At 37.7% G+C, this 72,089-nt stretch overlaps 1 long non-coding RNA gene across 1 annotated transcript; it reads right to left on the bottom strand.

Annotated features, from left to right (window-relative positions):
- Window positions 1-32,358: 32,358 nt before the first annotated feature.
- Window positions 32,359-39,660, bottom strand: LOC135579871 (uncharacterized). The gene is made up of 2 exons (XR_010473716.1): window positions 39,477-39,660; window positions 32,359-39,339 (listed from the first exon to the last, which is right to left on the bottom strand). It is a non-coding gene; the product is annotated as an uncharacterized LOC135579871 (long non-coding RNA).
- Window positions 39,661-72,089: the final 32,429 nt, after the last annotated feature.

Below are 72,089 nucleotides of genomic sequence, written 5' to 3'. Positions count from 1 at the left end.
CAAAGAGCAATTCCCAGCAGATTAGATTTTTTTTTCCTGTTGGTGTGTGTAATTATTTCTATCAGATAAGTTATTTGCTATGCAAGCTTACCTTCAAAAGCAGGTTTGTTAAAAAGAGAAAAGGGGAAGAAATCCTTTGTAGGACCTGCACGTGATTAAATGGCTTTAACAAAGCATAATGAATAATAATGACAAAGACCTGTCAACTGGAATTTTAAGCATTTTGGCTTGTGAATTAGAAGAGCAAACGATATAAAAAATGATTACATGTAGCAAATAAGTGGATATTTGCCAATGCTTCCTATTGGTCAATATTACAGATGAGCTGTAGCTAGTTTGTATATTTTTGTAAATAACATTTCTTCTGCAGTTTCAGCGTACTTACAGTATAGGGAAAATCAGTACAGAACACTACTGTCTTTATTAGCATGTTCTTGCTCTTCTGCTCTTGGACAGCCCAAGAAAATGATTGAGGTTTTTTTAATCTTTCTTTTTTAAAAAGGACCCTAGTCAGAAATAGCCAGACAAGACTAGTATCCAGACAAAAGTATACATGAGTTCCCACACTGCTACAGGAAGGATGACTAAAGGAGGGAGATCTAGGTTTCTTTGAGTGATGGGTGGTGATTATTGTCATGTCCTGTCCTCAAAAGTGTATGCAAGAAGGTGGGTATTTGCATAAAATTGCATTGAATGAAACACCTTTATCCCCCCATTGTATTGTTATCAATTATCTGGTAAGCAGGATTTTATATAAGCAATACATTAAACTGTTACATTGTAAACACTGTTTTCTGGAAGATGTCTTTTTGTATGAAAACTTTATCTCATTCCAGAAATTAGTTGGGGAGGCTGTTTTTTTTTTGGTTTTGTTTGTTTGTTTGTTTTTTCCTAATGTATTCTTCTATATGCAGATGCCTAGGGTAACATAACCTTTCTAAATATTGTGGTTTAATTTTTCTCATTTCATTAACAGAGATAGGGCAATACAGGTGAAATGAATTTGAGTGGGGGAGAGTTTTCTAAGGTATGCTTATACCTTTCATCACTATATGCTTCAAAATTAAACTGAATAAGAAGTTATACAAACACTTAGATATACTACTATAGTAGACAGGAGCTGAAGAAAAGACAATAAATGTCATATACCCTTAGTTTTCCATCCAGTTTTCCTTGACAAATACGCCTTTCTTTTATACAGCCCCTCTGTTCAGGAAGGTCCGTAGAGAGGAATGACTAGGCATCTATCACTTTATCACTCTGACGGCATTCGTTAACAATGTCACCTTTCATTTAAACCCAGAGTTTCCTCTAAGAAATCTATTTTTTGACAATATACTATGTGGCCCAGGCAATCTTAAACATCTATTACTCTTGTGTATTGTGTTTGAAATTGATAGTGCTGAATGTGCTACATTTCTCCTATCAAATACTCATCGTGGATTATAGAAATGTGGTGAAAGCCACTAACACATCACCGAAGAAAAAGAAAGCAATCTGATGGCTTTCCATTGTGGGACAGCTGATCAAAAGGCAGGTTAAGTAAGTAGAATATGTTGGATACTGTTTTTCCCCCCCTGGAGAAATGTGTACCAAAGCACATCAGACCAGTGTTCTGGAATCGGTGCTGGAAACAATTTTGACAGGATGCTGTCTGGGAGAAGTGGAGAGGGAACAGGAAGAAGAACTGAAGGAAAACAAGAGGTGGGTGCAAGAAGGGTATTGTAGTGGATCTTTTAAAGAAAGTTACATTTTTTTTAGAATCATGAACAAGCTTAGATATTCCTTTTGAATATAAATATTTAGGTCTGTAAAGACAGCTTTCCATTAATAACAAAGATCAGTGAAGCAATTTAATGTGTCAAAATTCTGCCCTATATTTTAATAAACTCAGAGCAGATTCCATGAGTTTAAGCAATAATCCTGTCCTGATATATTTTATTTTCCAGTGAGGAAAATCAGTGCTACGTCAGCATGTACATCAGTTGTTGCAGATGCCAAATCGATCAGACAGTCAAGGTGGATCTGCCTAGACCTCCATCTAACAGCAAATTCCCAAATCAGTCTTGAGCCTGGTTGGATGAGCAGATGAACTAGAGCTCCTCTCGTAATCAGAGGACAGCAAAAGAACTAGAGCTCCTCTCTTTGTAATTCGAGGACACTTGGTTGCCTGAGGACACAGTGTCCTGCTATGACTCCTTCGTCTCTTGCCTCACCCTGAAGCCCTTGGCAGCACCTCACTGTGCTTAGGTGCTCCCCACAGAAATAGCCATCTCCTCTTCTTCCAGCCATCCCCTTTCTGAAGGAAAAATGCATGCAAAACAAGAACAAACCAAATAGGAACCATCCTTCACAAAGACTGATTAATGCTCGTACAGGCTTCTTAGGGGATAAGTACTATTTTATTAAATGTTCACTCTGTTAATATCAGAAGATTTTATAAATTAAGCACTGGTCCATGCAGGTTGAGTATTTACTGCATGCCTTAAAAAAACTATTTTTTTTTCCTATAATTTGTTTAGCTTCTTACGTTTGTTTTAATGCAGAAACTTTTTGAGATAAAGTGGAGGGGGAAGTCTTCAAAATCTTGACATATACCTTTAAATACCAATTTAAGTCTATAATCTACCACTGGGTTTTAGAGCAATCAGTATATAATGAGGCATCATTATGATCTATATCATACGGGCCTGTGAGACAGGAAAAATACAAGCAGTATTCATGAGATGTGTTGATTTTTTAGTTTTCTTCTGTTGACAGGAGAAAATACGACAGTTTTTTCCAATGTAAAGGCAAATGCCTTCTAGAATCTGGCTTCTAAATACTGTTTTTCTCTTCATGTTTCTAAGACACATAAAATATCGTTGGGTTGGAAATACTCTGAAAACGAGTGGTGATGGGCATCCTGTGGTACCAAGGGAGACCTTGTTTCTGGTGAGCTGATAGGGTATCACTGACTTCCCCTGGATCACACAGTGACAATGCATCTTTCCTTATGGCAGTACTGACAGCTTCATGTAGCTGAGTTAATTTAAAGCGATGTTGATTTAATTCATTGAAATGAGAGTCTGATAACTGTCTCCTGTCTCCATGTAGAAAACAACATGCATTCCTGCTGCTGTATACAAATGTTAACGACAACATGCTGAAACACAAGCTTGACAAATCATTTAAGCATTTACTTTAGCCTGCCCCACTGCAGCAAAACACTTAAGCACATGCCTAAAGGTATAGACATGCTCAAGTGCTTTTCTGATTAATGATGGACCAGAGCCCAAGTGTCTAATTTCAAGACTAACATTGTGTCTTCTTGTTAGTTTGGAAGAATTACTCATTCCAGTACTATCCAGGGAGATGAATGTCACATTTCACTGCCCTTTTTTCATGGATGCTGCTGGAACGCATTGGATGGGCTGAACCCGTGGGCTGGAGGAGCTCTGTAATATTCACATACAATCAGACTTGCCACCAAGTGATGCTCTGAGTTCCTCAAGAGGTAACCAGAATGACTCCCACAAAATGAAGGTTTATAAACTGTTACTTCATTACTTAGATGAATGAATCCTAAAAATCAGTTTTCAGGAAATGGAAGTGAGGAAATGGTTAACGTGCTTTAACATCACTGATGTGCAGGAATGGCGTGCCTTCATTTTTAAAAGAGATAAATGCAGAAAAACACATCACAATCAGTCCCAAGATGGAAAAAAAAACCCAAAGGATAAGAGCATTGTCCTTATTTTGAATCCTCATCCCAGTCTCCAGACAGTAACAACAACAAGGTCAAGGGCTGAGTTTAAAGAAAAATGCAGCTCCCGCATTGCCAAGTCACCGGAGACAATGTCAGACTTAATTGTCAGATTACTGTCTAATCAATGACTTCTCTGATTAGTGACCCACTGACAATACAACCAAATCAATGTGTTTATTCCAACCGTTGGTCCTGATGCTCTAAAAGAGTGAAAATCAGGAAAAAATTACAACCTTAAGTAACTGAAATCCCCTGCATACCAATTGAAACTGTCATTTGGCTTGATTATTTACAGGGTTTGAAAGGTTTATTTGACAACAGAAGGTCTAATAAAAGGAATCCAAGTCATGTTTAATTACATCAGTTTTATTATCTTAATTAATCAGTCCACTGCTGTGCATTCTAATATCATAATGTTTTATTTTTGCATAATGGAGTTAAAAAGATTATTTCTTTTTATATAATTTTTGGCCCATATCTGCTATGGCATTCTTCTTGTTGAGTTCACACTCATAGACATGGGGCGGTGTATTAAATCTTCACAGAACCACTGTTTTGGTAGAGAACAAAAACACTCTGAAAACTGAATGGAATAGCAAAAAGACAATAGTGTCTGTACTTTAATTAATCTTAGATGAAAAGGGAAAATTAGAAAAGGCAATAAAGGAATTAAAGCCCAGAGGTATCTGGACAGGAACTTGGAAAAGATTGTGTAACTGTGGAATTGATGATAATAGTCGACATACCAGTGCTCGATTACAACCACAGATTATATTAAAAAAAAATAATTTCAAGTTATGACTTAATCTACGGCAAGAGTAGATAGATACGCAGTATCCTAATAGTTGAGATGAATGTGGAAGGAGGGAACTGTATAATACTGATTTCAGTTTTAATTTACATTTCAAATGCAAACTGTTTTAATTATGTCTAATTTAAATGATTTATTGCCTTAAGTAGTAAGGAAAAAGGCCTGCCCAGAAACACAATTTCTTAATCTTTGTACTGCATGTTGCTCCTGTTCTTACCTTGTTTATTCTGTTGAACGGAGAAATGGGAGATATGTCTGTGTCATGCCTTTGCACATCTAACTTCTCGAGCTGAGCTGAATCATGGTATGAAGAGAGAATAAATACTTTCTGTAGTGGAGAACCAATGATGTGAAAACATGAACTTTTTAAAGCTGACCTGACATCTTCCTTTTAAAACCAAACCTCACCACAGACATCCTGGAAGAAGAGACCAATGGATCCATCATTGCAGAGAAGTGAACTGACTACAAATCTGCCCTAATTCCAAGTGTCTTCTCATTCCTCCAGCCAAATGAAACTATGAATTTTTGTTACAGCTTCAACGGATGGGAGTGAGTGGGATACTCCAGGTAAGGCAGCCTCCAGCTCAGTGCTTGGAGCTGACTGAGATGTGGTTGTCAGTATGAAGATAAGCAAATAGAATCAGTATTTCTCCTTCCCCTGGGGGACTTTCAGCCTGACTGAGCAGCTCTAGGGATTTTTGGGACTGTAGAAATTCTTTCAGAGTACAGTCAGTCTTTGGAAATCACAGAAGGGACCTCTGAAGGTCCCCTGGACAAATCCTCAGCTCGTAGCTGGGCCTAATTAAATTCCTCTTGTGAGGGGCAAACCATCACTTTACCGAACAGCTGTCTGAGCCCCTGGCTGTCCGTCACAGCACCATCAGGCCTCTGTGTCTCAGCAGTGTGGTGATGCAGCTCCAAAAGCATTTCCAGCTCTCCAGGAACAAGTGGGTCTTGTCCCCCTGCCCTCCCTGTCACATCATCTCCCTGGCTGACCTGGGGGAAGGTGACAGCCAGACCCCCAGGGCTTGGGGGGGGATTTCTTTGTGGTCTTCAAAGGGTATTTGCCTTACAAACCCCTTTTCAAAGTCAAAAACTGGTGTTGGATAAATATATTGCACATTGAGTATTATTCTATTTAACTCTTACTGTACATCTGCCTATAAAATAAAAACTATAGATTATTTCTGTAAGAATGTTCATTGACTTTAGCATCAATAAATTTGCTGATTGAAATGTGCTTCAAGAGAGCTACTAAAACATACTTTTAAACCACAGAAATAGATAGTTTTTCCGTGTGTTTTTATCTTCTATAATAGAGATAATTCCCCTTTTTAGTGGTTTACAAAAAGCTAAAGAGGAATTATGTTTTAGTACAACCTGTAATACTTTTCATAAAGGAAGGGAGATGAAAAAGTAGTTGCAGTACCTTCTTATGCCATATGTAAGCAACCTGAGGGAAAGCAGCCTGCCAGAAACATCTCACAAGGACTACGGATCCATATAAATACCTGTTTTAGCGTTGACGCTTGCAGACAAGCAAAGGCTGCTGTCAAAGTTCCGAAGGCCAAATTAAGACAAAGTTTTTCTACGTTTCTTTGAAGAGCAAAGCATTTCAGACTGTCTTTTGGCTCCTGTAACTCAAGCCTCCTTGACAGCCTATTATTTGTTTGGTCGTTACATTCTGCTGATTCTTTCTGACAAAGTTATCAAACACCCCACTGGGACCAGAGCCAAGGAAGCATTCACCTTTATACAAAGGGCCAAATCCTGATAAAGAATGCACAGCTGGAGTAAATGGACTGTGTGGTCAGAAAATAGAGCTAAATGGAGATTTCTGCTGCAACTTGTCACAGCTGGTGTAAATCCAGGCCACAGGAACCACAGGGTATGGGGAGAAATAAAATATACAACTCAGCAGTGCAGGTTTCTCCCCACATGAACACTCCTGTGCAAATAGCCCCAGTAGAGCTTAGATTCATTATACAGAGGTGTGTTTTTATTCTCCCTTTATTGGGTCTCTGTTGTCTAGTCCTCCATCCATAAGAAAGGCTGTATTTCTTTATTTTTATCTTGTTCACAGCTGCAATGGGAGCAGTGATTAATCCTTATTCAACAGCGGGTGCAGTATAGTCAGTCATAGTACGAAAAAAACCCAACTATATGCTTATTGCTCATTTCTTTTGATATTCTTTCTGTTTTATTACAGTCATTTGCTCAGTTTTTTGCAGTTTTTATTTTAATAATATAGGGTCTAATCTTTTGCCTGTCTAAAACGGTGAGTTTCCCACTGCCCTTCATTCTGCAGTATATTCAACCTTGTTAAAACACATCAAAACAGATACCACCAGGCTACAACCTCTTATCCATCTCTGAAGAATTCAAAGTAGCTCTTGGAGATTAACATGGTGACTTTTAATATCACATACCCAGAATGTAAGGATTACATGTGCCTTGCCATTGCATTGGTAGCTACCATGGGTACACAGACACACTATGAACTACGCAAACACAACAGAACTCTTGCTAAATTTAAGCAGAAGAGTTGCCCTGAAAGAAAATGAAGCTCTTCTGTCTACCTCTGTGTCCTACTTGCTATAGCACACTTGTACTACTTAAGCAATTGCAGTCCGGCCATCACATAGCAGTTCTCTAACTGGTTTATTTATCTATATGCATAGATATGTTTGTACGTTACATGCATATGTGCACACACTCTCACAGACCAAGGAACAACCAAAGATGGCAAGTCCTTAAGAGGCAAGTACTGAGCGTGAAGGAAGAGAAAAGAAAGAAAATAAATGCATGTAGGAATATACTTTGTTTTATTCCCATAATAACATGGGAACATTCCCTATGATTCACACAAAAGTGGTAGTTTTAGTCAATGCAAGCTCCTGGCTTCCCACCACTGCAACAGACCTCCACAACTGGCACTTGCCTTTTCACAGGGTAAAACTCCTCCAATGTACATTTTAAGAAATAGGATTCACCTTGCAAAAGGCTACCATCTGTCAGCTCTGAGTTGAGGTACCTGCTTATCAGAACTGCTAGCGATTTTCTCCAAGTGCAGGAGTGCCGACAGATAAGGAGGAGTGCCAGCATTCTGCATCACCTTCTGCTGCGAAAGACAAACTAGAAACACGCACCCGTTTAACCTGAAGAGAGCATTACATCAGCCATTAGGAAAACACGTTTATAAATTGAAGGATTACTGTTGATTACTGATCACTTCGTGAATGAGATGTATTAATGAACATTAATTTCCTGTAACTAATTCATTCTTTGCAATCCACAAGTCACTTTGGAACAATGCAACAGGTGATGATAATAAATATTTGAAGCATCTTCTATCTCTATAAAGTCCAGCTAAATCAAGAAATATATTCTTCTCTTTTTGTCTTTCCTGACACTTCATTCCTAAAGTACTTTGCAAAATCAGGTAATACAGGTACAGAAATAAAACAGCAAGAGATGGAGATAAATTGAAATGCAGAATAAACAATGGAAATGTGTATTTTTCTTTCTGTGCCATGTTCCAACGTGCTGTCAAGTATTGCAACTTTGCCAATGCAGTTCCCTTGTCCATGCTTGGATTTAAGACAGCAGAGGTGCAGTTCATCTGAGAGCACAAGTGTTTGCGAACTCTGGCTGTTGATATTTCCCTTTTCCAAAACTTCCTTTCTGGGAGTCTCTCATCTGTATGTGCCAAGTAACAAAATACTCTTCTCTGTAGAGAACCAGCTACTTCATGTTTCTAGGTCAATTCAGATATTTTTATTGATTATATCTGTGACCCTTTAGGAATGACACTATTTGCAGAAATCAAAATGAAACATGTGCATATAAAAGTGATCTTTTAAGGTAATTCTAAAGAAAAAGGTACATGCTGTTCGACTTACTGAAGCTTTATTTTTGATCCGGCTCACTGGTATTTATTTGAATTAGACTGATGTGGAAAAATCTAGACAAAATGTGAAATATGGTAACTATTACAGTCCTTATTAATATTTCATATATTAATGTGTAGCTACAGTCACTAATAAACAACAAAAATATAATTCCCTCATTCAGCTCTCACAGCTTATATTATTTTTATGAAGTCTAGATTCTCGTTATATTTGCTGCTTTTAATCAGTAATGTGATTTCCCTCTCTGTGCCAGGTAGTTTGTTAAAAATGAGGCATTTCCCAAAGAACTCTCGGTTACAGTGTTTTAAAATCAACCCCCCTTACCCTATTTTCATAGAGGAGGATTACTCAGACTTATTCCTAAAATGTCTGGCAAAAGTCTGTGCTTTCATATGCCAGTATCAGCAAGAAATGACCTTTCCACATCAACTCCATATCTCAATTTGTAACTTAATGTTTGAACTGAAAGGTATCAAAGTGTGTGTAATAAGGAAAACATGCAAAGGAAGAATATAGTGATGGGCAAAGATTTGCCTAAAGACTAAACTGAAATTTGAATGTTACTGAAGTAATGTTGTACCATTAAAATAAGATTCAAAACTATCTTATTTTGCAATTTTAAAGCCTATGTCAAACTCCTACCTAGGGAATGTGTGTAAAGACTGTGCACGATCCCCCACCCTCACTTCCCTGCAGGGACCTGCTCTTCTAATGTGCTTCAGTTTGTAGCCGGCCATAAAAAATGCACCTTTCCTCCCACAACATGAGGAGATGTGACAGTGTCCATTCATGAAGAGGAACTCATGAATTTGTCAAACTCCTGTTTGGATTCTGATGACATTTGTCTGCCTATACAGTAAACCTATATGGTAAATAAGTCCAGAAGTTTGCCATCTACTCTGCCTTCCCTCATGCATTTTAAAACCATTTCTGCTGGTTTGACTGGCTTGTCCTCAAATTCTCAGATTGTGGGATTTAGCACATTTCAGCTCCGAAAGCACGTTATCCACTGCCTTCACGATTTTGTACATCTCTAATATATAATATCCCAACTCAAAACTGTTTGATCTGTGCAGTTCAAAGCCAAAGCAAAGAAAAATGATTTTTACTAGGATTTTGAATGATTTAATAAAAGATGAGATTATTTGTTGTGTGTGTTTTTTTTTCCTTCCCAAAAAATCCTCTTTCCTACAGTATTTTCAAAACCAGAAGAAATTGAAGCCCACAAGAAGTATTCACATTGCAAAGGAGATGACATTCCACAAAAGACATATGTGAACAATGACAACAGGAGGAGGGTATGTGTGCGAGTGGCACACAATCTTCATTGAATATTGAAGCAAATATTTGTTTGCAGAAACCAGAAATAAATACCATGTAGTCTGGATAACAGCCAAGACCCAGCACTGTGGGGGCCATAGGTTATCAGAGCTCTGACACCATTACCACCTTCAGAAATAGGACATAAATCAAGATGTATTCATATTCAGATGGCAACATTTTTTGCAAAGCAGCACTTAGAATAACTACTTTATAGTCATTTATCGTAATACTACTGCATGGAATACAAACAGGTAAAATAATCACTCCCTACAGATTAAAAAAAAATAAAATAAATAAATTAAAAAAAAAAAATCGGAAGGCTATGCTAGTTCAAGTTAATTTTTCCTCTTCACTTGATGTTGCTACTCCTGTTAAGTTTGTTTCAGGCAGAAGTGAAGTAGCTCACCTGAATAACTACTGCATTTCCAAGAGAACTCTGCATGCAACAGGTACTGTCGCAGGGGAATAATTTAGGGTTCCGCTCACTGCAGAACAATGTTAGGATTTCTCAAAGTTAAAAATGTTTGGTGGTGGGTTCACTCTATTATTTACTGCATGGGGGAAATATCCCAAGCTGAATGCTACTTACCTTCTTCTAAGGATAAGCATCATCCCCGCTCCCCTTCCCCAAACCTTGGGAATAGATGATCACTTTAGTGACTGCTAGGAAACGAAAGCCATTTCATGGCAACTGCTATAGCTGCTCCAATACACTTAAATCTCTACTGACCTGAAATACAGCTGGTACTTCAGAGCAAACCAAAGAGGCTTATGAAGGACCAAGGATCAAATTTCTTGCTGTTCTGTATCGTGTATCTTCATTTACCATTCTGAAAAGAGGAATAAATCAGCTGCTTTTCAGATCTGATTGTACTATCTACCCACTTTACAAAAAGATGAAGGATGACATGGATAGGAAGACAATAGGGAATATGCCCACGGGGATTTATGTTTGCACTGTTATGCATTTGGGTTTTTGAGCACTCATGTTTTTCTCTTTGGACAGAATGGTGCTTAGGGAAAACACTTTATGTGCAGTGTAAGGGAAACCAATACATTATTTAACAATTCCATGTTGGCATGTGCTGATTCTTGCTTGCAAAAAATATGCCATATACTGGGAAACTAAATAATTTAGGATGGCTATCCTGTTCCCATATACACATATAATATACAAAATAGGAAATCTGTGTTTTCTGTCATTGTCTGTAAAAATCAATAAATGAGATTTTCAGTGATGTGTAGAGGCAATGTGGCAGAAAAATAAACCAAGCTATGAAAACTTAAGTAACAAAAGTTTTGCAACATATATCATACAGTAGTTGGTAGATTAATAGATAAGTAATATTACTGATACCACTGGATCCTTGCCCTGAATTTTTCAAATGTGCTACATGGGAATGTATACCTTAAGTGGTTATAGGAGAAAAACAAAAAAATCTATATTAGCTATACCATTCTGGGTTTCCATAACAAATGACAGAATGTTCAAACTCCCAATATTGCTTGTATGCTAGCTGCTAGAAACTGATATTACCATCTCAGCTGCTGCAAATTTAAATTATTAAATGTCAGCCCTGTATTGGTACACAAAACAAAATATGACAGACGTGTTAAGTGTCAAACAGGATTTGTGTAGTCTATGGGTACTCTGTTTTGAGGTACAGCAGCACGTTTCTCTTGTAGCTGTGAGTCACACTGTAAGCCAGACTGTAAAACACCAGCATTTAAATGTGTTCTGCGTTTCAGGGGGTTGTTGTGTTTCATAATATTTATGATTCAATACACTCAGTGCCTGTGTACTCCAAGAGGGCTGCTGGTTGCTGTGAGATGAGATAAATTTTCAAAATGCTGCTTGCAGATTCATAAACTCCCCTTGCTGCCCCCCTCTCCTGGGCCACATTGTCTGGGCTTTTCAAAGGCTGCACAAAGAGCCTCTGCAAGCAGGAGTGAAAAAATACAGAATCATAGAATATCCTCAGTTGGGAGGGACCCACAAGGATCATCAAGTCCAACTCCTGTCCCTGCATACGACAACCCCACAGTTCACACCGTGAGTCTGAGGGCGTTGTCCAGTCTCTTCTTGAACATTGTCAGGCTTGGGGCCGGGACACCTCCCTGTGGAGCCTATTCCAGTGCTCCAGCACCCTCTGGGTGAAAAACCTTTTCCTAATGTCCAACCTCAGCCTCCGCTGGCACATCTTCTTGCCATTCCCTCAGGTTCTATAATTGGACACTAAAGAGAAGAGTTCAGTGCCTGCCTTTCCTCCTCCCCTTGAAAGGAAGCTGTAGACCATCATGAGGTGTCCTCTTAGTCTCCTCTTCTCAAACCAAGTAACTTTAGCTGCTTCTCATACCCAGCTTGAGCCAGCCCTTCTGCTATTCTACTCCATTAATTTTTTTTATTTTCTGAGAATTTTGTCTCCTGAAAGTCTGCTCTGCATACAGTTATCAAGCCTCATCTGAAAGTTTGCTGCTGGAGCTCTAAAATACAGACTGCAGAGTGAAAGGTTATCAGGGGGAGAAGAACCCTGACAGTTTACAGTGACAGATACAGCCCTCACCTGAAAGTTTGCCTCTGGAGCTCCAGGACACAGACTCCACAGTGAACGGTTGTCAGGGAGGGAAGACACCTGAAAGTTTGCTTCATGAATGGGTACAGGCTCCTGGAGAGAAGGTAAGCAGTGTTTGGCTTGGGATATTTACCCCATGCAGTAAATAATAGAGTAAACCCACCACCAAACTCTTTTAAGTTGCGCTTCTCTTTAAGAAATCTAAACACTGTTCTGCAGCTAGCAGAGCCCTAAATTACTGCTCCTCTACAAACCCTTCACCAGCTTTGTAGCCCTCTTCTGGACACTTTCTAGCAGCTTAACGTCTTTTTTTTATCCTGTGGCACCCAGACCTGCACGCAGTGCTGCAGGTGAGGCCGCACCAGTGCAGAGCAGAGCGGGACAATCACCTCCCTGCCCGGCAGGCAATGCTGTGCTGGGTGCACCCAGGACACAGTTGCCTTCTTGGCTGCCAGGGACACTGTTGGCTCATGTTCAGCTTGCTGTCACCCAGAACACCCAGAGCTGCTTTTCAGAATCTCATTCCCCAGTCTGTATGTACAGCCAGGGTTGCCATGTTTCAGGTGCAAAATCTAGCACTTGGTCTTGTTGATCTTCAAGCAGTTGGCTCCTGGCCACCACACTCAAAAGACAGCTCAGCTCTAACCAGACAGCCAGGTTGAACACCAATGCTGCCACAATCCTTCAACAGGTGGAGGAAAGGCTGCTGGCTTCTGCTGACACCCACACACGAATTCCACCAGTGACCCAGCCAACAGATGGCTCAACCCAACCATCCTATATCTCTGGACTCACCACTTTTTTTTGCCGTTAGGATTTTATATCTTTCCATGTGTTCTTCCTCTTGAATCCCTAAGCCACCAATGACCCAGTCTCAAAAATCTACATCTCCCCATAATTTTACCTTTCTTATTTCTCTGTGAGCTTTGCTGCAGCTCTTTAACAACGCAGAGATTTTCTCAGGCATCTTGGCCAAGCTCCCAGACATATGAGAGAGCACGATGGGGCTGGAAGCAATACGAATCAGCCTGCCAACAATCCCCAATTTTTTTGTTTTGCTTCATTTCAGAAACTCTTCAGTCTGATCATAAAGATATTAAATCCGTTCTCCCTGCAAATGAAGAGCACATAGACCTTCCAGAGAGCCTATGCAACTTTCCACCCCACAGCCAGTATTTCCAATCTGTACTGCAGTGGGGCTTTCCAAACACAATGAAGAGTAAACTTCAAGTGAAGATTCAAATGCAAATAGTATTAAGCTATTGTTATTCTCAAGTCATTGAGAAAATATTCAAAGCTCAGTTTTCTTAAATGAACTAGATGTTTGCACTGTTTGACCTGTATTCACCTCTTCATCATGTTCAGTGGCTGGAGTCTTCAGCAGGTAATGTCCCCTTTAACATTTGCTTCAAGATAATAAATATTCTGCTTTGCAGTGTAAAACTGGAAATAAAATAAAACATGAAACACGTGATTTTGAGGTCGCAATTGTCAAACTGAAAAATATCTGACATATTTGTTGGGTAACAGAAACGATGGAAAGAGGATACAGATTTCTTGCCAAACAAAAAAAGATAATGAATAGTGAAACATAGTGATGATTGTCACTCAAATAGTTTTCAATAATGAGATTCAGCCTAGCAACAGATGCTCTCAAAGCCCCTGTCATGAATGACCTTTAAGTACAGTATTTGTTGCAAAGAACCACAATATTAACTGTCTCTTCACAGATTCAGATATCCCTCATAATGCTTATGTTCTGCAAAACTCCAGGTTTCATTTCTTCAAATCTCCCCCACTGCCACTGGCCCTCTAAGAATTGTAAGAAAATAAACAGGATGTAGCATGAGAAAATGTTTGCTGTTATGGTGGGATACAAGCATTAATGTTTGTCCCATTATCTGGAGAAGCAAAACATTATGGGCAGCTACTGTAGCAGGTGTGGCTTTAAAGATTTTTTTGCCATTAGCATCATTCAGCCACTTAAGTGCCAGTGAAAAGGACTCCTGTTTAACCCTTCAGCCTACAGATCCTTTCCTGCTGCAACCAGGCCAACAGAATAGATGAAAAATACAATGGAAATAGAAACTACTACTTCTCTGACAGACCTCTCTCTAGAAATTCAAGGTAATTAATACAGGAACAGAGAAAGGCTCTTTCTGCTCATCTTCCTAACCACCCCTGCTCTTCCTTCTCAGAGAGTGGAAAGTGGCATAAAATAAGGACAGAGGAAACCACACCAAATTCAAAGCCTGCTCTTGAATTTCTGCCCCCCACAAACACCATTGGAGGCTAAACTAAGGCCCAAACATCCCTAATTTTCTGATTTAAATTTCTGATACAAGTTTAATGTGCTGACTGCTGATGGGACATCTCTTGCAGAGACAAGATAGGCCAAAGTGCTGTCAAGGCAGCTGTGCTGTCTGTTTTGAGTTAAAGGAATTCCTTGATCCAGTGCTGTGCCTGCTCTGCCCAGAAACCTCACGTCAGGTTTGCAGCCTGTCCTCCCCTTGCCAGCAGTGCCTGGGCCGTCACACACAGAATCACAGAATTGTTGGGACTGGAAGGGACCTCTGGAGATCATCCAGTCCAACCCACCTGCTAAAGCAGCTTCACCAGAACAGATCACACAGGAAGGTGTCCAGGTGGGTTTTGAATGTCTCCAGAGAAGGAGACTCCACAGCCTCTCTGGGCAGCCTGTTCCAGGGCTCTGGTACCCTCAAAGGAAAAAACTTTCTCCTCAGATTCAGATGGAACCTCCTGTGCTTTGGTCTGTTTCTGTTCCTCTCAGCATATCATTGGGCACCCCTGAGAAGAGTCTACTCCATCCTCTTGGCACTCACCCTTGAGATATTTATAAACATTGATGAGATCCCCTCTCAGCATTCTCTTCTCCAGCCTGAAGAGACCCAGCTCTCTCAGTCTCTCCCCATCAGAAAGCTGCTCCAGACCCCTCAGCATCTCTGCAGCCCTCTGCTGGACTCCCTCCAGTAATTCCTTGTCCTTCTTAAACTGGGGACCCCCTGGGGACACAGAGCTGAGTCACTACTGGTCACCTGCAGGAGTTCCACCATCCATCACCCACAGGAGTCCCACTGTCCTGGTCACCCATGGCAGTCTCATCCCATGACCCATCACTGAGGGGCTGTGCTGCCTCCTCCCACCCCTCAGCTCCCACCACAAGCCAGCCCAGCACCCAGCAGCTACCCCTCACGAGCACCAACAGCCTCCCCTGTGTGAAAACAGTGTCTGGCAGGAAAAAGACAGGAGGAAGAGGAGGAAGAAGAGGAGAAAGCAGAAGCAGCTCCCAATGTGAGTTTTCCCCATGTGGTTCAGCCCCCCACCTGTATGGACAGTGCCAAATGACAGTGTTGTCTCCCTGCTAAGAATTTTTTTAAATGGATACTGAAACTCCTGGTACTGTTTCTGCTCTTTCCCTATCTTAAAAAAAATAGGGAAATTAAGCACAGGAAATTAAGTAAATAAATCATTATACTTCAATTGAAAGCAACACTTTAACTTTATGAAGTTCCAGATATTTTAGACAAGCATAATTTCCAGATTCATCCACATGAGCTATTTACATTTACTTTTTACATTCTTCATCCTACTAAAGATCTAGGTTGAGAGTGTTTCTGAACAAAGCTATAGTGTTTATGCTATTTTCAGCTATATAAGTTCCTTTCCTTTTTCCCTCTAGGAAAACTTGCCCATAAATTACAATCAAACTTCAGAATTATTTTCACCTCCTTTCAAAAACTTCTTCCTTCATGTGCCCTGAATAGTATAATGAACTTCTATGGATTTGCCTGGAATTAACTGTGTATATTATACCACAGAAAATTTCTGCACTGGATAAGGTCCTCTAACTAGGAGTGTTACTATGTATTACTGCATTTTTTTTTATCCTGAGGAGTTACTGTCCCGTATATGATTGTACTCTGTTGCCAGGGCTAGTATTCCATATATTACAAAACTCTAATTGGACACAAAGAACTGTGTTATATATGAAAATGAAAACAGTGCTATCAAGGAAACCATGAAGGGACAGACAGATAACTGAATGAAAAAATATATATCCAACAAGTCTTTTTAATCTCTCCACCTGCTTTTGTCTGGGTAGTAGCCAAATGGAAAACTAAAACAAGCTTTATGATTTATTATTTTGGATTCTTGTATAGGGGTTGTAGAAGTTACGGGAATATTTATTAATGTTTGAAAGAGTGTAATTTATTATTAATTTTTTCTTCTAAGCCTTGTTTAGCTACTAGAATGTAGAGACTATGAAAATGTAAGAAATATTTATAATATTTATTACTTCAACAGCTACAACTATAACATTATTTTGGCATACATAGTCTACTGAATTAATTCTTTCTTTGGCTGTTAATTGGAATTTATGTTCTTGTTGTGAGACCTCACATATTCTCATTTTATCAGCAGCAACTCAGATTAATACTACAAAAACTCGGATACCCTGTACAAAAATCCATGCTTGACAAATTAATCAAGAAAAGAGTTCTCTTATTAGCATTCTGTATTTTGAACAGGCATTAGCTAAACATACTTTGTATTTACATATCTGAAATACAGAGCCAAAGGATAAACTCATGAGATTTATTTCAGTTGCTAAAGTTAAAGAAAGTCATTGAAAAAGAATGTGTGTTGAAAGTAAAACATGTTCAAAAATAACACAAACAGCCAGAACATATCAAGCTTAAGAGGACTGAAAAAAATAGAAAGAAGCAACAGAATTAACATCTTCACAGAAGCAGATTCATAACATAGGATCTCATGCATAATGTCAGAGGGTGAATGCTCTGCCCAAAGAGAGCTTTTTTTTAATTATTATTATTATTTATTTATTCTTTTTCCTCTCTGATTTTTAGCTCTGAAGCCCTTGGCCTATGGAAGATCCCTTCTTTGCACCAGGAAGGACCCCCTGGATTTATGTTCTTGAGTTTTCCTCTTTCCATATCATTAGTCAGCTTATTGCTTTCTCTCAACTTTGGGGTGTTAATAAATTGAAGACAGTTCTGCAGCTACGGGAACAATGGAAGAAATAGAAAATATGTTTAACAGAAAGAACCAGGGTGCTCAAGTGGCTTTGTAATCAGAGACTGTTACAGAATTATGATCTTGACAGTGAGGATAAGTAGCCACAATGTGATTTAAAATAGACAGAAAAAGTGCTTTTCATCAAAGCCTCTATCTGAAAGAAGGAAACAATTTCGGCAAGTTCTATGTCCTGTGCAATAGAGGATCATCATAATTGTTTTACATTATCTGCCCTTTATACATTATGAATCATCATAATGTTTGAATACTTTATTTCCCTCGTGGTTCGGGAACTACCAGGATGTGCACATTTGCCCTTGGGTTTGTTATTTCTTACTTCTGCCCACCATCTGCATGTATATTTTCACTTTATTTGCTCCTGTCAGTTCTTCACACAGGAAACAAGAGTATTTGAAGGAATGCAAAATGGTGGCATGGCCAATTCTAAAGCAAAGTGTGTCATGATAGCAGTTAAATAATGCATTAATGGATCCCTGCTAGCCATAATTCACTGACAGCACTATTTATTTCTTTATCATGTGTCAGTTCCCTTTCCTGTCAGGATATCAAATGACTACAAAGTGCAGAGTGCTGTTTTCCTTATCTTTGAGCTAAATGTTCTATTATATCACATTTTAGGCTTTTAAGATCACATAATGAGGCACACATAAAATTTAAAGTGATCTTGAGTAGTATATCCATGATGCAATATGTTAAAAAGTGATATGGTACCAGGATGGAGTGTCATGCTGCTGGATGGTAGAAAGGAGCATGACTTAAATCATTCAGTCATTAGAACAGCAGATATTTTGCTGTTGGTTTATGATAGGATTTCAGGGAGATTTATATACATCCATTTAGAGACATCTAGAGTTCAAGGAACTTAATTGGGCTGAGATAAGTGTCTTTGCAACTCTGGGATTCACTGCTGAAAACTGTTTCCTGGCTTAAACTACTGCGTGTGCCTGCTTTAAATCCTTTGGGCTTAACCTTTGAATTTTTACAGCATGAGCAGGTTAATCTTTCTAATATTCTTCCTAAAATGGGAACACATGGCATGCTTTTAATCTCATTGTTCTTTTGGACTACAGCATCAGATCTGAAACTCTGCGGTTTTGAATCAGAATGGCTCATGTGGCATTAGTCTAGCTATCAAAGAACCTACTTTTGTTCTTGTGTGGAACAAGCGGAGTAAGAAATGGATTCACTGTTTAAGATGCCTCCCAGAAACATTTATTTGCCAGCTTTATATCCTATGTTTTATATTTTGTATTTCAACTAATAATGACATATCTATCGTATCATTGTTCTTATAATAAATAATCTAAGTGTTCCCCCACAGAATGCCACCAAACAGGTGCTTGAAAGAACAGCAGCAATTCAAATAGAAACAAAATAGAAATCTTAAAAGGTCACATTGCTTCCTGATATTGTAGGTGTCAAAATTCAACTGAGCATAAATATTAAAACTTTGTGTCAGTTGTTAAAAAAACTCCCAGAACCTGCAAAAATATCTGAGTTGCTTAACCATTTCTGACTATGTGATGAACTACAGTATGCATAAAAAGTGCACTGAAAATTACTACCTTTGAATTGAATTTCATCTAGAGTACAGAGATTCATTCTGACACAAACACAGCGATTAAAAACAAAATATATTGTTTAAGAAGTGACATTTTAAGATATATTGTTCTTTACAAATCCTAAGGCTACACCAGTGTACCATGCAGGTACCTGCAGGCACCGCAGATGTTATGTGGGGCTCCAGTTCCAGTGTGGGCCTCTGAAGTACCACCATAATTTCCTATGAACCATTTCTTTCTTCTGCCCTGTCCCCCCTAAATCCACAAAATCTGGCTTTTTTTTTTACTCTGATTATTTCCCTCCTAACACAGTTGAAAGGCATCTTAAGGCACAGCGGAATTGGCCTTTACTTGCTCTCTTAGATTATTTTCTTTGCCTTGTTTGGAAGTACAGCCCACTTAGTCTCAAGGTAGCAGAGGTTTGCAGTATCCTGATAAAGTGAATCTCAGAAAATACAAAACATATGGACAGTTGGACTATAGTACTTGCTAGATTTGCACTCAAAAAAACCCACACAGCCACAGATTGCTGCTGTTTCTGCCGTCATCTAAATTTGCCTCATCTTCAGAAACCTCATTTTCAACTTTTCCTATCTATGCAGGTATAGAATTAAAAAAATAAAGCAATTCCACATGCCTGTTACATTGACCAGGCATGTGTTGTGGATTTGCCTGTGCCTGCAGACTTAGAGGAACAAAATTTTAGCTTTAATGTACACAGATAACATCACAGACCCTTTACATGAATGTCATTTGAGCTAATCCACTAGTTTTGCCCAAATTAGCCCGGTTGTGTATAAGGTATTAAATACACAACAAAGCCTGACATGTTTGTTATGCTCCATAACCAGAGCACCTGCTTAAAAGCCCACTGCAGCTGTACTTCCAGATTACAGGCCATTAGGCAAGTTATGCAGTACCTTATTTTTATAACCTAATCTCTCTCCTGCTTTCACATTTGAATTTTAGAACCATAAAAATGAGATTCCCTTTCCATACACCTTCCCCAAGTCCTTCAGTGACTAAGACGAGGAGAGTAATATTAATATTTATACAACGTTCAGATCTAACTTCCAGTTGCTATAGTAAAATACTGTCATAAAACATTTCATTAACTTTTAATCCTGTTTAACACTGTTCTTCCCTCTTGAGATTACACTGAAACTTTGGATACTCCTGGGACACAATTTTGACAAGAGATTCTGATATATTCATAGTTTTTTGCTCTTTTTTCTCTTGAATTCTTAGAAAACTGAACAGAAAGACCTGGAATTGTATGGAGTTCCCAAAATATAAGTTTACAGGACCATTCTGGCAGGCATCAAGCCACATGTTAGCTATTCAAAGGGTCACCAGAGTGATTCACCCTCCCCTGAGGCAGCAGCAGGAGGGCAAGAGGGGTGTCCTGATGTTCTCTGTGCCATGACTCAGCGAGCAGACCCTCACTCCAGCTGCTGACTCATCTCAAAGCTTTAAAAAGACAATATTTTATAGGGAGAGTGTGACTATAACCGTCATTTAGTCTGAATCAGCATTTTTATTAGACCTGAACAAAAGTCCATATCAAATAGACCATTGCAGGTTAGTTAAAACAATTCAGGGCTGCTAAAAGAATCTGTGGCCCATGAGGGAACAGAAAAGCCATATCGCCCTTAGTGACATGGGAGAAGATTATGATGCACAAGGTGACATGACACTGAAACGGCTTCTCCCAGCTCAGATGCTGCTTTTTAAAAGATTTATATGGATTACAGCAATAGTAGCAGGTTAAACTTCTTGTGTTACCAGAGCTGCAATCCATTTCCGCAACTGACGCATGTCATCTTAAAGTACTGAGACGGAGCACCTCTTTGTGAAGAAACACACTACAATCACAGAAGAACATCATCATCCAAGTTGCAAATAACTCTAAAATAAGTACTATAAAGCACAAAGCCCAGACAGGATCCCCCTGAGACAGAGGGAGGTGGGTATGAGGCAGGTTCAGTAACTCAGTTTTCCCAAACAAAGAGAGCAGCATGCAACTGACGCTCTTTCCTGCTGTCCAGGTAAATGCCCACCATTTCAGACAGTAACCAACTCAATAAGGCATCAAGAAGCAGCAGCCACTCTAAAGAGAGTTATTTTAAAACCTGGTTTGTCTTCACACTCTCATTCTCCCCAGAAATCTGAAGAAACACCTAAACCTGGTGCATCTAAGACAGCAGTGTGCACATTTATGATGCTTCAAGCAGGGTTTACGTAGTACTTCCTAGCAACTCCAAGGCAAATTCCAAAGTACCAAGAAACATTTACTCACTTCACTCCTTTAGGAAATCTGGTGACCTAGACCAAAATTCATACATAACTACATTTTACTATTGAGTTTTGTATTTATTTTTTTTTCTGTTTTTAAATGAAAAATAAAAGCAAAGTAGATTCACCGTTTCATTTTACTTAAAGGTCTAGAAGGTCTAACAGTGGTATCCAGAGGCCTTTCTCAGTTGCAATTATCCCTGTGTGTTCACTGTAGTGCTGCTCCTCAAAGCCAGACTTCCAAAACAGAAAAAAAAATTGCCAGAAATCCCATTTTAGGCTACAGACCATGAGCATTTGAAGCCACCAAGGCGAACCCCTCTCTCCTACGTCTCAGGACAATAACTGAGTAGACTTCTGTTTTAATTTAGTGATTATCTTCATGAACACAGACTTCTATCAACCTGTTGATATATGTCTGTCTATGAAGAAAAGGTTTTAGTACATGCTATTGGAACTGGCTACATTACCCCTTTTTGTGCTAGTGACAGAGTTCTACATTTTGGTTTTGATGGGAAAGAGCAGTTATAAGAGTCATTAATTATATGACCTTGGGTAGCAATCTCTACTCTCATGGATCACTTATTATGTATTTCCTACTTTTCATCATGTATCCTACACATCATAATCATTTTAAAATGAGGTCTAGAATAAGCTTTTCTGAGAAAACTAAGGAGAGGGCACACTTAATTTCTTCTTCACTCTGTTTTCAGGAAGATATACATAAACAAAACATTTAATAAGCTCTATAGCTTATTTTTATATTTGCAGCAGTCTTTCTGAACGTTATGTAAATTTCTGCTGAGTGGGACAGTGTACAAATAATCCAATTACAACACATTACCTATTTATTATGTCAGAATTCAGATTTATTATGCCCTGCTTGGCAACTGCTTCAATACTATGTAAATAGAAACAACAACCAAACCCAAACTCAATCACTCCAGGTTTTTTCAGATAACAGAAAGATCATTAAGTGATAATAAGATAGTTATAATATAAATGCACAGCACAAATACAATAGTAATTAAGAGAATTCTCTGTGCAAGACTGAAAACAACACTCCTGCTTTATCACTGTTGTGCATAAGCCATGGGGTTCATGAGGTAAATCAGGTTTCTGCATCCTGTTTGATGATTTTAGTGGCTTTGTACCATCTTTCCAAGGTCAGGGGGTGGAAGGAGCAAAAGAGATCTTGAACAGAGCAGGAAGACTTCAGGTATCATATGACTTCATTTTTGCTCTTATTTCATGAACCTTACTAGCACACATTACTGATTACAGGAGAGCAGGATTAACCTTAAATGCCCCCCTTAGAAATAACACATTCCTTCCTCACAGGCTGTGGTCATACAACGGATTTGACTTCAATTTACCTATTCTAACAAGAACTCTTTGACAAATGACCAATATAACCTCTCCCAGAACACATCTCGCTGGCATCTTCCAGCTGGAAGCACAGTGCATTTACTCCTCAGACATCACATTCACCTCCCAAACTTCACTCCTCCCTCATCTTCTAGTCTCTTAGTGGTTAAAAATAATGAAAGGGCACTGACCATGTCAGAAGAAGACAGCTCAAAATCGGTTCAGCTCCGAGAGCTGTGACTAGGTTACCACACTGTAACCAGCACCCGCTCTCCCCGCTGTGGCCAGGCAGCCGTTAGCCACAGTGGGGCGGCCATGGACCCGCTGCCCCTTTAAAGGGCTTCTGGGCGCCCGGGCCAATCAGAACGACGGACGCTGCTGCGGCGGGAGCGTCAAAGCGCGTGGCGCGGCGCATGAGCCGGGCGGCCGCCAGGCGGGTGAAATCGGCATGTTCTGCGCTGAAGTAGCGGGCTTTGGCTGTGCTTTGTCCTGTGGTTCTGTGCAGGATCCCTGATGGAAGCAGCCTGTTCCTGTGGGGCTGGGGGCTGTGCACTAGAAGAGAGGTCACTCAGGTGCTGCTGAGGAGATGCTTTGGTTCTCTGATCAGAAGCATTTTAATTTATAGTCCTTCCTTTTATTCCTTCCTTCTGTTCTTTCATAACAATAGCCTAATTAGTTTGGGAGGTCATAAATGAATCTAGCTTCTGTAAAAATGTCTCAACTAAAATCTGGAGGAGTGGGGGTGTGTGTCTAGATTTTCAAAGGTTTTTGAGAGTTTGTTTTTCTTATCAATGCTGTTCTTTACATGGAGATTGCTGTTATGCCTCTAAATTCATGTTTAGTATCTTATATGCCTTTTAGTTAGCAATTATAAAAGCTCAGTTTATCTCCACCACTCTCTTCATAACACTTTTGTTGCTCATTAAAAGGTTATACTTGTACTTTTCTGCCGAGCCCTGTGCACTGGTATCAGGTGCAATGCACACATAGCTGTGTCACTTGATGTAAACTGGCAGTAAGCTGCAGTGCTAGTACTTAATCAGATTCCTGTTATGCACAGTGCACACAGTAGTGCCGGGATCCTGTTGCACAGCATCCACCACATTGCCTAAACTCATCCTTATTTTGATTTTTGTGACCTATCTAGAGCTCAGGTCATTTTGGTGCTCACTGGAGACCCTTCTGCACTGGGAATATCAGCCTGGAGTTACATTACATGGCCCTCATTAAAATTTCTGTGTTGCGTCAAGTTACAAGAAATGTAAGCAGGAAAGCAAAATCTCAACAAGCTTAATGGTCATCTGAATCTACTGTGATTTATGAGTCTGTCCCCTTAAATAAAAGGTTTAAGTTGATTGTACTGTTCAATAACAGACCAAGTGACATGATCTGTCTCAACTTTACTCAAGTGGCAGTCAGAGCAGGACCTTCCCCAGACCCCGTATATGTGCTGTCTCCTGACTGTGGTGGTGAAGACCTTTGGACCAATCTTTTCTGGTCTCAGGAAGAAATACAAGGCAATACCTGTCTACATAGGGCAAGCTTGAGCCAGTGAAGAGCTTTCTGCTGAGGGACCTCTGTGTAATCTTCTAGTTAGGCTCTGTAAATACTAAGTAGCTTTTATAAAAAGCAAAAGGAGTTTTATTGTCTGTTACAAAAAAGCAAAGACAAAGTTTTTAAAATTGTCAATCTGTCTTATTCCAGAGTTATCTGCAAATAGATCTTAATTTGGTGATAGTTTTATTTGTGTTTTGTTTTGTTTTAATTTTAGGCTACCGAAAGAGTGAAGGGATTATTACGTATTGTTAACATTATTTGCAATTTGGCATTTGCTTTGTGAACATAGCTAAGTGATATTTCTGTTTGTTGATCAGATGAGTCCCTAATTAGAAGTTTTCAGGAAATACTTGTGAACATTAACGTGTGTTGCATATTCATCAGAGCATTTGCTACTGTGTATTTGCATGACTATTCATTAAGTTATCTTTACCTAGAAATAGTTCAGAAGTAACTGATTGCTTGACTATTCACTTAAAGATAAAATGTATCAAATGGTGTATGGATTCACTTAGTCATGAGGTATTTACATACATTTGTCAAAACAGATTAAGAAATGTGCTGGAGATGCAGCTTATACCTGGATATTTCATGTTGCAGTCCCAGCTGATGGGCTGATTTCAATGTGTCCTTTGCAGCATTGCTAAGTGTTCTAGTAAACTCACTTTCAGAATTGTTTCCTAAAATTCAACCTTGCTTATTCTGCTTTTATTTCATTATTTTTCTTGTACCGTGGTAAATAATGATTATTTCCTGAATTAACATTTTTTACTATTGTCTGGGTTGTTGTCATGCTTTTACTTGGTAATTACTTTATTTGATCTTTTGGGTTTTTTTTGAATTGCAAGATGTTGTTCTTTCAGTGTGGTTTTTGTATGGTGTGTTTTGTTGTGGGTTTTTGTTGTTGTTGTGGGCTTTTTGTGTGTGTGTGTGGTTTGATGCTCCATTTTGTAACTTACTTTGTTATAAAGTGAAAACAGGATTTCACCAGGGCATTGCCATACCCTGCTTTGTCTCTTCTGCACCTTAGAAGGTGTCTAAAACACCTTTTATTTTTTTCTGACTATATTATTAATTCATGTCTGCATATACTATTCCTTTCTATCTTCAATGTTACACCTTGGATTTTCATCATTCAGAGTCTTTCCTCCCATAGTTTGTTTCCATTCTTTGATGTCCTTCCTGTAATTATTTTCTGAAAATTTTAATCTCGGGTACCCTTTGTGTTGTCTTTTTACTCTTATGGTGTTCAGAATTTGTAATTTAGTAGCACCTATGAATTGCATTAGTGCACTGAGAGGTTTATGTTTGTCATATAATGCTGTTATGAGAGGTTTATACTTCCAGTGACTAGTGGATTTAAGTTTTTGCTTGAAACTATATTTCACTGGAGTCACTGCAGCTGTAATATAACACACTCTCCTGACTATAAAAATCTAGTACTGGGCCTAGCTAGGCATAGAGTTTCATACCTTTTGTATGGATGTAGAGCATGGGCTGGGTCTCTCTTGGCAGATTAAGGAATGCAGATGCATGGCCAAGCCAAGTGGATTCCAACAGGAAGCCTCTGAGACTGGCAATTGTTTTCACTCCCTTTGTTTGATTTCATTAAGACGCTCAGAAGTTCCTGGTTTCATAATGGGAGCTGGACCACTGAACAGAAAAAGAGGCTTGATAAAGATAATCAGGCAAATACACAACACCAGCTATTCCATTTCATGGTGGTGGCATCACATTTTCAGGCTAATAAGACACATGTGCTGGGCTTGCTGCGTGAGGGATGAGAAGGATGTAGATCTTCAAACCTGACCTCCAGACCAAGGTGACAGAACTAAACTGCGCTTGGTTTGAAGCTCTTCCATCACATTGAGGACCGCCTGCACGTGCTGTTGCTTCCCTGGGTTTTTGTGGCAGTTACTCAGAAATTGGTAACACTTGCAGAAGAATTTATTGAATGCTCAAAGTTAAGCTGTCCTCCCCTTTTGCAGAGGGATACTGCGGGATCAGTGCACGGAAAATTACCTCTAAGCAGCCACATCCATCGGAGAGAGAACTCTGATGGACAAGAGTTCAGGAAATATTTCAACTTTTATTAAAAAAAAATAAATATTGGGCTTTCTGATATATCTCAATGCTAGTTGGATTCCTCTCTAAATTAAAATGATGACAGGAACCTTAATTCTCTCACAGCATTTGGGTCCTGAATAGAAAGTAGAAATGTGGGATTTTGAAATTGGCTTTTTTGGTTGATGGATTCTGTTTTGCATTCATTTACCGGGCAAAAGTGTTAAAGATCAGCCATTACAGATGCTGTGGTACAATGCTGTGTTAGTTGTGAGTAACTGAATCAGCTTAGATGTCAAAAGCTGTTTTCAGGATTTTTTAAATATTAGTTTGTTATCAATCAGTCTATTTTATTAAAAAAAAAAAAAAATCACACCTAAAAATATCTATCCTGTCATTGAAAAACAAAATGTTGAAGATTAAGGCAGTTTTGAAAAAAGCAAAAAGTGTGAAAACATTGCTCAGCATAGTGCTCTCCATGTGAATAGAGAAATAAAGCAATAAAAATGGTTCCTTATTCTGAATTCTTACTGCTAATTCCATTTGATACTTTATAGCTAAGGAAGTATTTTTTGAGACTGTCAGGCTTCAAGATGTGAGTGAAGTCATGCTGACAGTCATTCGAAATTTCCACTCTGGCATTTTGAATTTGATTAAAGGTTTGAGCTTTTAAAGCTAAAGTGCATGTTTTATATAGCACAGTAGGGGCCTTATTGTCAAATGGTCTGAGGAACTGTGAATCGACAGCTATCATCAAAATAGCACAAATCCACCAGCAAGATCTCCTAAAAGACTGTGGGGTGTTATTATAGCACCTAGTGGAGTATAACATGTTATTTATTCTGCAGACATTTTTCTTACAGCCGTCAGTCCCTTTGTAACAAAGGCTCTATCTAAAGGAAATGCGTAGTTTCTCTGGGGCATGTGAGTCCTTGTCAAAGAAAGTTCTTCAGTGTTTCTCGTGCGATGTAACAGCGGAGACAAATTTATACTCTTGTTTTACCAGTAGCTTGCACAGGGTATTTTTTTTTAGTGCATATATGATTATCAGGTACTGGCACAGCAATACAATCTTCACGATGGGACTGTTGTTGCAGCATTGGGTTAAGCCTCCTCATTTAGTATTGGTGAGGAGGCAGAGGCTTCAGTCTTATGGAAAAAGGGATATCAGGGAAGGAAGAAAAGTGAGATGTCTAAAGGCCCCAGGCTTCCACATGTTCTGATCAGGTAAGTTGAAGGCTAGAAAGCAGAATCTAGTGCTCACTGTGGTCAGTTATTTTAATTCAAAGAGGGGTGAAACAGCAATGTAGTGAAGCAGTTATTTTCTCAGTCTGTTACTTGGCCCATATAAGAAAGTGGAAAATACGTGAGAATTTGACCCTTCATTTCAAATAACGCCAAAAACAAATATACAAGATGAAGCTGGCTCTGTTGAAGTGTGATGAGCAGGGATTTGGGTACCTCCTCCATGCTTGCACCCCAGTTGACAGTCCCTTGTCTTCTGAAGGAAGATAACCGAAGTTAACATGACAAGCACATCTCATGCCCAGCAAACAAAATGATTCACAAAGCAATCTTTTGCTGGGTTTTCTTTGTCTCTACTTTCTAGCCCTCTTCAGCAGCCTTGGTAATTAGGAAATATTTCCTGCTTTGTCAGTTCAGATTTATTTGTTCTCGGCTAGTATCCCCCACATGGCTGGAATACAAATCGTTTGCCGGAAAAAATGAAAAGTGATGAAGAAGAGGGTGATTAATGACCTAACATTTTATTTTACCAGATAAAACGAGGGGTTTCACTCCGTTTGCCTCCAGATAGTGTTTTGTATTCATTTTGCAACACAGTTAGAGCTCAATTGTATCAAAAGTGAAAATTCATAAACCTACAGCAGTATGTATGAGGAATGATTGATTGCATACAGCCAGAAAATTCTTGAAAAGATAAACTAATTCTGTGATGAACAACGCATTTCATACTCAATTAATTATACAGTACATTTTGTTTCAAAATATTAAATGCCTAGAACTATCTTCTGCCTGAAAGCATCTGGGCTTTGTAATGAGACAAAAGTCTTGGGTTCAATCAGCTGTCTGTATGAGAGTTTAGAATGACTTATGTCTGAATTAAAGAGAGGTTTAGGGCAGTGATTTCCTGGCAGGAAATTAATAATGAGCTAAATTAGAACATGCCTAGAGATGATTTAAACAACTTAGCTAGCATTGTCTGTGACAGGCTGTCAAATTTTTTTCCCCAGTTCTACTGTTGTCTAGTAAATAATTGAAATCATTGAGATGTTGGTAGTGTACTGTGACTCATTGTGCAAAACCAGGCTCATTCATATCATCTTGCAAGAAAATTTTTATGGAAAAGCAAAAAAATCCAAAAGAAAGTAGACAGTCTACTGTATTTGAACAGAAGATGGGAGATCTGAAAAGTATGTTCTTGTGATGCACAAAGTGTTGTGGTTGAGCATGGCAAAACACAGGCCTGGTGTTTCCAATTGAGATAGCTTTTAGTGTTGCTTTGTATATTGTCAAATAAATCCTATCATCAGAGCAGATTCGAGTCCTCTTCACAGTGCAAAGGATGAGAAGATTGAACCAGAGCGAAGTAGCTGATGTTTCTGGCTCCTTCAAAAGTGGTATTGTACTCAATCACCTTTTACTCCCTTTAAATCAGTGTACACCAAGGAGAATTAAAAAAGACACAAAGCTGGGGAGAGCACTTCAGGGTTAAACATTCAGATGTTTGAGCTGGTGGCAAGAACAAGCACTTTCCCTAAGCAAATTATCAGGAAGTTCTGTCTGCCTGGTCAGGCTGTGTCATGCCAAGATAAATTATTTCTGACCTTATTCTTATTTGGAGGTAAAACAAAACCCAAATCATTTATCTTACTGTCCAATTCTTAAAAAATTAATATCAATTCTACAACTTCAGGGAATGAATCAGAGAGGGCATGAGTAGTTGAATGATGGCCAATGACACTAAACTGCCTGCTGTGTGCTGAGAGATCTTGTTCAACAAAAGTGACAAAACGATACAAGCTCATATTATTCAAGTGGCTTCTGAAAATGCAGGGCTAATTCTATGATTGCCAGTCATTTTGGGGAGGGGTGGCAACAAAAAAAAAATCCACTGACCCACTATGAGCAATTTTACTGGGGAGGCAGAAAGAAAAGGGAGATTATTCATATCGCCCTCACAGCAGAACAGAAACTGGATAGCTTTGCCTGGGCAGTTCCTAAGACAATAAAATGTCCCATTTTCTGTTCCAAAGACTGAGCGAACCTCTGACTGGAACAGCTTCACATAACTTGGAGTCTTCAGAAGTGCTGCAGCATTTGCCTGCTCTGCTGTGTCCTTGCAGGTGTTGGAGTAGAAATAATTCCCAGGAGAAAACCAGAATTGTAGCAGCATGCAAGAGCATCCCCAAAGAAGAAAGGCTGGCAGGTAGTGCTCACGACCCATTTACTTTACAATTGAATTTGAATCCCGAGGGCTGCCTATTTTCTGTACATGAACAGATCCCATAGGACTTAAATAAGAATCTTTTGCATCCCAGAGGAATACACAAAACACTGTAATACTAGTCACTTCCCTCCAAGAAAAAGATGGTGACTAAACATTTATCAATATTAAAACTCAGCAAAAAAGTAGTTCTTCTTTCAAGATATTCTGGTAGAACATTTTTCACTGAAATAGCCTAACAAGCATAGTTCCATTAATCTAAGTGGAGTTAGATCAAAACAGATCATGTACAGTGTGGATTTCTTAGACTGGTTCATAGTAGCTTAGATTGTAGGAGCTAATTTTCCAAGCATCAGCATCATTCAGAGGATGAGAAAGACAACTAGGTATTGAGGGAAAGCTACAGCAAGGGGACAAAACATTTCAGTATTACTACTATTTTCTTTGTGGTCCAGACTTCTATTTAGTGGTATAATAAATGCATATTGTTTCATGGAGAACTAACAGAAGAGTAGATGGAAGTAATGGATCTGTAAGCATAGAAGTTCCCTTACTTGAAAACTGAGGTGGAAACTGTAATGGAGAATTAAGAGAGAACCGAAGTATTGAAGTGTTTACATTGTCTAGTTTACTGATGTTCAGTTATATCTTAATGGGATTGTTGCACTTAGGGTATTATTTACAGGCACTGTATATTTAAGTTAAGTGAGGTTACTTAAAATATGACTGTCTAATGTCTAGAAATACAAATAAGTAAATGCTACTTTGTTGTTTTTTTTTTTCTTCTCACATTAATGCAGAGTTGTTTTGATACTTAATCTTTCTCAAACATTTGCTTTATCTTAGCACATAATTAAAAGTATTTCTACTCAGTTTTCTTTTTCCTTGTGGGAGAAAAAAACAATAAATATCTTTTACAAAATGCTATGAAGTCAGGAAGTAGCACAGCAGTTTTGTGGTGAATGCAATGACAGTTACTAGATCCAAAGCTCCAAAACTATTTGCTGTTACATTGATACTTCTTTTTTAAGGCTAAGGAAACTAAGTGCATGCACTGCATCATATTGGAACGAAGGCATGCAGAGCAACATTGAGATTAAAGGCCACTTTGCTGTGTAAAGTGGATCCAGTAAGTTTTGGATACTGCCTTTGTTTGAAGACCGCATTCTCTGGGGCTGAAGACTAAAAATAGTTCAGCTGTGGGTTTTCCTAAACCCGCCGCACTGCATGGTTTCATCATGACTGTTTCAGACAGTACGAGTCTAAAAGGGAGTGAGATGTAACTATAGCAATTGCATAATCCTCCAGCAATTACACATTACAATTTACAACAGTCCCAATTTCCAAGTACATTTGATATGGAACAAAAAGTCATGTTAGAAAGCAATTAACTCAACAGGTTGTTAGAACATGGGCATATCTGCTCTGAAAAGGAAATTCTTAAAAATTTCAAGGCACAAAGGAATGATGGGGAAGAGTTCAGGCATCGTGTACAAAAAATAATTTGATACCATGAAATTTGAAAGAAACTACTAAGCATTCTGGGCACTTTCAGAGCCATATTTGCAGGTAGATGTATAAAAGAATGCAGTTGGCCCTGGTCTCATTTGCTTTGGGTCCCTTTCTGTTCTGACCCAATGAAGTTTGGCAGAGCATGATAGCTTTCTGCTGAACATTGTCAGTTTAGTTGCTTTATGTTAATATAAGGACTTGGGTTTTATGTTGCCTGTTTGTTTACAATGTTTGTTTGGTATATTATAAAAAACAACAAACAGGAAGATTATTTCTTTTATAATACTCAATTTCATAGGTAAACTCAAGAAAGCATTTAAGACTTGAAACTCCAATAACATTTAATTTGTTACAGAAATTTTGACATTACAAATGTTTAGTAGGATTCATTGTTCCCAAACTAAAGTAATTAATCTTTACTGCCTATACATAAAAAGCTACCCCAGTCATAGTGATACAGTTTACCTGTAACAAAATAATTTTTCAGCTTAAGGTCTCAATTTCAAACTGCTGTAATCTTGCAGTGAGTGTTCTATGATTTTTGTGGATTGGCATCAGATTTGTGATGTGAGTAGTAACTCAGACGTGCACATGTTCAGGGCACCTCAGTGACCGCTCGGACATCGGTCATGCCCCCAGTCCTGCAGTACGTGTTTGTAGCTGTTTCTGTCCCCTTTTGTAAGCACTATAATCTTGCCTATTTAAGGCAGTCTACACATTTGTTAGAAGGCTGGTTTTCAATTACCTTCCAAATACTGCCATAGATTGAGAACATGGATTAGCTAGACAAATGATTCAAAGCTAATTAGTTAAAAATAGATTCCCTTTTTCCAAATACTCTTTCAGTCCCCTTCAGCTATTTAGCACTTTATAATGAGCAGAATTACACTAGTGGGCCACCTTTCAAATACATTTTCTCCTTAAAAATCAATAAAGACCTTTTAAAAAATTCAATAGTCAACACCCATGACTTATACAGGTGACTAATTCAATACAATCAACATATCAAGTGATTTTAATTCTACAAGTGAACACAAATTGTCACTGTTTACTAGAGCACTTATATTAAAAGTTCATCCATGAAAATTACAGACTGTCATTATAATTTTTATTTTTGCTTACATAAACCTTTCAGAGAATGCTTTCTGCATTTAGTAGAACAGGGTCTATTGGCACACAAATTACTCTTGAAAACAAAATAAATCATTCCCAAAGTAAATTTTAAGCAGAAACATACATTTCAGTTGATACAGCAGCACAGTTACAAGAACATCAGCTGTGTAACAAGATACATACAGAACTGGTTTGCAAGCCAAGCAATACTATATAAACTGATCAAGCAATAATTCATTAAATGAGCCCTCCTATGCATGATTTGAAGCCTGGGTTAGGAGCACCACTGTAACCCAGGCTTGATTCAATTACCCAGACAGTAAGAAAACAATAGAATTTAAACAGAAAGTAATGCTGAAATTACAGTGAAACAAAGGCAGGATATCTCTGAAGTGTCCCTTGGATTTAAATTTGGATATTTGAGAGTGGTTTGAGGAAATTTAGACCTTGTGTGTTGTACGAGTGTCATCAGTGGTAGACAGAGGGGACGACAGAAGCTCTTAGCAAGCAAGGATATGGTTCTGGTCCCAGCAAGGTCACTCAGTCTAATTTCTGCAACAGACTCCTGTGGCACCAATATTTAATTCTGAGCACTGAAATAATACGGTAGGGTGCTGGGCAGGGCTGGGGGGACCTTATATTTTGGGTAGAAACTGTAATATATTGGCGCAAGCAAATATTGTGCCTCCTGTTTCTAGCAAAACTGTGGGGTCAGAAACTATTGTCTGTGAAATCACAGGAAGCGTCATGCTGTGGCTTTCACTGGAACAAGCCTGTTTCCCCCACGAGCCAAAGAAAAAGGTTCTGAACTCTGTAAAGTAACTAAGCCCTGGTTTTGGTAGTAGAGGTTTATTAAAAGCAATACGTCAGTATGTCCTGTTATCTTACATATGGAACATTATTATTGGAATAACTAAATTTTTTCCAATTATTTTCTTTATCCTCTCTTGATGCTTGGAGTTGATGACCTTCAAAGTTGTTTTAATAAATTATAACATACTATGCTGAAAATAAAGGAAAATCAAAGTTTCCATATAATTAAAAGATAGCTTTTTGTATAAGATTTACACAGATCACAAAACTTCCCAATAAATATGCCATATCTGGGAAATATAATATTTTTTGCTGCTTAATTGTATTCAGTTTTATTTTAGAAAGTGTCTGAAAAATACCTCAGGATTGCAATCAGATTACAGTTTTTAAATTGTCATGAAGATGGATTAGATTTGTTGTACCATTCACTATTCTTATTACAATTATCAGCACAAAAACGAATTCATAATATGTCATTTCCTATTCATTACAGACATTGTCATTGCGGAATGTGAAATGAGCATTAAAATGCCTCACACACCCTACACAACATGACAGTACTGTAAATCAGACCAGTTTGACCTTTCCAGTGTTCAGTTATTTGATATGTTGGTCAGTCCTATTGCCTGTTTACTTGAAATTGGTTGAACACGCTGTTGGAAAACTTTGCCTTCATTTAAGATATTAAGCTTACAGTAGGCCTACCGTGGAATTAGGATGTCAAGATTTAGCAGACTGTATGTTAAAGTCTTTAGCAAGTCGTGTGTTTCCATTAGCATATATATTTGAATATATTAAGCAAGTGACAATGTCTGGCTGAAAAGGAGAGAGATTCAAGAGTAACTTGCCAGAAGGAACTTCAGAATATGGCAAATTCCTGTAAAAACCCACACTGACACTCTACTTTTAAAACATGAATCACATTCACCTTACAAAACTAATGAAACCACAGAAGAGAAAACAGTCAAGATGATATAAAGAATAGCCACAACATTAAAATATTATGTTAATCTACTGTTAGATTTAGGTGGCTATCTTACCACATGAAGCAAATGCATCCTCATTAACAAATAGAAGTTATTAACACTATTATTCTTTCTTTTTCTTTTCTCTTCCTATTCCTTCCTGCCTCAAATATAGCCACATCTTTTCACCTGTAATGTCAGTAATAAACCAGCTTTGCCAGGTGTACTGCATGCAGGATTTTGTTTATATGGAAGGTAGTATGGGACATAAGTCATCTTTTCTTATGGGCACCTCTTTTACTGTGGCTTGGTATATAATAATCTGTAATTAAGATGATTAACCAGTGGGGGGAGCAGTGTAGTAGATGATTAAATGTTGATTCCTCTATGTTTGGGAAATAAGTTAAATATTTAAAATGCTATTTTTAAGATGGTGCATTATAGTAACTGAAAAAATGTCAAACACTCCCTACAGTTTAGCCAAAATTTTCAAAAGTAATAAGAAATGTGGGGGTTTGCCTGAAAGGGGAAGTTATTTTCAAGAATTAATTGGCTTACCCTTTCTAAAAATCTCACTTAACACATTTAAACTTAAGAACCTTACCTTTTTTTCACGTCTATGTTAACTACATTAAGTCTTAGGTACATTAACACTATTTCAATACTTTTGATTTAAAAGCTGAAAATAAAGTATCAAAATTATGAAAATTAAAACAGGGTTAGAAAAAAGGTAGTCTTGCTGTTCATGATGGTTGAGATAATGAAGGGTGAGCAGTGAAAGAGGAAACAAGAAAATATATAGGTGCATTAAATATATAATGGTAAAACCCTTGATAGATTTTTGTCGAGTATAGAAGCTCTTTCAGTAGAGTGTTACTTGTTCAACTAAATAGGATTAAGAAAAATATCAGTAGATTTGTGCAATTACAGTATGTATCAAAAGCCTTTGAGGGCAAATATCTGGAAACATGACTACTAAAAGGAACTGGAAAATCATTAAAAAGACTTTAATTAAATACAGTCTTATACAGGAAAATGTATTGGAAAAGCAGGTAAATTAATTGAAGATTTTGAATTTGCTACGAGATTAAAATCCTTCTAAATATAAACCATTGGTCACTTTGCATACTCTCAGGCCTTTTACCTGCTTCATTTTGTTCCAGGATTGTAAAAGCTGTTTTAGAAGAACAGTATTTACCTCCACAACCCACCAAATGGGGTCAGTTTTGGGAGACACATTCTGAACAGCTCTGCTGTTACTTTAGTGTTTATAACTCATTTTGAATCCGTGAAGAATACATGTGACTTGTGTTGGTATGTGGACATGTATGATGTTTGTTCAGCTAATCTCTAATTTTGGATGCAAAACTTGAAAGCACTAAATGGAATTAAAGACACTGAGCACAAAAAGATGAAATTTCTGAGTTACTAAATCTTCTCTAGCTTTTTGTCTCAAATGGATGTTAAAAGCATTCGAAATAAAGAACAGTGTCTCCAGATCAACCTATCTAATATAAAAATATAGAAAACATGTCTCATATCTTTTTTTTTCAATAACTTTGAAATGAGTCTCAGTAAAGGAATTTCAAATACTTTCTGTTTTTTTCAAGAAATATGTTAATTTATTATATTTTTCCATTTTTGCTATAAAGCACTGAGACTGCCAAAGGGTTTCTACTTCTGAAATTTTTCCTATACCTTCAGAAAAGGTATCGTTTGCTCCTGCTTAGTTTGACTTAGGATGTTTTTTGCTTTTCTTTTTGGTCTTCAAGAATCTGGGACAACTTGCTGGGATTTAGCCTGGCTGCGGGAAACATGTGGAAATGTAAAATGCCAAGCTTCCATTTGCATTTCTAAAAACTCTTTCTGACCATAATTTTTTCTCTTTGCTCTGAAGCAACTATATTTTTTTTTTTTCTCCTCACTTGAAATTGCTTCTCATGTATTAATACATTAAAACTCTCTCACTCAGCTTCACTCTGGCCAAGTCCTGGCTGCCAAAGGAAGAATTCAAAGGAAGGATATTTAGAGTAGCAGATAGCCATGCTCATTTATAGGGAAAGTTTAATACTTTTGAAGCTAGGAAGCTCTTAAAACTATGTAGCGTTCAGGCACTTAATATACTTGAATATAATCTGAATTAAGTCTGTATGTCTTACTGTGTACTTACCTCTTCTGCAGCAAGCTTGTAGCATCTAGAAATTATTCTGAAAAGTAGACAGAAGAAAATATTTAGTTTCTAGGTTCCCTCCTCCTCACGATGATTTCCAAACAACCCTCTGGTTATATTGTACTTTCTCCTCCTCCTTTCCTGAGTTCTGGCTGGTATTTTTTTTTTTCCCAAAAGCTGATTTTGAGAAGAAAATGGGTGAAAATATGGGAGGGGGAAAAAAACAAAACAAAACAGCAACAACAAAACCACAAAACTGGTTTAGATAGTTTCCATTTCTGTTTGGCTACAGAAAGAGTTAGGTGTGTTCTAGGTGAAGTTGCTCTGATGGAAACAAGTAATTCCTGGTAACTTTAATTTTGCCCAGAATAGCAAAACTTGATGAAGTAGGTGTTACGGTTTAGAATTGCCCTGGCTGTTGGGTGGTGGTAAAAGTCTCTGTGGCAAAAACAATGAGTGAGCTGATTTTTAAGGTGCTCTAAGAAAATGAATGAATGCTGCAAGTTTGGTTTCTGAATCTATCATGCAGAACTGTCTTGTTTTTTCTAAAAGAGGGAGTAATAATCAACTTAAGATCTGTTTCCTCCTATTGACTGTTAATTTTGTAACAGAAAGTGAGAAGCAGATGCAAACTGTCCTCTGGATCTATGGTATTTCTTAATTTCTCTACAAGTAGGGCCCTGATCTTGCAAATTCTCACTGTTTTAATTTCTACTGGGAAGAGGGGCCGTGTGTATGGAGAAGGATCTTAGGCTGCAAATTGCAGATGTTTATTAAAGCTGACAGATTTGGATACTCTTTGAATACTCTTCTCACCTAGTCAAAATTCTCAGTAGTCAATCACATCAACATCAGAACACAGAGTGGTTTGAGTCGGAAGGGACCTTTATAGATAATCTAGTCCAGTCCCCCAAAGTCACATGCCAAACATCCAAAATGACCGTGTTATATCCAAGTGTATAGTGGAGGGCTGAAGAAGACCTTCTTGAGGCCAATCACTTGTTATGATGTACTGTGTTATAATCAGCTTTTTACTGTGTCATCCAACCATTTATAAAAGTATTTTCTTACATGAATTATTTCACTGTTATTGGCATGCAGGGCCTAGTAATTAATTGTCCTAAAGAAATTCATTTCTCACTGACCTGTCGTTGTTTTCTGCCTTTGCTTTAGAACAAAGCTGATGTGCTGTAAATCATTCTCAGTCTGCAGATTGCTCACATCCTTAATTACAGTTATTTGAAGACCAATCTCTCTATTGCAGGAAAAAAAGCTAAAAACTTTCACTCTACGCAAGTACAAATTAGACTAAAAAAGAAACTTTTCACATAGTTTAGGTTCAGCTGTCTAATTTGTAAATGTTGGTTGTAAATTATCTAATCAGATGGTTTTCAATTAAAATGATGCACTATGTTCATTGTACGGAAATTCCACTTGCGGGCTCACTCACAGGGCAGCTGATTAAATTGCTGTTCTTAAAACCAGCCCTTCTATTTTGTGGATATAGAATGTGAATCAATCCTATTGGAGTAACGGGCCTTGAAGATAAAAATGCCTTACAGAGTAATAGATGAGTTCAGAATATTTGTAAGAGATCAAAATAAGCATTCTGGTTTTGGTCGAAGTGAGACCCTGCATTTGCCTTCCGAGAATTATGTATGGCCTCCATTATAACAGTAAATGGGGCAAATGCAAATGAAACCTCTCTGGTTTTGGCTGACCTGAAGTACAGGAAAGCTCAAAAAAACCCCTCATAAAGTGACTCTTACTTAAAGTGGTTGTTTCTGGAGTTCCAAGAATACAATTCAGGAGTTAATTCTTGTAGCAGGGCCATTGTATTGAGTAACAAGGGACATGGTGCGTTATTCTAGCCTATGTTCTGTAGTCTATGCTGTCTTTTGTATGTGCTCCAGTGGCAATAGTTTCCTATTTATCCTGCTTATCACTGTGTACTGAAAGCATTATTCTAAACCAAGTTGGTATTCTGTAATCCAATTGGTCCTGATCTTCCATAGCCTTGAGAGGAAGGGTGTATATTGACACTTCAGATTATTCCGTGTTACTGTACTCAAAGTCAAAAGGAGGAACCTTTCACTTTTTGTTGAGTGATGAGATTACTATCATGTCCCTGGTTCCAAAGTCACAGTTCAGGAGAGGAAAGTTCTCTGTGCTTCTCCTACACCAGTTGTCTTCCTGTTAGAGTTTTGAGAAGCACAACTAAAGCTGGGCCAATGGTGAATTTTTAAGGCTGAGGGTTTGAATGTGGTCAATAAAAAAAGTAACTAAATTGGTTGTGCACTCCTGCTAGAAACTTGTACCTCAAAATGGATGAAGTAAGTTTAGTGGTAAATGCAGCAAACCACTACTTCTAGAAATAACAGGGACACAGGGATTGTCAGCCATACAACTGTTGTTCAGCTATAAAGAGCATTACCTACCTGGAAACTTACTGGCAGGTACCTTGTTAGCACTGGAAAAAATAATTTAGAAGGTTGCATTTCATTATAAGAAAAGATCACTAACATAGCAAAATAATTTCTTTGATAGGATGACAAGTGGAAATAGAAAAGAAGAAATATTGAGAACAGCTTTGTTTTGCAGCAAGCTATGGAGCTGTTGGGTCCCTAGATAAGAAATGCAGATGAATCTGAAACATATGAAACATCTCTAAGGAGGAAGTTTCACCTTGATAGCGATGTTAGAAAAACTACCCTAAATGATATCGTGTGTAGTGAGAGGCTGCTCAGCCATGTCAGAGAGATGCAGAAAAAGAGGTGGTGGAGCAGAAAGGAACTTTTTAAGTGAGAAGGCACAGGGGATTCAGAAACTAATGGCTCTGAAACACAGGTTTGTCAGAATAATTTTCTTTGAGTTTTAGCATGCCTTCTCCATTCTTTAGGGCTTTCCCTGTGTGGTTGTACTGCTGAGAGCGCTTCATTCCCATTGCAAGCCATGATGAAAGGGCAGAGGATCAAACCGAGGAGATGACAAGTCGTTACCCTTATTCTGGAAGAGAATTCATTTCAGGAGTGACAGGTTTAGTATACACGAAGATGCAGAAAGACATTTTTTCCTACTTAAACAATGTTTCCCTCTTAAATAGTGACATATTTCTACCATTCAAAGAATAAAGAGATACCTACCTGCCAAAAACAAATCATAGCTGCTGTCAGAGGCTTCTTCCTCAGATGCCTTCAGATCAAGTACATTCTGCACTCAAACGCTTGACATGGCATGAACCTGCGATGTGCATCGAATTGCACCGGAGTGAGGAGGCCTTGTGCTGGAAAGGGAATCTGGGGCCGTGCTTCTTGGCTGCTCTTCTCTCTGTACCTTTGAGAAACAAAGACCTGGAATGTTTAAAATAGCAAAGACTTAAGAAAAATCATAAGGAGCTACTTTGTTTGTGATGTTAGTAACATTTGCTTCAACAAAATGCAGCATTTCCAATGCCTCACTTGAAGATAATCTTCTTTGGTTTAATGTGCTTCTTCCTGCCTAGAGTTGAGGGCAGTCATAGAGAATTGGGATTTCCTTTGCCATCTGTAGCTTGATGCCTCTCACCCCTCTTGCCCTCTCAGGCACAGGCTTAGCTACGGCAGAGAGGATTTTTGAGATTACCTTGTCTGACTCAGGTTATTCTTATCATGTAAAATAATATCAGTCAATTATTTCTTCTTGCTGCCTTCGTTTTCTGGAACTCCCAACCTTTGTTGCAGAGAACCACAACTTTCCAGGGAAGTAATATGAACATTATGGCCAAGCATACTTTTGTATGTCCTGAGAATATGCAGCATCCTGGGGTGAATTTGTGCCTACATACAAGATGGACCTGCAACTTACATGGACAAGTCATTTAGAAAAACAGGCCAAGTGTCCAACATATCCTTTTATTTTATTTAGAACTTAGAAGCCTTCAGTCAAGCTAGGTTAATTATGTAAATGGTACAACAAAATAATTTTGCTTCTGCTGGTTAATTTTCCTCAGTGTTACAGACCACTGAACAGTTTTGGTTTTTCTTTTTTGAATTTCAATGAATTAATATCTTTGACTTAGTTATTGTTTCCTGAGGTCTGACAGATACTCTAGAGGGTCTTAACATACTGCATCTATGCTGTTCATTTTTTCAGCTAAATTGCTGTATTATAGCAAGTTGCTAATAAAATAATTTCTTAATTCTCCTTGTCCAGCCACAAAATCAGTGGGCCCTGGCTGCTAATTTAAAAATTCAGTACTTATAAAGGTTTTCTTTGCATTATTTAGAAATATTTTGCTGTTTTGCTAAATAATCAAGTTCAGTACCTATTCTTTTGTATTTTATTCCTAGAAAATTTTTGACATGACTGTCTTGGGATGACAATGTCACATTTTTATAAATATCATGTATTACTAAAACTTTAAAGAGGGCTGAAAAGACAGAAGAAGCTTGTATTGCTGTTTGTTTCTCATTATTTTTGAAGTGGGACTTCCTCTCTAATGGATACAGAGCTGTGAACAGATCTTTTCCAAAAGACTCAAAAAAACCCAACAACCCCAAAACCTCATGGGGAAAATGTTGATGTTTGGAGTATGTGCCCTATCTCTCCCATCACATTTTGGCCAGGTGCACTTATGCAGACTGTCAGCATGTGTGACCAGGCAGATGTGACACAAAACAGAGCAGTGCTGGCTCATTTATTGTGGCTCCATCACCTGAGGACATACAGGTGGAGGGAAAGGAGGATTTCTCACTGCCTCCTGTCCAGGATGGTGCAGATTCTGCTTCTCTTTGTCACACCACTTCAGTGAGGTGTGCAACATGAGATAATACAGCAAGACGTAGCAGTAACAGCAAGTACTTGAGGAAGGGCCCCATTCCCTTAGATCATGTTCTGTCTGCTTCAATAACAGTTACTGCATCAGCAAGAGGATGCAGAGAGGTGAACGCTCATGTACTAACCAGCTGCAGTTGCTGAAAGGTGAAAGCACAATAGATACTAAAGAACACCCCGATTTTTTTTTCTTTTTTGCCTTTGTTTTGCAAGACACTAAGTTTCCTTCACTCAGTTTTGCAACTAAGAAAGTGACAATTGAGGATTGCTGTCTTTGTCAGCTGGACTATTTCAAAATGGTGAAAGCTCATTTAATGCATCTTCCCGAGTTCAGGTTGCCTGTTCAGAAAAGCGATTCTCCTTAGAGAATCTCCACTGCTGCTTAGCAGTGTCTCCGCTAAATGGGAGCAGACTGTTCACTGATCTGTGAACACTGAGCAGCACAGCCCTGTGAATACCCATGTGTTTGTAACTGCAAATATACCTACATACTCCGTGATAGGTAGCGGAATAAAAAACATCACGTTAACATGGAATGGGTGCATTTATTTACGTGGCACAATGAAACACTGCTTGGGTGTGCTAAGGTGTGCCAGCTTTCCGCTATGCCTGCAGCAAAAAGCCTGTTTGCAAATGAGTTGAGGACAGAAGCTTCGTTTACATGCATTTCTATATGAACATGAACCTATGCCTGCATTAAATATCACATAGATAAATTTTGAGGTGGCTGACCACTTTAGGAAGAAGATAAATGATGATGATGATGTTCTTGAGGCACGTGTAGGCCTCACTTGTAGGCACGTGTGCATTGAAACATTCCCAATGCTGTTTTATAGTGTGCTTTGTGACCATGTGTAGGACATGAAAGTTGAAAGTCGAAAAATATTGTATTGAATATTTAGGATTCTGGACACATTTGGTATATTTTGTTTTGACTCTTAGTTCAGCCACACTGATAAACCAAGTTGGTATGAACTTTTATGAAAAACTAGTATGTTTTGTAAGCTTTTAATATCACCTAAAGGTATACTTGAAGCTCATTGTAGATTTTTTTCTAGGGGAAGACAGGTTAACAATGGCAGAAACTTTCTATGTTGCTGACGGTGGGCTGAAAAAAGTACATTTAAGCAAAACATTTTGGACAGTTTTTAGTCTTAATTACTTTGCTAGAAGCTGAACAATATGAACTGTCTCAGGCTTAGAGAGGCAAAACAAAATATCCCCACAGCAGTTTCAAATTCTGTCCTAAATCTTTGCCCTACAAACCAATAGGTTTTCAAAAGAGGTTTTTACTGAAGGTATCATATTCTAAAAATGAGGATTTGTCTCCTTTCCCCCTTCTGTAGGACTGTGATTAGGGCTCAAACCCTTTGTACACAGGACAGCTCATTGCGGGGTGCTGTTGCCTCAGATGGCTGTCCCGGCTTTGCACTATGTGTTTCTGATACAAAAATGGCACCCCAAAGCCATCTTGTAATGTGCAGAGTCATATTTGCTTTATCTTTGTCTTAATTTCCTAGCCCCAGGCTGTGGACAAGAACTTACTCATTGGTGCCTTAACTGCTGTGACTCCTCAGGCGTACCCTGGACATCTACATAGAGCCAGGACATGGATCTTTAGCTATAGAAAAGCTATATGGCTTGGATTTTTCTCTGGTATTGTTGCTTATCTGTGTAAACGTATCACAAAAGGGACTGTGGTGTTACTATGACCCAGCAGACTAACAGGACCCAGAAGGAGTCAAGGGAAAACCTGCATGCTGAAGGTTCCAAAGAATCTTTGTTCCCTCACAGATTGCTTCTTGTGTCATGCTCAAATGATGTATGAAAATGAAATAAGAACAATGGATGCTGAATGCCAGCTAACACCAATGCTTTTAACAGATGATGCTCAAAAAGTTCTGTCCAGAATGGAAATACCCAGTGCTTTCAGTGGCCTTCAGCACTGTTCAAAAGACAATTTGCTGACATTGGTGGATGAATGTCATGTTCCTTTGGGCCAAAAAGGGACCTGGGACAAAACAGAATCTGGGACCTGCACCCAACACAGCTTTCTTGTCCAATGCTCTTTATAGTTTCCCACCCTGAAAAACTGGATTTGGTATAAGATTCCTAAAGCTCAGTTTGAACTGTCATAAGAATGCTGTGATACTTAATCTGTCCTGGCAGAGCAGCAGGGATCTATCAGTGATTAAAATCACATCTTATAATTTCAAGCTGAGAAAAGAAGTTCTTGAACTTTATCGAAAATCTTTTCCTCTTTATTACCCAAACCATTTGGGATAGCTTACTACCTTAAAAAAAACCCACCTAATTTTAGCTTGCTATGAGACCCACTTCAAGACTTCTGAAGCTCCAGCTTGGAGGTGGAGAGCTAGAGTGTTATCTGTTATAATGAATATGAAGATTTATGAGATTAAATTATAGAAGAAATAAAAATGATGAGTTCCCTGATTTGTAGGGAGGAATCTATTTCTGCCAATTATACAATCTCTTACAGGACATGGATGTTTAAATTTTAAGAGTTTGTCTGAGAAATCAAGCTGGTAACAGTGACAGGTTTCTACACATAATGTGTGAACATTCCTACATTTTTCCCTTAATAAATATCATATTAAAATCAGATTAATGTTGATTAGATTTTTTCCGTGGAACTCTGCATTTGATGGTTTATTTAAGTCAGCATATTTTGAAGCACTTTAGGGAATTTTTAAATTCTCTATTTTCAAAATACCAAAATGCACTTTTAAGAATCACTGATCAGAATTGAGACTTTTGGGTTGTGATTTAGGGGACTTTTGATCAGCACCTTTCTTTTCAAAGCACAACATCTAAATGTCAAGTTAGTGATAAAAAATTAAACCCACTAGGCTTCCAGAGCCCTCTTTATTAGTTGTTACCTACCCATCAGTGAGCTGCTGCAGAAACAGAGGCTGTGACTCTGTTAATCTGCTATCAAATTATGTCATTCATTGTTGTCATAATTGCCTGAGTAAAAAGCTATTGTAATGAAAGCAAATACTTGGTTTGGGCAGAATTTTTACACCTTTCTTTAATCTCTTTATCGTGGCCTATTGATGCATCTTCTTACTAAGCAAGGCGTAAAATACCAAAGGAAATGCTAAATGAGAATCTTTTAATAACTAAATTTTTAAAACTATTGAATTAAACATGGCAACATTTCCTTCCCGGATGAATTAATGTTCATCCGTGCAGAAAATTGTGAATGTAACATTATTTAAGCAATTTAAAAGTGAATTAAAGATTCATCCATTGTATCAGGTATCTGACTTCAGGCTAACATTTTAATCTCCATCATTGTTACAGTGTTTGCCATTCAAAAACTCTGAGAGATAAAGATGAAGGTTAATTCATGCAGAACAAAGGCTCAGTTCCTTGTTGGTAAGAATGGTTGGGTATCAGGGAACTGCAGAAGATGCTAATGAAGTTATTGTTTACCTTAGTATATTAGGCATCAGTTTGACACTTGTTTGAATTAATTGTTTTTAGCTTTTGCATTTCAGATTTATTTTTGTGTTTGTTGCTTTCATAGCTGCCATACTGACCACAGAAGGACTGCATTGTTTTCTGTTGTAAGGAAACCCCCAGATTTTATTAGAACTATTTGTAAATATTTTTGCAACAGTTGATTGACAAACAGCTTTCTGGGAGGACTTTGTTTAAAAAAACAATAGCTGTTGCTCTTTAGCATTTTTCAATTTGCTGAGTTATTGTCCTTCTCTGACAGCATTTCATCAGCAGACCTGATTCATCTCCTGGTTAAACAAGTGCAATTTTTTCATCTAAGCTACTCCTGAATTTTAACTAGGAACAGTGAAGTCATGATCAGATTTGTTACATCATGTTCAGACATGCTGAATCATATTGAGAAATACTTTTCATGGGGGTCCTACTTGGTCAAAAACATGTTCCTTCTTGGCTAAGAAAAATTGTCCATAACATGAGCAGAGCATTCACTCTACATCAAATATGCAAAGAATATGTAATTAGCCTATATGTATAAGAATATGCAGTGTGTATCTCTGCACCTGAAGGAAGTCCTTACAGTCACAGAGCTTGTTCCAGCGGGTTGGAAGCCAAGGGCAAGAAACGGCTTCTTACAGGACAGGGCTTCCCCAGGGCGGAGGATTTTCTTCTTAATTCCCATCCCTGAGGTCAGGTGCTGTTTGTAACACAAAGGTTAAGCTTACACTGCAAACATGAATTTTACAGCTGTGGACATTGATGAAGTCCCCACGAATGACTGATCTTTTTGAACTCTGCTCAGGCCTGGAACATCCCAGGGCAGCGTGATCCATGAACTAGCTGCAGTGTAGTGATTTTGTTCTATCTCAGCAAAACTTCACGGCAGCTGTTTACTTCTCCCAAGTTTCCTCTTATTTTGGTGCTTCTTCCTAAAGAAAACAATGCATTTTTGAGGGAGCAAAGAAATAGTACGGGTATAAATCATACAGTTCAAAATTAAATCTCACCACGTATTTGTGATGATCTTTTCCCTTGCCTAATGCAGAACTGAAATATTCTTTCCCTTACACAAGTACCAGCAAGCCTGTTTCTCTTCTATTCTTCTGTAATTATCAACAGAAAGTAACTGTCTCTCCTAAGAACTGAACGAAAATTACTATAGTTCTGCTTACTTTAATTAGATGACCAGGTTAGGAAGACAATTAGTTGTTCCCTTAGTGGTAATGACAGACACATGTTATTGTATAAATGCATATTAATACACAGCTAAGTATTTTCTACCATGTTTTATCAGATTCTGAACTATCAGATCCTGCTTATAAAAGTCCAGGTGTAGCAATTAAGTCCGTTTTGTTTTCTCATGAGGGAGAAAGAGCAAGGATTATGTATTAGTCCACAATATGAGAAACAAGCAATTAAATTAACAAAACTTCACAGAACTGTCTTGATTCCCCACCAATACCAGTTTTACTTAAGTAATTCTGCCTTTAATACACAGATATTGATGAAATCAGAATCAGATGATGGAGATATTGTTTAGCAGGAAAAACAGGCTACAGTATTGTGAGCTTCTTAAATCAATTTAATGAAGTCAGGCTATTAAGATGGGCGGTAATCAGAAAAAAAAAAAAAGAACATTTTATTATGAAATGTTTATAAATATGCTATTTTATTATTTTTTTTTTTTAAGAAACGTATTAGAAACTAGCTGAATTTCAGTGGGTGGAGAATTACATGGAGCAGAAGCTACAAGGATGATTGAATGTTATCAGTAATTACATATTCTGACTAAACAGTTTCAGAGTCTTAGTGCTACAGTTTCTTGTATCCAAGTAATTTTATTTTAATCTCCTTGAACAAAAAATGGAAAATGATAAAGGAACAAAACCCCAAAACCTTCTTACAAAGGTCCAAGCTTTTTTTTTTTTTTTTCATGTTTGGCTATAGAGAAGATTTAATTACTGATTGCTCATACTACATAGAACTGGCAAGAAGAAAGGTCATTGAAGTTTTCCTACTCTCTCTTGAGTGCTTCTCTATAATAGTCCATCCTTACAGAGGAGAATGTAAGCAGTTGTTCTCAATATTTACTGTTCTGACCTCACTCAAAATGAGTTCTGTATGCTTTTCACATGACTCAAAGTAGACTTACAAATGAAGATGCCATCTCCTTTATTTTCAGCATGGAGACGTCACGCTCCAGATAATCTCTTCTGGGAAGCTAGAGGTTATCACCATTTCAGTAAAATATTTTCCTTCTCCCAGATACTAGATGAACCCTTGGTTAAGAATATAGGAAAGAAACATACAACTATTAAAAACAGAGTAAGGTGCGTCATTCAAAGTTGTGATCGCACAGGCAGTCTCAATCCACATTCAGAACACAAGAAAACTTCTAGTCCAAAGAGGTAGAAACTACCAGCAGCAGAAAGATGTGGTAACACACCTGTATGTTACCAGCATCTCCTGTAGAGTTTTGTGGTTTTATTTTATTATAAATATAAATATTTTAGAGATACCTAAACATGTTGTTAGACAATGGCACTGATAAAGGTGATGCATGGTAGGAATAGTTACTTACAACATAAAATATATATAATGCAGAAACTACATGGAATTTTTTCCCCCCTCAACCTAGAGAATCTTGCAAGTTAATAAATTGCATGGGAGTTAAGGATCAACACATAGATGTATAATATGAAGACACCATGTGAATAGCTGACTCTGGCCCCTGAACTCAAATATAAGTGCACAAATAAATTGGAATGGACTCAGGAAGTACTGATTTTTTTTATTTTATTTGGAAATGAAGACAATTTAAAACTAAATGAACTGGTTTAGGATGAAACCTTTGTTAAGGCCTGTTAAAGAAAGGCAAAAGAAAACAGAGCACTAGATTCATTGGCTGTTCTGGAGAAGAGATGGTGTTTGCCTGCCAACACTGCCTGACCTAGTTCATACAAACAATTACATTTTTGTAGATGAAGATGAACCAGTGGGGAATGCAAACGCTTTGTCTTTTAGTGTCTTAAAATGAGTCATACACTCTGTGCTCATCGCACATCAATTGGATTGTGCTCTTTTTGCAGCTCCACCTCTACCCTGCTGAACAATATTTACCACTATCACAGGCCTTTAGAAGTATTTCAGAACTGAATGTTTAGTTGATCTTGGATTTTTGGGTGTTTCTTTTTGATTTAGTTAAACAAAAATGGATGAATATCTGCTACCATACTTTCCAGGGTTATCTAGAAGGACTCACTTTCCTCTAAATCTGAATTTTAGGCATTTACCATGAATTTAAACTGATTCTTAAAGAAGATTAAATTCATTTTTATTTCAAATATGGCTTTTTCCAACACCTTTGGGAGCAAAAAGGTGGATGAAAAAGAGAATATGACATGAACACTGAAAAGATGAGAGGCACACAAAAATGTCAACTGCTGGGTTTACTGTCTAGCTATAATGAGGTATTGCCTAACAATTAAGTTAAATTATGCAGCTGTTTCCTAGTATATTGTGCTAATGCATTTGAGAAATTATAATTTTCTGATTGGAGAATGTTATGTGGAGGAAACTGTAGCTTTCCCAACTCCTGCAACAATTCATTTCATGATTAAAAAAGGAAGCCAGTATTTTTGCAGCTGGCAGGAACAGGCAATAAATGATGACAATCCAAGGAGGCCTGTTAGTCACTGACACAATAAAATAATCCCAAACAAAAGCTGCAGAAGGAAAAAAGCTTGAAATGACACACAGCTACAGCTTACGGGGTTCTGTGGTAAAGTGACTGAATAGCCCACTAATAGCAGAAAGAGGTTTGAATGTTTCAAGGATGAATGTTGTCACATGGGTTAGTTCAAAGACACATGCTCAAAAATTTCAGGGCCCTGTTAATATTTTAAAATGAAAATTGTATGTACATCAAGGAAATACATCGGCTTAAAAAAAAAGAAACGAAACCCAACTTTGCTAACTAGTAAGTCTTAATAATCTTTAACTTTATAAAAAAAGTGTGAATGAGGTTTAACTGAAAATTGAAGATTTGGAAAAACAAAAAGCTATTGAAAAAGTAAATGAAAAGAAATATGCTGGCATTCCAAATTTTGCATGTGGAATGTACTCATGGGAAAAATGTCTACAAAAAGCAGAGAGGAAATTAGGTATGTTAATTGGAGCAGGTGGCTTACTTTTTATTATTTCATTTTTGACCAGCTTGAATTCTTGAGACTATTTAAAATTCCAGTCAGACAAATTCATAAATAAATCTGTATTACCCGTTGTTTAAACTTATTTGTTCAAAAAAAAAATCACAAACCCAAAATCTCTAGATGAAAACACATAATAGCTTTTGAGAAAAAATGAAAGCTTTTCAATTAGCGCCCATACTTCAGATGGTCCTTTTATTCTAATCATCTGTTTTGCATGTTTCTTTTGTTTTAGCCAGCATTTCCTTTTAAAAAGGTTGAATTGGGGGAAAATATAATTTTATTTCACGTTTTGTGCATCTGAATAACATAAAATGAGGTTGTGTCATGCTTCATGACCATGCATATTTAAACATTTTCTATAAATACAGTTACTTTTGTTTGAATCTCGTGACAAAGCACTGCCTGGAAATTACAATGAAGAAACCTAAGAAGAAAAATTTGGAATAATTTTTGCTTTTGTTTCTACTGGTAGTTCCCTAAAGGCAAAGCAGATTTGGCCTTTTAATTTCCTTGAGTGATCTAATTCTTTAAGCTACTTCTTTGCTGGCTTTTTATATTGAATTACAGTATTATTCACCAGAAAAAAAACAGTCAACAGTCAAGTGAGTTCAAGAACTTTTTTCAGTCTTGTCCGCTATGTATCTAAGCTGAAGTTTCCCCTAAGCAGAAGGAAAGACTTTGATGAAAGAATTATTTCTGTTTCCCCATTTCTCATGGAATTATTAAAGAGTTTTTATTGATTTTTTTTTACCCATAGAACAATATAGCATTTTTTTCTGTTTGAAAATGACAAAAATTTGGGAAATCCTCCAGAATATGAAAGTTATTCTTCAGAAACAACCTTGAAGAAACTTAAAAAAAAAATCTTTAAAACAGAATGCATTAGTCCATACTCAGTTCACTACTTAATTTGGCTGCGGGTTTGAATCAGTTAATAACTAGTTAATAATGTGCACGGCTGCTCAGCCACCTTACCCTTTCTGTGTAGTGTTCACTTACATCTGGTCTTGCCCCTTACAAAGTAACTGATAAGTTTTGAGATGCTCAGACCCTTCCTTGTGTCTGTCTCATGTTCACGAGGTTGCGAAGAGCTGTGGGCTTTCAAGGCAATTGTGAACTTAAGCTTGAGCACCAAAACTGTGCTGCAGTGTAAATCACTTGTTTCGGATGTGTCTGTTCACTTTGTACATTTTTTGAGCCGTACATTCATTTCGTGCACTCTTTCATGAGCACACATGCCAGCCTTGCTCTTGTTCGTGTCCACTTGGCCTGCTGCAGGGATGGAAGAGGCTTGGGCTTTGCAAGAGCCAAACAGGGAAGAGCTGAGCGAAAAGATACTGTATGAAGCCACCTACTGTTGCTGTTTGGCCTATTGTGTGGACTCTAATTAAAAAGAAAAAAAATTAAGGTGGAAACAATTTAAAGAAAAATAGCAATTACTACAGGAGCAAACCAGGGAAATGTTACATTATTGTGCAATTTCTGAGGTTGCTTTTCTTGTCAAAACTTTATTCTACTGAACAGGTAATTTAGAGTTAATTTGGTGAGAATAGCACGAGAATGCTAAATTAGGGAAATAAACCACCATCTTTGCTGCCACCTCTCTTACCTAAATAAATATACTTCCAGTGACATCATTTACTCTGAGTTACATGATTGTTCCTGACTGGTGTTCAGACCATCACTTGTATGCTAAAGTCTCCTGACTTCAGCTGCTTGTCTGCTGAAGAAACATCTTTTGTCTGTGCGGAAGGTGTGTTGCCTCTGGGAAGACAAGTCCTTTGAAATGACAGATTTGAATGAAATGAATAATTACCTGAGGTGCACTTGACCCTAGAAAGCGTCTAGAACAGTAGTGTTATCACTGCACTGTTATGTCCATAAGTACAATGATAAAGCTATGTATACAACCATATATGTGTGCCATGTGGTGTCTCTAGTTTGAATGTACCTTTATGAAGATACATCAATAGATATGAATGTTTATAGTGTGTTCATAATCAGTTTCTGAAAACAATGCAGTTTGCATGTTGATAGTATGAAAAGCATAAATAAAGCTGATTCAATGTGCTAAGTTCAATGCTGAGTCTCACAAATATTGTAAATTTTACAAACTACTTGTGTTGCGGCCATATAGTTTACACTTCTTAAAACAGGAGGTTAGCACAAAAGTTGTCGCAGACTCTTAACTAGTGTCATAAATATTCCACTGTAATCCATACAATATCAAATCTTTCACTGCCTCTCCCCTGAAGGTATATTGTTCAATTTTCACAGTTACAGTACAATGATAAATTAGAGCTTAATGCTGTTGTGCCACTAAGCTACCCAAGGCTTTTTATAAAGAACTATCCAAACATAAAAAAAAAATACAAAAAGCAGTCACACACTAGTGTGGAGCACAACATAATTTTTTTGTTTTCCTTTCCCAGAAGTATGAAAATTCTTGAGCCTTTCTTCTAGTAAATCACTGGGAAGGAAAAAACAGTACATTTTACTCCATTCTTCCTTGCATTACATTGGTTGTTTCTCATCTTTCAAACAGACCAATTAAAGTTTTTATACCTAATACAACGTATTAGCCTCACCTGAGTTTCTCAAGCAGTTTTTGTGGAAATTAGCTGTGCTTTAGGCTCTAAGGCTCCGTGTAGGTTTACAGTGAACACAATATCCTAAGGAAACTCACAATATGTAACAGCTTTTTGAAAGAGATTAGCATATAAGTGATGCTGTGCCACAATCTAGGAGACAAAGCCCTTGAAATAGGTTTCATTTCAAGTCAAGTAGGCAAAGCATCAGCCTGAGAAACAGTGATGTTAATAATAGGGATAAAAGTCAGTATTGAAAAAAGAGGCCGTACCAGAAAGGGATACATGGAAACTATAGACATTCAGTACTTACCTATATCTATAGAGGTAAACCCAATTTAGCCATTTTTTGTGAGGGACTAATTAATTTTATTAGAGAGTAAGTAAATTCAGCTGTGAGTGTTTGAGAATCTAATGACTTCCAGAGATTCAGAATGAATTCAGCAATAAAAGCTAATTAGAAGGGAAATGGATGCCTGAAATATCCCTGGTGTGCATAAAGAAAGAGTATAAAGACCATTAATTGAAATTAAAATTTAACAGTAGCCTAATGCCGCATGACATAAAATTCCATCTGTTGTGCAGAGCCACTAAACAAAGATACATGGGTGTGTGGTGTCTCAGCTTTGCAGCCAGTCAATGAAAGTATTGTAATGTCAAACACTCCACACAGAGAAGTCTGATATTCAGAAGAGTCAGCTCAGGGTGTGACGATTCCCATAATTACTAAATTAGAGAGAAAAAATAAAAGTGGTGCTGCTTTAGTGAGACATTATATTTTTTAATTAAGTAGGTGGAGTTTCTTTCTGCTTTTTGTTTTTTTTTTAATCATTACAAGTGTAGAACAGGTACCCATGCATTTTAGCACATACAGGCTGTAAAATCAATGTCCCTTCCCATTCCTAGACGTGCCTGCGTGGCACAGGGGTCTGTGCATCTTGCAGGCTTCAAACAGAATTCAGGAACAAAGTTGGTGTCCTTTCTCACAACGTCTCTTCTGAAATGCCACAGAAGTTTCTGCAGAACATGTGTAAGGAAGTAAATGACATCTCTGAATAATTTATCCTAGAATGTCTGGCTTCTTGTGCTGTTCACAAAATGTCTGTGAATGTATTTTTTTTTCTTTTTTAATGACTGATTAACAGTGATTGCTGTAAACCAGTTTCAGTGCACACATCTCTGGCAGGAATTCCCCTGATACAGTTCTCAAGATAAGGCCTGATGTATTGATGAAAGGTGGTTATACTGTATTTGCATTTCCATATTAGATGAACACAGCTATAATAAGTCTATTTTGATGACTAGAGACATGCAGCAATCAAAAATGGTCTTGTTTGTTAAATGACATATCTATTAGTTTCTTTCTAGAGGAGTTATAATTATTGGGAAATTTCCAACGTGATACTTTTCTTTCAGGATTATGTGTTAGATTGAAACAACAGCTTTTCAGAACGTGAATCTAACAAAGCGATTGTGTGATTCTTAGCACAACACAGCTGTGGACTGTGATTGTTACCTAAGGCTAACTGTATGCTGAATAGGCCATATGTCAAATTAGTTATTTGAGATGCATATAGTACGTTTTCTGAGTGCCTACAAGAGCATTAGCAATTCAGCACCTCCATTTTGGGACATCTCCCAATGCAAAGTTAATGGCTACTAAAGAACACATACAGTGAAAGAAAATAGCAGGTTGTGCAGAGGAGAGGCACCATCATGTTGTGTGGTTTGAGAGAATGGAAGGCTTTTAGAGAAAAAAAGTTATATAAACAGAGATCAAAACAAAGATGTGACTTGTTTACAATAGGAGATTCTGTGAGTGAGTAGGAAGAGGAAAGAACTAGAACCAAACATAAAACCGAAGATAAAAACAAGTTCATATTCAGCAGTTTTATGGGTGTTTAGCTGAAGGTAATTAACCATTGGAAGAAGCACAGCAGAACATATGGGGATGACATCTTTTTAGTCTAAGACCAAGGTTCAGAGCCTTTCTGGCCAGTTCTTTCAATCATTAAGACTCTGCAAAATATAAATGTAAATGGATTGGTAATGAGGATGTTTCTAACTTTGATTTACCCAAAGTTTACCCAAAAGAAGAGAAGGGAGATTTTACACAGAATAGAAAAACAGAGATCTAACTGTTCCTGTGTGTTTCTTGAGAGAGACAGTAGTAAATGCAACAGTAATGGTAAACACTGGCATTAAAATGTAGAGAAACAACAGGTGTAACAAGCTATTGCCAGATTTCCAGCCACTCTCTTTGGCAAGCAGAAAGCAGGTAATTTACCTGCAGCACATTCTGTGAGTGACAGAAGAGCTGGCAGATGGGGCAGGCATGGTGGGAGGGGTGACAAAATGACCTTTCTTGCATCTCCTTGCTCCATGTCTTGCCATCCATTCTCTAGACTTGATTCTTGCCGACCCACCAGCTGGCTAATCTTCTCTCATTTATCTCTCTCTGTTTGTGAGCTACAAAGTGCTACACTAACTTTACAATTAATTCATCAACAAGAAATGGTGTATCTCTTAGGTAGCTCAGTGCTTCAGCCCAGATTTTTCACTAAGCACACCTGTAAGAACTATTCTCATGATGGGCAACTGCGCCCAGTATTTCCTAAAGTTCTTGTCATGGCAGGCCTTCAACTTGGCATTTGCTGAAATATTTACTTCATTTTTACTGTTTTGATGTCAGTATTCGATTCAAAGTACCTATCATAGTACTTTTATTATTCTGAAAACATTGTTTTGGGATGAAAGAAATAAGTGATTGGTATGTATTTGTAGCAGCAAAGTATGTATTCAAACGATATTTAACATATTTTCAAATTGTGCTTTGGTAGTTCAATGCATCTATATGAAGCCTCTCAGACTGTGGTGAACAAACTGTATTTACTTCCTCTCCCAGTAGTAATCTTTGCTTACAATTAATTGTGAAGTGTGTGTATATATATATATATATATTGTGCATTAGAGAGATACCTGACAGCTTCTATATGCAAATGTCCCTCTCAGCTAAGATGTAATGATTATGTACATAACATTTATAAATATATGGTAAACCATTTTATAGAGTGGATTTCAGTATTGCAGGATACTTGTGGAAAATATTGTGAAAGCCACCTGTATGCAAGTAAGATAATGAGAGGTATGACAGGCAGGCTGCTGGCCACGAAAGTCCTAATATCTGCTGTATTGTTATTGCACTTGTCCTTTTTCATCATGCAGACAATGAAAAATGTGAATGAACATGGGTAACACAGTACCGCACTCAAGAAAAGTGGTGAACATGATTTGTGCATGCTTATTGAGATGTTGGGAAATCGGTGTCTGTGGTAACCTAGGCACAACAGTCTTGTTTATCAAATAGTTTTCTCTTCCAAATAGGTGTACTTTATGTCCAATTTGAGTCTGTCGTATCTGGAATGATGCCAACAGTCCAGGTTTAACATCACATCTAAACTTCTAGCATCCATCAGAGCACCACCTCAAGGACAGTTTTGTTCAACTTCTCATTGAAGAGGATCCCACCATCTTCAAATCACATTTTTTACCATTTTTATACACATTGTCCTGATGAGAGAGCACTACTGTCTGTGGGTGTAAAATGAAAGCAATGAGATATTTCACCCAAAAAACCCAAATATCCAAAGCATCAGGGAGAGTTAACATATTTTTTTTACCCACAGAAAGTGGTCTTTAAAAAGTCAGTTGGCTAGATTGTTCAGAAGATTTATTCCAAACAAAATCTCCCTTTCTAAATTTTTTTCTCCAGCAACCTCTATGGCTAAATTCGGTATACAACTAAAGAGATTTAGGTTTCATGCCCATGTTTTAAGGCAACTGAGAGACCTGTGATTTAATATTTTTTAATGTTATTTCCTGAAGCTGCCGCGTTTGACTGTTCTTTGAGGAATCAATTTTTGGGGATATGCAGTCGACTCATTCTTATTGCAACCCATGCCAGCCATTAAGCAGCATAATTTCAGCTACCATGGAAATGCTGATTAAATCCACAGGTTTTATTTTGCCATTTTAGCTGCGCCTTGACAACTAATTGCTAGTTTGATTAGGCATCAAAGGGACATTGAATTTTTTGAATAAAAATGCAGTGAGATGGCATCCCAGAAAGGCATGGATCGCTCTCATCTGCACTTATCACTTGCCAAATGGTACATTGATATTCACAGCTCCTTCCTCCTCTGAGCACTGTGGTCACCAGGAACTTTGGGATTATGTCTGGGGCTTCAGTTTGAAGTGAGGAACGAGAAGGACCTTAATTCTTAAAATCATTTTGGTTCGAAAAGATCTTTAAGATCATCAGTTCCAACTGGTAACTCAGCACTGCGAAGTCCACCTTTAAACCATGTTCCTAAGAAACTCACCTACATGTCTTTTAAACTCCTCCAGGGATGGTGACTCCACCACTGCCCTGGACAGCCTGTTCCAATGCCTGACAACCCTTTCCGGGAATAAATTTTTCCTCATATCCAATCTAAACCTCCCCTGTCTCTTTCCTCTCGTCCTATCAGTTGTTACTTGGGACAAGAGACCAACCCCCTCCATGCTCTAACCTCCTTTCAAACAGCTGCAGACAGCGATAAGGTCTCCCCTCAACCTCCTGTTCTCCAGGTTGAACCACCCAGGTCCCTCAGCCACTCCCCATCACACTTGTGCTCCAGACCCTTCAGCAGCTTCATTGTCCTTCTTTCTAATTACATGAGAAGTGTCAACGCCACAATTTAAGAGCAGCTCCTTTCGCAGCACAGCTGAGGCTGGGGGCTGCTTGCAGGCTCTGTGCAAGGGCAGGAGAGGGAACTTCCCGCCTTCTCCGAGTGCCCTGGAAAATGCCACTGCTTGGGGCCAGTAGGTCTGATGAGGTTCCCAGTTTTAATATTATGAAGAGTACTGATGGATTTGCAGCTAGCAGTTCAGGCACATGCCATAGGCTTACTGGTCTGTACTGGGTGTATGTGGGGAGGTGTTGGTGGCAGGAGGCTGTGGGGCAGGCTCTGTGAGGAAAGGCCAGGGCTGCCCCACAGCAGACCCAGCCGGTTCCAGCTGAGGACACAGCTGAGCCCCTCGGCCACACCTGCGGTGCCTCAGGAAATGCCTATTCAAGTGACGGCAAAAACCACTCCAGGCAGTGAGGATGGTAGATGCAAGTGTGAGAAGCAGCTCTGGGAGCACTGAGCTGAGAGAAGCAGCAGGTGCTGTAGCAGAGGTGGTGAGAAGTCTGTGCAGGAGTAGGTTCCTGACAGGACCTGGCCCATGGAGAGGAGCCCATGCCGGAGCAGGTTTATTCTGATGGAGCAGTGCCCCTTGGAAATGGTCTGTGTTGGAACAGGAGAAAACCGTGAGAAAGGAACTGCAGAGAGGTAGTGCTGTGTGCTGACCCCCAAGTGCCCCTGCATCTTGTGTGGAGGGAGAGAATTTGGGAATGAGGGAGTGAAGTTGAGCCTTGGATAAAGTGGGAGAGAAAGGTGTTTTAATTTTGTTTATGCTTCTTACTATCCAACTTGATTTTAATTGGCAATAAATTAGGTTAATCTTCCCCAAGTTGGGTATGTTTTGCCTATGACAGTAGTACATAAGTTATTTCCCTGTCTCTATCTTCACCCGTAAGCCTTTTTTATCATTTTCTCCTTCCTGCCTTGTTGAGGGAGGAGGTGACTGGATGTGTGGCCAGTCAAGGTACACCCACCCCAGGCTGGTATAACGTAAGTGCCAAGGGGATGTCACCCCCTCAGCTCTGCCAGCCCTTGGGCTGGAGCCCTGTGACCTGAGTATCCCTCAGGAGAGGAGCTGACATTGCCAATTAAGTGCAACTAATACTGGTTTAAGTACTTTTTTTTTTTTTTTTGCTCTGCACAATTACTGTGTTTTCTGTAAGTTCTGAAGCAAGTGTTCTTTTTTTCTTCTTGAAGAAGAAAAAAAAAAATCTGTGTATTTTGTCTCACAGATACTGTCACAAAACCATCTCTTATATTTCAAAAGTAAAAATGTCACCTGAGGGTTTTGGGGTTTTCTTCTATATGTTTTTTTTTTTCTGTTACTACATGTAGGTGGGATACAAAACTAGGTCAGTAATAATTTTTCTATTGTGGTGATAGTAGGGTATCTTTGAAATCATTCAGAAAAGCTTTCTGCTTAGCTCTACCTTTCACTTTTCCTCCTGAAAATGTGAGTTATTCAGCTCAACAAAATTTCTGAGAATAGTGTGGCTCTATCAAATACTTCATGTCCATCTAAACTTTTACCACTTCTCTAGCAGATTATAATCTTAGGTAAGTGTAGCACACTGCATCATTACTGATGCAATAAGAGATGAGGAGGTATGAAGTTTGTTTGGTTTGGTCCTTTTTTTACCTTTTTGCTTTAAGTGGACCTCTTCAGAACTTCTCTTATTTGCATGGTGTCAGACATTTGAATGGATCCAATGTGAAGAAATAACAGCAATACTGGCTTCCTGTAATAATTTAATTCTTCAGAGCAAGATGTAAACACTATGTATTTAATGCAATGGCTTTGGTGTTTTAAAACACAGAGATGTTGCTGATGTTGTTTGTTTCTTTGTATTGCGTGACTTCCGCGAAGTCATAATGCGGGAGAATGTGACTTAGCCCTGATGTGTGGAGTAAAAGAGACTGTCTCTTAGTTGAACACAGTGACTGCAAGTAAGAACAAACATTTTGATCACCTTACAATTGGTAAGGAGACTGCTGCTTACTTAAATCTCCTTCAGCCAGGCTTCCATGCCTCATGGCATGGTGCGGTCATATTATTTGTACTATTAGGTAATCTTAAGTACTGTGTACAGTGCTCTTTTATTTAGCACCCACCTTTTTATTTTTTTTTAAATTGAACCTGCATATTACAGTAAAGTGGAAAGGCATACAATCTGTTCTAAAACATGCCAATAATACCCTTTAGTGCTGAGAGGAATTAAGCACATGTATCAAGAAGAGAATACGTCTTGAAGTCTAATCTCTGTCTAGCTGTTTTCTCAACAATAAATTACATTTTATCTGAATCAACGTTGTTATTTTTGCCAATAGGTATCCTGAAATTTGGTACTATGAAAGCTCAGGGCAACAAAAATTACCACTTTTTTGCAGAATTAAATTTTGATTTTCTGAAACCCTCCCAGATTTTATATAACACCACGTGGTAGAACTGTTCCTTGAGCCAACTTGTTTATGGATTAACTAAGTATTGATTGCTGTATTTGCACATACAAATTCCCTTCAGAAATTTAATTTACAAAACATTATAGCCAAGAAAATATTATGAAGATGGGTAGCTGACGACCTGGCATTATCTTTGTTGAGTTGTAGATATGTTTTCTTGTCCCATTTGCTGTATGTATGAGCCCTTTGACCACTTTGAGTGATGATTCTTGTGTTTTTCTTAAAAGATCCTCAGTATGTTTAAATCAAAGAAGGTAATTTAGATGATGGGAAAGATTAGATTCAAAACAATAATAAAGATTTTTTTTTTAATTGTGATAGCAAATCACAGACCATCTGTGCACAACAAACCCTTCCTGTTGAAATGCATCTCTGTGTATTTCTGGTTTATAAATAAATGTAACTCCAACTTAATTTGATGTTATCTCTAAATGCTTGTTTGTGTTTGGCATCAGTTGCTGTGTTTGCCTCTGACAGATTATTTTAGCTTTAGAATGGCCCTTTCATGAGGCAGCTAAAACCCTTTTCTAGATGGCTTCTATATTACAAACAAACAAAAATAAGACCTGAGTCTTTGGATTTTATGTGTTTGTTAAACTTTTGGGTCTTTCTGGCTTCTGTGTTTGGTGCCTGCTGTAGTCTTAGAAAGCAACTGCTTTTCTTGAAACATGGAATGGCACACCTCTACCATTTATTCATTTATTCCCTGAATTTACTGTCCTTCACTGCTGATATCATCTCTACAGAGTTTCTGCCTTGCAGGAGAATATCTGATTTGTAACTTAATCTGCTGAATTGTGTGGTGTGGTGGGTCTACAGACTTCTAGAGACTGTATTTGCCTTGTTTAAAACAATGACAACTAAAAAACCCTCTTCCCCACACCCTGAAAAGAAAAGCTTTTTGGAAAAAAAAAAAAAAAAAAAGAATGAGAATATTTTCTTTGTAAAGCAAATCTGGAGAAACTTCTCTGTTCCACTCTCATTCCTTTTCTTCAGTTTGGAGCCATTGCAGGTTTACTGAAGGTTTCTCTTTCTTTTAACTAATTACTGGAAATGGTAATGAGTTGCTCCCTTAGTAGAGGAATATCCCCTTAAAAGCACTACTTCTGTTCCATTCTGCAAAGGCACATGCCTGCCTTATTGAAGAAAAGGCATGTTAAACACTGATCCTGGGAACAAAATAGTAGCTAACTGATAAGAGTCAGCAGCGTCAAGTTATTGCTTTGACTAAATTGTTAGATATAATTTATTCAGTCTTCTTTTGAAGGTGGAAGAACCAACTGTAGTACATCAACTCAAACCGGCAGTGTTAGGCACATGTTCTTCCTCTAATATTATTTATTAATTATTTCTCTAATACCAACCAGTAGTTAGAAGCTTGAGCCAGTTATATTCTTCCTGCATGCTTCTGCCACAATTAAGGAAAATTGAGGAAAAGTTACAGGAGAGAAGACTTCTCAATGTGTTTTCATTGTCATTACTCTCTGCTACTCATGTATAAGTGCGTCCTTGCTAAGTTTTTAATAGATACAATACTGAAAGTGACTTCAAGTACTATGGCAGGATCTGTTACACCTTCTCTAGTCCTAACAGCCTTTTCTTTTACCTGTTCTTAAAGTTTTCATGTTAGACAGGATGTCCATATTAGTCCTGTTGGTAAGGGAAGGGTTGAAATAGAGGCTTATTTTTTGGAGAGGAAATGGAATCCTTATTATTGCAGTTTAAGTTTTTCTTATCCAGTAAACCAGTTAATCACTTTTGGTTTACAAAATACTTTTGCATACTTGTAGACTACCATACTAATCTTCCTTATTCTCTTATTTTGAGTGAAACAGTTCCAAATATTTCTGTCTTTGCAGGTATTAAACCCTGACTGTTTCACTGCCCTTGTTTTATTCTATCCAGTCCAATTTGTCCATGTTTTCTGGAAATCAAGCCAAAGCTTTATCAGTTCTGTCTGCAGGGAAAGGTTGCCTGATGGATCTTGACTCTGTTTCATTTTCAGATGTCTGGGGGGTGTTTGGCTTTTACTCAACCGTGTAACACTGTTGACTTATGTTCATCATTGGTCCATAACAGACCTCACATCCTTTTCTGTAAAACTGCTAACTGCTTGTTCCACATCCTACATTTGCATAACTAATTATTCATGCTTAGGTGCAGAACCTTGCCTGTGTCCCCACTGTCTAAACATCCTATGCTTTTCATCTGTTGTCCCATTTGTCAAGTACATTTGAATTCCTAGCTTGTCTTCCAGTTTATTTGTAGTCCCTACAAGCTTTGTTATCTGCAGATTTAAAAACTCATTGAGATTTCACAGTTCTATACTGAAGACAAAGGTCTTAATACTTGGTACCCATCCAAATCTTGAAAGGCAGCATAATCAGGAAATGCATGCAATTCTTAAACAATGGACTTTCTCATTGTGAATTTTTGAATTGTCCATGTGATGTGAGCATTTGTGAACTCTGTTAGTTTAAGAAGATGAAGAAGAATGCCCACTGTGTTCTGTAACTTACATTAAAAGACATCCGTGTGAAATAATTAGTGACTTGTGACCAGTTTCTTGAAAGAGCAAGAAAAATGATGACAGATTTTACCAAAGTAAGAGTTTACATTTTAGGAAATCTCTGTTAATTAATTTTCAAAATTACATGCATTTGATTGTTTGACTGTAAATGCAATTTTAGGATGTTTCTGTAATTCAAAATTTCAGGTTGGCTTACTATCTCTGTACAATGCATCTGTGTTACTAATGGCAAAGACAAGCTCTTGAGGATACCTCTTAAAAAGCTAGTGCCTTCAAAGATCTGTTACCATTCCCTATTGGAGTTTACTTCTCCAAGCCCAAGGAATGTTATTATACTAGAGATACTCTGCTGTCTCCATGCTGAGTCAGCTGAGCTAGCTTTTTGAGAGACTTTTTTTGAATTATACAAAATCTGGTACCAGGATGGCCACTGTTTTCAGATGGTCTTAAATGAAAAGACATGTTTGAAGCTTGTTTGTGGTTTCTTTGGTGTCCTTTTTCTTTTTTAAGACCCTGTCAGCTTCTGTTGAATTTTTATTTGTATCTTCAAAGAAGCCTTAGTCAGAATTTTTCAGAGTTCAGTTTTGCCTCTGTGTGTTGTAGTTCAGTGCTTCTCTAGCATTTAGAGTGGATTTCCAGGACCTCAGGCCAGGATACAACCAAAAGCCTCTAAAGAGAGTGACTTGGGAGCCTTATACCCTTACCTACAGGGATTTAGTTTTCTGTGGCTTGAATTTTAACACTCAGCAGAAGTACATATGCAACAAATTGGGAAAAAGCTAATGCAGAATATCCACAACACTGTAAGAGTTAAAGATCTGCCATGCCATTAGTCAGAAAAATCTACATTTTGTATACAGCAATTTTGTTTATTTTTTTTTTTACAGCTGTCAGTAAGGTCACTATGGGGAACAGCCTGCAGTGCTCCTGAAATGACAGTTAAAAGATATTGCATTGAGCAATCCTCCCAGCACTCACGTGACAAACTGATAAAGATGGGTTAATCACAAGATTTAATAAAGTTCAAAGTAATTGTCACTGGTAGTAATGTTTTTTAATTATTCTGAGACACAACAAATAAGGACATTAACTAGACTTTGTATTGCAGGAATTTTGTATCATTTAGTAAATTGCTTTGCGGTATTTTTGCTTTGAAAAATATGTGTTTGTGCTGAGGGGAAGTAAGTTATATTCAAAATTGTATATTCTGTCTGTTCAAGATTCTCAAGTGTCAGTGTGTTCCCTAGTTTTGAAAGCTTTTGAAAAGGTGGATTGCAATTTAGCACCGGTGTGTCTTCACACCATCGTACAGAATGACTGTACTTTCAGAACATTGTAAGGAGGGAGAAACTGTGGCCCTGAGGAACTCTGTTTATTCATGTGAATGTTAATATGCTTACAGACTACATCAGTCGCAGAGTTATCGTGGTTCCTCAACTAAATCCACTGCACTAACTCGACATTCCTGGTATACACAGGACATACATCAAAGCTGCTCAATACGCCCTTATTTCAAAGTGTTTGTGCTGCCTTAAACCAGAGTACAGACAATACTGGGGGGAAGGTCAGACCTGTCCAGTGAGAACTGAATTCTACATTACAAAATGAAAACCAACACCAAAAACAAACAAACAAAAAACCAAAACCAAACCAAAACAACTTTGTAAGAAAATTAATTTCCATTTTTAATCACATGTGATGAAGATGAGCATTTGGAATAGTTTTAAATGTTGTGGGGTGTCAATACCCAACCAGATGGCTGTAGTGTAGGAATAAGGAGGGGTGTATCTTTGCCAAACACGGAGATGTGAGACAGAAAAATAATAATAAAATTTGCATCATAAAGGCTATCAGTGCTTTATATACACAGTGTCAATCCACCAAAAATATAAACAGAACAATCTGCTTTATTAATTTCAGAGTAGTAGTTAATACAAAATTGCTTTAGAAAAAGGAAGTCTTTGCACCTCTAAGTGTGTGGTGGTGAATACATGTGATTAAAGAACTCATGTTCATCTAATATTTGTTGAATTACGCTGTTCCATGAGTGGCAGCTTGCCATGGTTTAATTCATACAGGGAAAAGTCATACATGCAGGAGGCACGGAAGGGGGAAGCTTGTCATGAATGCTGCTGCACTTTGTTTTCCTTATTTTGTATACAGCTTAAAAATGTTATTTATGCTTTTGTAGGAGGGTTCTTCAAAGGAAAATGAATTGTCACTTAAAATGAAATAATAACCTTCAGTGTCTATAATACAAATATAAGCAGAGTAAAAATAGTATCTGTTTCAAGTCTTTAGTAATATCATTAAATGCTGTGAGAAGAGTTTATTAGTCATTGAAAATACATTTTTCTCACTTGGTTCTATCTCTTTGCAGTAGATGAAAGAAACTTTCTTTTAGCAGTATTTGCATTCTATAATATGAAGCAGGCTACTTCAGACTTTAACAGCTTTTTGCTGCTTGGTACCCTTCTAAAGACTCATTCAGCTACCTTAATAAGATGATCTTATTATGCCCTCAGTTCAATTGTGAATTGCTGTTGGTCACCCAACCCATTAGCAAAGGCAAAACACACAGCAATTCAGCTTGACACACTTAATGAGAATTCCGAGGCTGCTTAATTCATCAGCCTTTAACATCAGGATACTTCAGCAAAGCTTCAGTGTTATGAATGTTATGTGCTGAATCTTTTGACAATACATAATGATCCTCATCATTGTGAAGCCTGTGAATAGAATAATCCGATCAGTTCACTAAGACCAGAGAGGTCTGAACACACTAATAATGCCATTGTTTATGCCCCGAACACAGAAGACCAAATTAATTTCTGAAGTAATTCCATAAACTTTAATATAGTGTCTCCATGGAGACTTTTGACCCAAGGAAAACAAGTCTTTTATTTCTGTGAATGCTGAAACTCCACCATGACAGTGCATTTTGTACGGTGAACCTCTATGAGATGCGTATTATTGGGCATTTGTCTAGAATGAGTTGTACATGCAATTTTGCTGACTTTGAACCACTTAAGTACTAACAGGGAAAAGTATGTAGTTAATCTCTACTGAGCTTGTTGGAGTTACACAAGTGGCTATTTTGTCATAGTGACTTTACCGTGGTCATTTTTGATAAATCATATTTTCTGGAATTGTATACATGATAAAACTGCAGTAAGTCTAAAGATGTTCTTTGAAACTAAAACACATGACTAGATCTGTTTATCTATGATTTCTTTGCTGTTGGAAATGAAATGGCAAGGTAGTCAGAAAATCTGTGAATCTAACCTCCTTCAGGATGTGCTCCTGTGTGAGACTAATCAGAACAGCTAAATTAAGTTCCTGCTCTTAATTTCTGTGTAAGGACCATGGCTCTTTTCAGTGATTCTAGGGGAGGTATACTATAACTAATTTAGATATAGTCAACATATTTCTGTCACTTCAGACTTGATGTTTTCCCACCTTGAGACACAGTTGCAATTTGAAGTGCAGGAGCTGGCAGAGACCTACATTGGTTTCACAGACCAGAATAGCATTTTAATCACTTGAGGATGCTAATTGCTTTATGAAGATTTATTTGAAAAAAATTTTGTGGAGGCCACTTCTGCCAAGCTGCATAGCTGTTCACAGCAATAGTAACAAAACTCTGATCTTTTGCGTAACTTGTAGCATTACCCTGTGAGTGATACAACTGATTACCTGACTAAGTACCTCATAATATTTTAGGGAAATTACCATCCTGATCAACATTACTGGAGTAATTATCAAGAGGTAAATGAAATGTGAGCGATGAGTAAATTAGCTTGAGTTTGAAGATCTTAAATCATTTAACGTAGCATCTGGAATTGCAGTTTGTCCACTTCTGTGAGTTGTGGGCTTTTTTTATCTTATCAAAAGGGTCACAAAATGTGAATGGCACTGCTCAACTTAAAAAAATATCAGGAGTTATTCATATTGTTCGAAGAAACAGAACTCTTTCCTTTGAAGCTATTTCAAAGAAGAGTTTTAGACAGAAACTTCTCTGTTTCTCTACAAACAGAGGTCAGTGGAGCCCTGCAAATTTCTGTGCCAGTGGAGAGCAATAAAGTACTGAAGGGTGGTGGCTCTTGGTGGAGTGAATTTCCTTTTGGCACTTCTGCCACTCATAGTATGAGTCCTGGACTATTAAATTCCATGGCCATTCAGACAGAATTGACTTTACGATTACATAGCTGGAGCCATGCCCATGGTAACTTGTTTCTCTCCTCTGGTAATCAGAAATACAATTTAGAAAGGGTTTGTAAACCTTTCATTTTGGAGGAATAACTATTTGTCTGCCTGTCTATTCATGTCTACATCAACAAGCACCTTCTTCATCAAATCAGTGAATTTGCAGCTTAAACGAGTTTCTTAACTAAATCACTAAACTTTTTCAATAAACTAATACAAAATCTCTCCCATTTCCTGGTGTGGAAATACATCTGGAGTAGACTGCACTTGACAGTTAAAAATGTACAATTAGGAACGTGATTTTATGCAAGAATATACAACAATGGATTCATGATTATATTGCTCACCTGTTGTCACTACTAACTCTTCCAGAAATAATTGACATGAGTGACACTTTCTTATCTTCAAAGAATCAAAATTTTTCAATGATTTTTCTTCCAAAAGCACTGATTCTAGTACTCCCCAGAAATCTGCGGACTTAAGGTGAGGAAAGTTTTGTTTTCATAGCATTTACAGTTAGATTTTTTTGTTCCTAGTACATTTTCTCAGTGTTCTAGCTTGTGATTGTGAGGAATAAACACATGGTAGATCAACTATTACCATGTTTTAGAAGTACTTTCCTTTGCCAAATTTTATACAAAATGTTTGTTGTAGAAGTGAAATATAAGCAACCAATGTATCAAAGTGCAACTTCCTGAATATCCCTGCCATCAGTCATTTCTCATCGACTTGATTCTGACACCGGTAAACCTAGTTTTCTTAAAACTATTTTCTATAGTGTTCACTTGTAAATGAAATACACAAAACATTTATAATATCTTAGTCCAGTTTCTCCAGACTAGGATACCTGAAATACCTTTGGAACCACGTCAAACTTAAAACTAGAATGCTTGGAGCAAGTTATTGGTTCACAAACAGTTCTTTCATGACACACAGCAACTCTTTTCTTCTTTTTTAATCATTTCCCCGAAAACAAGACAGGGTCTTATATTAATTTTTGCTCCAAAACTTATTGCTTTTTCATATGTATAGCTTCCTGGACACTATTTAAATTGACCTTTTTTATGAACTGTAGCTAGGGCTTATTTTTGGAGAAGGGCTTATATTTCAAACATCTTCAAAAATCCCGAAAAGTCATACTAGGGCTTATTTTTGGGCTAGGTCTTATTTTGGGGGAAACAGACTAGCACACGGAAGTCAATATCCTCATTCTTCCTCTCTAGTTGTAAGAGAGACAAAGGTTCTGGCTACTTGAATTACAGCCTAAAATATGCATTCTCACTCCATATAGAAACAACAGGATGTGTCTCCTTGACTTAGAGCTTGACTTTATGAATAAATATGCATTTTTGTAGTATTTCTGAGGAGAGATATTGCAGATCTATGGAGAAATAAAGGTTTAACTGATATTGGGAAAACCTGCCTTGATCTTGGCATAATTAACAAAGTAGCACAAGATTAATTTTGTTCTGACTTAGACTTTAAAATGTACTAATTTTACACCAAAATAAGATGCCCGTCTGAACTAAGTAAAATATAATTTTTTCCTCTGCGTGGATCATTAGAGACATTTCCTAATTCCTCTTTCCTCACCTGAATCTAGTGCGAAGATCTCAGTCAAGTTTCCCCTGCCCTTTTAGAGTGTGTGCTCATTCAGATATTTCATTCTTGACAGATAGAAATTAAAATGTCAATCTCTACAGTTATTTTCCTCTTTCCCAAATAAAGTGACAGAGATGGAAGGGTAACCACAATATGAATGAAATATGTAAGGGATTTCTTTAGTGAAACAAAAAAAAAAGAAATAGCTTAGACAAGATTTTCAAAGAGGTAAGGCATGAGATTGTTTAGATCTCTTTTTCTTACTGGGCTTTTTCCCCTCAGAAATAGTGTTGTAGCAGGCTTTGTCCAAGACACTATGACTACCGCTCACAAGCAAAATGAGAATATTAAAACAAAGAAGCTGACATGCTGCTTCCTCATCACAAAAGGTTGAAAATAAAGATAAAAGCTGTTACCTGAAATTCAATCCTTTGCATGAGAGATCCTTGCTTTCATACTAAGACTGCAATCAAATAATATATTCAAAAGCCAAGTGTTAAATCTTCTGTGTAAATTAGCAGTTTTCCCTATTTTACTTTTCCAGTGAAGCAGTGTTCTAGCAGTATATGAACATTTTCATTCCTTATGAAATTGATAGATTTTCTGAAAAAATATACTGTTTTCCTGCACTATGCAATCTCTGCTTCTTTTCAGCAGGCTTTCTCCCTGATAAATGTATTCTAGACATATTAATATGTTACAGTTTTCTTTTTAAACACGCCATATGAGGTTTTTCCAGTGCAATATGCTAGATGAATGCATATTTAATTTATATAATACCCAGAAAAGATTATGATAAAATATTTCATGTAAGATGTGATAAAGATGTCACCCATTGCTCATTTATAATGTTTTTCATTGTAGGCTACATATTTAGGTCAGATTAAATTGCAAGGAAAATAATCACTCAAATATCGGTAAGCCCAGTGTTTGTTCTGCACCAAATGAAAGACTTTTGTTCATAACTAGAAAAAGTTTTAAATGCAGGATGGATTTGCAGTTACAATTATTTCTTAAATAGTCTCCCTCATTTGTAGAATTTGCAGGGTGATTCTTAAGAACACCGAGATTAAATGTTCTCCTAGGGTGGCTCTCATACTCCCTAACACATTGACATGAGTGAAAAAAAGAAAGCTTGAGGTACTTTGGAGAACAGCTAATCCCAACTGCTGAGTCTTGTGATGACAAAATGAAATTAATAGCCTTTTCTCCCCTTGAAACAGCCAAAATAGAATTCATTTCAACTAATCACTGTGAGTTATATATACTAGATAATATTTCATTTTTAATGTTACACCAATGTAATCTCCAGGAGTTACAAAGGATAAATAAATTAAGGCAAGTATTTGGCCTATTGGCTTCATGTTTTCAGTGAAGATGAAGATTTATTTTCCTTCAGTGTGACTATTGACCCCCTCTTTGTTTTGGTCAATACTTTGTTCTTGACTCAATTAATCTCAATAGATACCCAAACAAAGGTCAATATTTATTTATTGAAATCAGTGGGAATTATGCATATGTGGGGAGCAAATAATGGATTTCCAAGAATTTTCTTTTACCGGCTTACTTAAATTTCTGAAAAGCACCACTTGTCAGTGGAATTAAGTAGCATCTTTAACCATATCAGGGATATTAAAGCACATTAAATTGTCCGTATTGTTTTTTTTAAGTTTGACTTTTGTGTGTTCTAAGAAATAGGGTATGAAGATTTCATAGGAAGAGAGAATAAGAGGTCTTTGCAAGATATTCTGCTTGTCTGCTTTGAGACTTGAAATTAATGTGTTCCCAGGGTAGTCATGATATTCCCTTATAGCCCTTGGCCCTCATTTACCAAGTGTGGGAAAGAGAAGCTGTTGTACTGTGCAAGTTTGTAGCTTTTTTTGATTTGATGTTCCTAAGAATCCTTTTTCATTACAGGAGAATTGTTTGCACTGTTTTCCAGGTTGACTTTTAAGGCACTTCTTAAGCTGCACATTGTTACGTGCTTTCTCTTCATAGCTCTTTGGGCTACTTACAGGGGGAGGGAGGAATGAAAAAATACCCCGAACCCCAGCACCTCACAACAGAAAACAGCTGAGGCTGCAGTTATGATCTTCAGAAGATAGTTAAATGCAGTTTCAGAAACCCGTCACTTGCTTGAGCTGCAAGTGATAAATATTGAATGAAAGCTGAAAGCAAACTGCTTGTGGAAAAGTTCACCAACTAAATTTATTCACAATATGAGCAAATGCCTAAAAAGTATCTTTTTCCTGTTAACAGGCTGAATTCATTGGTTGAATTATTTGTTGCCAAATAAATGTGTTGCTTAGTGATCGGCAGAGCAGTTAACCTGTCACTTCACACACTAATTTACTAAATCCTTTCTGATTTCCTTTCATATTAAGCCCCATTGTTAATTTCAAGATTTGATATTTATTTAAATATATTTATTTAATATTTCCTGATAAAATATTTAAAGCATATCTTCTTCAGAAACTCACTGATACCAGATAAATTATTCTGATATTACTATCCAAAATATTCTTAGAATATAGGGAATCTGTGGAGATTATCTGGTCCTACCCCTGCTCAGAGCTGCAGCATGTCCAACTGGGTCTTGAATATCTCCAAGGATGGAGACTCCACAACCTTCATGGGTATTTTCCTCAACTTTAGTACAGAGCCTACAACGTTGGATAAATATAAAGGAAACACAGTTTTCTCACCAGAGAACAGACAGAACACTGTCAAACAGGGAATCTCTTATTGCTTTTCAGGCAGAACGAAATTTCTGCAAAGTGGGCAGTATGCTTGCTTTTTTTAGCTCAGTCATTAGCTGCAGTTTAAATATCATATTTAAAAGAAATCAGACTTGGCATTTTAATAAAGAGATAGAAACTGATAGGAAGAAAAAAATATTTGCGTAGCCTTGCTTTATCTTTCTCACAATATTTGGGACCTTTAGAAGCAGTGGTGATGCCTGCTACACACAAGCCCGAATTTCAAGTGACATTCCAGATAAAAATAATAAAAACCTTCTGATGTGATAAAGGTGCCAATTCTTTAAATAAAGATATCCTTTCTGAAAGCTGGATGATAAAAGGTTTAAGATAAGATACTATCATTTCTGTTTACCCAACTAACTAGTCAGGCTTTAGTATTACTGCTCCTACAGAGTAGTGCAGCACCATGAGGGCATCTCTGCCTTCATGTGGATGATAGTCGTGCTTTTGAAGCAAATTTCTGTATCATCCCCACTTACTGTTCCTGGGTCCACATTACAGAAAACTTTGAGAGTATGACCTGAATTCCTTTCAGCTGAAATGAAACTCAAAAATACACCCTAAGAGAATGCTTCATGCACTCCAGCTCTAAAAGATATTCAGCCATGGGATCAGAAGTCATCCAAAGTTTTAAGGAACAAACAGACTGTCAATGGGCCAAGGACTGGTTGTCAGGAATTTGTTGCTAGATAGTAAAAATCCTGTTTGGAAATCGGAAATCCTTGTACTCTCTGCTTTGCTCCAAAACAGGGAAATTATCAGCAGCATTACAAACCCTAAAGAATTAAGATACAACAATTAGTAAATTATCTCTTTTTAGATAATGCACTTGGTTTTATTCTTTTAAGAAGCCACCATATAACAGAGCTACCCAAATAAAATATAGAAACTTTCCAGTCCCAAATAAATACATGTTAAGTACGTTACCTTTCTGTAGATAGTTGATTTTGACTTGATCTGTTTAAATTCTCTTCAGACAGCAATTAGTCATAGGCTGTCAACAAGTAAAAACAAGACTGTAATTATTAACTCATAGGGATATGTTGCTGTTCATAATCAGATATAGATATGATATCCAATTTTATAATTTCATAAAAATGTTCAAGCAAATTACAGCCTTGTAATAACTCAATAGCAGTTTTATCTTTGATTTTATCTTTGTTGCTAGTTAACATTGATGTAACATCTTGTAAAAATGGTTGTCTTTCTAATCAAATCTGGTACATGGCTGGGAGAAAATGTGTGCTAATGAAGAAGCAATGCATACTGGAAGTGTTTGAACAATTTTACATTCAATTTTAAAAAAAAAAAAAGAAAGAAGAAAAACACCCACTGGACCCATTATTAATCCAAAGCTATTTGTGAACAAGCATCTGGCCACCTACATACCAGTCATCTTTTGGCATTTATTTCTGATGCTGAATAAGTACAGTTACAATGGGATTTTTTGTTTTTAATCCAAGCTGCTGGTGTCACAGGTACTGGATGTTCCCATAGTGCTAGGACTTGCAAGCAGATGGTGTGAGTACAGCATGAGAAAGTAGAATGAAATTCCCATTCAGACACTGGGCTGGGACACTGGTGAAAGCAAGTGACAGGCTTGTATGTTTTAGAAGAGATCTTGGGACTGTCCAAAGGTACTCACCAGTTGCTGTGGGTTGTTTGTTGTTTTTTGTTTTTTGTTTTTTTTTTGATCTGGCCCTTTTTTCTGTGGCACCGAGATTCTGGCACAATATTTACTATTATGCACTTTGCCTGGTCCAAATTTTCATTTGGGTAATTTAAATAACTACTTTTGAGCAGCAAGTCTGATGGAAAGGTTTAGGCAACTCTATAGATTGTGTCTGGTATGTCTCTGCTGTTTTTTTTTCTGGTTTCACTTCAGTAGGTTGCTTTGGAGTTGCATCAGAAGGGAAAAAACACAGGGGAGGTTGTTCCAAATCTTAACCAGTTATACCAAACACAGAGCATGTGATATTAAGGATACCCTTACAAGTACTTCTAAAGTCATCTTTTCCCCCCGTTACATTATTTTGAGATAGTCTGCGAGTGACACATATTCAGTAGGTCTGTGGGGGGATGATGCTAGATGACGATAGAAGAACATGAGCCTAGTGAGAATACCAAGGACAGTAGTCCTCTTAACAGTCTGGAAGAGAAAAGCAGATCACAGAGAGAACACAGCAATTTAAAGGTTTAAAAATACCCATTAAATATCAGGTGTGATTGCACCACTCACTTTTCCCTTATTCATGTGATTATTCAATATTCTGCAACCTTCTCTTTCCAAATCCCAGTGGTAGTGGGGCTAAGAGGATCTCCTAACTGATTTTATATCTGTGGTTTGAAATTCACCATGGATGTTTGCATCT

Source organism: Columba livia, chromosome 7 (assembly GCF_036013475.1).
Source record: "Columba livia isolate bColLiv1 breed racing homer chromosome 7, bColLiv1.pat.W.v2, whole genome shotgun sequence".
In the NCBI taxonomy this organism is placed as follows: Eukaryota; Metazoa; Chordata; class Aves; order Columbiformes; family Columbidae; genus Columba; species Columba livia.
The sequence above is the reverse complement of the archived record's forward strand: the minus strand, read 5'-3'. Positions and strand labels throughout refer to the sequence as shown.